Below are 72,089 nucleotides of genomic sequence, written 5' to 3'. Positions count from 1 at the left end.
TGAATTGAGGACAATGCCCCGCCTTTACATGTGAATTCTTAAAGAGATGGGTGGGGTAAAGGTTTAAAAGGGTGTGAATGATGCTGAATGGGCATAAACAAAGAAGAGCTAGAGACGCCAGAGAGACTCCAGAAAGTGTACAAATAATTCAAGGGCATTTCCTCCCACTTGTCTACAAAGTGGGATAACAAGTTGATCACATTTCAAAGAAGCACAAACTTTCCCATGTTTCCCCCAACTGCTGCAAATCTGGAAAATTTGACATAAGCAAACCTTCCTGAATTCAGTCACACATGTTCCCGGGAGGAAACCAAATGAAACAAGCAAACAGTCGAGGAGGACTAACCACAATAAGTAATGCAATATGCTCACAATGACTCCAACTATTTCAAAAGACCACAGGATGTGGATTCATATGCATGCTATTATTATGTAATATATTTAATGTGAAATCCATCAAATTGTTATCTACGTAATCTACCGTAAAATTCTACTGAACCACTTTGCACAGATGTTAATTCAACCTCTATTACATGTCGGTTCAACGTCATTTCAATGAAATGACTTGGAAACAACGTTGATTCAACCAGTGTGTGCCCAGTGGGGGTATGGAATATTTTCACTCACAAAGATATATGATGTCATCAGCAGGCTATTTAAGTGATGCCTGAGAAGCTTGTGTTTGGAGGATATATTGGCAAGGGTCAAACTTCGAGACGAAGTCAAACCGTGCCAATGTACAGTGCATTCGGAAAGTATTCAGACCCCTTGACTTTTTCCACATTTTGTTACTTTACAGCCTTATTCCAAAATGGATTAAATCATTTTTTCCTCTCATCAATCTACAGACAATACCCCACAACGACCAAGCAAAAACAGATTTTTATACATTTTAGCAAATGTATAGAAAATTGAAAACTGAAATATCACATTTACATAAGTATTCAGACCCTTTACTCAGTACTTTGTTGAAGCACCTTTGGCAGTGATTACAACCTCAAGTCTTCTTGGTTATGATGCTACAAGCTTGGCACACTTGTATTTAGGGAGTTTCGCCCATTCTTCTCTGCAGATCCTCTCAAGCTCTGTCAGGTTGGATAGGGAGTGTCGCTGCACACCTATTCTCAGGTCTCTCCAGAGATGTTCGATCGGGTTCATGTCCGGTCTCTGGCTGGGCCACTCAAGGACATTCATAGACTTGTCCCGAAGCCACTGCTGCGTTGTCTTGGCTGTGTGCTTAGGGTCATTGTCTTGTTGGTAGGTGAAACTTCACCCCAGTATAGGGTCCTGAGCGTTCTGGAGCAGGATGTCATCAAGGAACTCTGTACATTACTCCATTCATCTTTCCCTTGATCCTGATCAGTCTCCCAGTCCCTGCCACTGAAAAACATCCCCACAGCATGATGCTGCCACCACCATGCTTCATCGTAGGGTTGATGCCAGGTTTCCACTTTTCAGGCCATAGCGTTCAATCTTGGTTTCATCAGACCAGAGTATCTTGTTTCTCAAGGTCTGAGAGTCTTTAGGTGCCTTTTGGCAAACTCCAAGCTGGCTTTCATGTGTTTTTTACTGATGAGTGGCTTCCGTCTGGCCACTCTAACATAAAGGCCTGATTAGTGGAGTGCTGCAGAGATGGTTGTCCTTCTGGAAGGTTCTCCCATCTCCGCAGAGAAACTCTAGAGCTCTGTCAGAGTGACCATTGGGTTCTTGGTCACCTTCCTGACCAAGGCCCTTCTCCTCCGATTGCTCAGTTTGGTTGGGCGGCCATCTCTAGCAAGAGTCTTGGTGGTTCCAAACTTCTTCCATAAGAATGATGGAGGCCACTGTGTTCTTGGGGACCTTCAATGCTGCAGACATGTTTTGCTACACTTCCCCAGATCTGTGCCTTGACACAATCCTGTCTCGGACTTCTACGGACAATTCCTTTGACCTCATAGCTTGGTTTTTGTTATTATTATTATTCGTTATTACAAAAAAACTATATGTGGAATTGTGACCAATTGTTTGTTGATAACATCCTCAATCAATTGTTCTGTTAATTCTCTGCTTCCTGTCTCAAAATCATCCAGACATTCATTCATATTCTGTTTCTGACCGTGTGTGTGTGTGTGTGTGTGTGTGTGTGTGTGTGTGTGTGTGTGTGTGTGTGTGTGTGTGTGTGTGTGTGTGTGTGTGTGTGTGTGTGTGTGTGTGTGTGTGTGTGTGTGTGTGTGTGTGTGTGTGTGTTTGCCTGTCCAATATCTCCCCATGTGTGCACTTACCAAATGCTTTATCACACGTTTTATTGCACCTTATGTCACATATATTGTCTTCATCCTCAATGATGACAATAGTGAGCAAGAAACAGCCATATCAGCCTTATTCCTTCACTATACAGTAAATAAAACAGACAACATGTCATGAAACCATTTTCTAGGTTATTACATTCTCTATTACCCCAGAAGAACCCTACCGCTCTTCCTATTCTCTATGTCAGGGTTCTCCAGCCCTGTTCCTGGAGAGCTACCATCCTGTAGTTTTTAACTCCAGCACTGTTCCCGGAGAGCTACCGTCCTGTACGTTTTAACTCCAACCCTGTTCCCGGAGAGCTACCGTCCTGTACGTTTTAACTCCAGCACTGTTTCTGGAGAGCTACCGTCCTGTAGGTTTTAACTCCAACCCTGTTCCTGGAGAGCTACCATCCTGTACGTTTTCACTCCAACCCTGTTCCTGGAGAGCTACCATCCTGTACGTTTTAACTCCAACACTGTTCCTGGAGAGCTACCGTCCTGTAGGTTTTCACTCCAACCCAAGTTGTAACTCCCCTGATTTAGTTAATCAACCAGCTGATTATTAGACCAGCTGATTATCAGGTGAGCTAGATTAGTGTTGGAGTGAAAACGTACAGGATGGTAGCTCCCCAGGAACTAGGTTGGAGTGAAAACGTACAGGATGGTAGCTCCCCAGGAACTAGGTTGGAGTGAAAACGTACAGGATGGTAGCTCTCCAGGAACAGGGTTGGAGTGAAAACGTACAGGATGGTAGCTCTCCAGGAATAGGGTTGGAGTGAAAACGTACAGGATGGTAGCTCCCCAGGAACTAGGTTGGAGTGAAAACGTACAGGACGGTAGCTCTCCAGGAACAGGGTTGGAGTGAAAACCTACAGGACGGTAGCTCTCCAGGAACTAGGTTGGAGAGCAGTATCCAAGCCCCCCCCAAAAAAGCCATATCACAACCTATGTGTTGTTATAATAGTGTTGTTTGCTCTATAACCTGTTAGTTCATGTGCCTTGACACCGTGATATATAGGCCTAAAGGCCGAGACAATAACAAGACACAGTGGCAGAATAAATTCAACCACACCTTTGTTTCATCACTAAACCGGAGAGTAACCTCTGTCTGGTGAAGTCCACAAAACATATTGCATGTAACAAACAGTTACATGACCTACAGCATGGTCAAGAAAGGTAATGTTTCCAACATTTTTGGACTACTTAACAATTATTGATTTAGAACCACGGAGAGTTACCACAAGTCACAAAGAAAACAGGAGCTGCCTCCACTATTCCAGCACCATTTCAACATCATCAAATCACCTATGCTAAATGGTCTTTGACTGTCATACAGTACACGCTTTTAGTTTTTGTTGTCCTAGGCTACCTGGCTAAAATGCTTGCTCGCTAGCCTAACTACCTTTCATGGGAAATGATGCGCCAGGCCAGCTAGTTAACATTAGCATATTACGTCTAGCTTCATGTTGAACTTCCATCCTTTCAGGCCAGGGGCACAATGTATGAATAGCCACCGGAGGACAACGACACGAGATGCAACAATGCATTTTTTGTTGTTGTCAATGACATTTGGCTTCTGATGTGATTGGTCTGAAGCCAAATCCAAACTGACTTACCTTGACACCTTTTTTTTGGTGCGCCAGGACCATTGAAAGTTTAGCTCAACGTTGGTTGGCTATTATTTTATATTGTTTGGGAGAAATGTATGTTTAAAAACAATATACATTGGTCAATTTTGGGGGGAAGCCTGGCTTTCCTTGGCATCCATGAATACACGCCACTGGTTGGAGACCCCTGCCCTGTCTCAATTCCTCGTCTTCCCACTGTCTTTCCCACTGTTTTCTGCTCTCTTCTTTGGCCCAGAAACCCCATGTCTCTGTTTTCTCCTCTCTGCTTTGGCCCAGAAACCCCATGTCTCCGTTTTTTCCTCTCTGCCTTGGCCCAGAAACCCCATGTCTCCGTTTTTTCCTCTCTGCCTTGGCCCAGAAACCCCATGTCTCCGTTTTCTCCTCTCTGCTTTGGCCCAGAAACCCCATGTCTCCGTTTTCTCCTCTCTTCTTTGGCCCAGAAACCCCATGTTGCTTTCTACTCTCTGCTCTGGATCAGAAATCCCATGTCTCCGTTTTCTCCTCTCTGCCTTGGCCCAGAAACCCCATGTTGCTTTCTACTCTCTGCTCTGGACCAGAAATCCCATGTCTCCGTTTTCTCCTCTCTGCCTTGGCCCTGAAACCCCATGTTGCTTTCTCCTCTCTGCTCTGGCCCAGAAATCCCATGTCTCCATTTTCTCCTCTCTTCTTTGGCCCAGAAACCCCATGTTGCTTTCTCCTTTCTGCTTTGGCCCAGAAACCCCTTGTCTCCATTTTCTCCTCTCTGCTTTGGCCCATAAACCCCTTGTCTCCATTTTGTCCTCTCTGCTTTGGCCCAGAAATCCAATTTCTCCATTTTCTCCTCTCTGCTTTGGCCCAGAAACCCCATGTCTCCGTTTTCTCCTCTGCTCCATGACAGGAGGAGCTTAGTGTTTAAACCCCTCACTCTGAGTGACAGCTGAGCCTCTCCTCTGATTTTCTAGTGTGTGTGTGTGTGTGTGTGTGTGTGTGTGTGTGTGTGTGTGTGTGTGTGTGTGTGTGTGTGTGTGTGTATGAGAGAGAATGTTTCTCATCACCGCTCACCATGCCTGATAGCAGAATCATTCCTGAAAGATTCAGAAAAGGATAAAAGGATGTTGGGAATGAACTAAAAGGACATGGTGACCTTGAAAAATCCTGCATCTTTTGAAGAGAGACACCTCCATAGAGTTGCTACAGTGGTTGGGTATAGGGTTTGTATTTCAGGTTAAACAGCCTGAGAACACAGTCATCTCATTAAAACAAAAGGTCTGGTTGAGAGCTGCAGGGGAGAGGAGAGGGATTGACTGAGCCAACACTCCACGGTTAAGTTTAGGCATTCATTTCTAGTGGTTAAAGTAAAGTGTATGGTTTGGGAAAGGGTTACAACAGAAACAAATCTAAATGAGTGTCAAGCACTGGGATTGAACCCACGATCCTTGGAGACCCTAGTGGATGGTATTGACGGCACCTCCTGACGTCTTGGACAAACATCTAATGCTGGAGAAAGAGAGAGATTCTCTCTGGCAGAAATAGTTAGAAAATAACAGAATGAGAGAGTGAGAGAGACAGAAAGCCGGGGGAGAAGAGAATCCAGTCTATATCTTATGGACGGTACGTTATAAGACTGGCTCTGATGATCAAATTCCTAACTTGAGATGCACAATTCGCATTTTCATTAAATCATATTGGGATATTTGAACAACATGTTTTGAGTTGTTCTGCAGATCTCAAGTTACGATTTGGCCCAGAGTGAGCTGTGTTTGGAGTTTTTGGACTGACATCAGCACAGACCTGTGATAAGCTTATACTCCCCATATCATAACCTTAATCATTAGTTAGTGAAAAACAAAGTTGACCTTAGACCAGTGTCTGGGGCCTACGTCATGTGAATCATAAAACATCACCCAAAGTAAAATAAAATAAAGTTACATTTCAAACATAAGAGTCCTAATTCTCCTTAATGCCCTAAATGACCAACAGTGGAGTGCTCATTTCCTCTGTCAGTTCACTACATATGTTTCCAAATTCTCTTTCTTCCTCTCACGTCAACAATCTCACCCAGAAGGCTCTGGAATACTCTTCCTCTCAGACTCACGTCTAGACTCTCACCCAGATGGCTCTGGAATACTCTTCCTCTCAGACTCACGTCTAGACTCTCACCCAGATGGCTCTGGAATACTCTTCCTTCCTCCCAGACTCACGTCTAGACTCTCACCCAGATGGCTCTGGAATACTCTTCCTTCCTCCCAGACTCACGTCTAGACTCTCACCCAGATGGCTCTGGAATACTCTTCCTTCCTCTCAGACTCACGTCTAGACTCTCACCCAGATGGCTCTGGAATACTCTTCCTTCCTCCCAGACTCACGTCTAGACTCTCACCCAGATGGCTCTGGAATACTCTTCCTTCCTCCCAGACTCACGTCTAGACTCTCACCCAGATGGCTCTGGAATACTCTTCCTTCCTCTCAGACTCACGTCTAGACTCTCACCCAGATGGCTCTGGAATACTCTTCCTTCCTCTCAGACTCACGTCTAGACTCTCACCCAGATGGCTCTGGAATACTCTTCCTTCCTCTCAGACTCATGTCTAGACTCTCACCCAGATGGCTCTGGAATACTCTTCCTTCCTCTCAGACTCACGTCTAGACTCTCACCCAGATGGCTCTGGAATACTCTTCCTTCCTCCCAGACTCACGTCTAGACTCTCACCCAGATGGCTCTGAGACCTCACTTGTTTACTAAGTTAATTGGTATGGCATGACCCTTTAGTGAACTCTGGGGATGGTCATATACTATATGGTTCATTAGGCCTTTAATCTCTGTATACTATACCTCTCTAAAGTAAGATAACTTACAGAACTGTATTAAAATGTTCATACCATGGATCTTTTAGCCATTTGCTTTAGAATTTTAGACCCCTTTTATGTATAAAAAATATATATATATGCAAAGATATCTCTATCTTAAACTGCCAGATTCTTTGTTATGTTACGTGGATTGACGCACAGGTGCATCAGACTTTTAACTGGACATTAGTTAGTGGGTTCTACAAACATTGACTGTTGCTACAGAATCAACACTGTTTACTGTCTCTGTCATGTTGTCTACTCACAATGTGTTTCCATATCTAATCATTTCACTAAAACAGAACAGAGCTGATCAGTGTTATCAAGAAGTGGACATGTTTTCAAGTACACACAGCAGGGACAGTTACAGGCATTGGTATGGCTCAAGCATGTCTTCTACAGTAAAACCTGTCTCTATCAAACTGAAAGGAACAGAGGATGACATCAGTCTGAAGGTCTGCATGCATCAATGGCTCATCATAGTATGAGGGTCACCTCCTTTATGAGAAAGAGTCTATGAATGAGGACATGGCCACAGAGGAACACAGGGTCATTCCTTATGCGTTGCTATACAGGAGAGACTGATGGGGTCATTCCACGCTTGTGATTACATGTCCTGCTGTGCAGAGAGAATGATGGGTAATCACTTTGCTTTATTGAGGAAAAATGTATAACTATAATCAAGTTTCCATCCAACCTTTTAATGCGAATAATGTACATTGGATAAAAAAATGTTATGACAGGCCTGATGGAGTGTTTTAATAAATAAATGCAACATAAAACAAGAAACACGAACAACGCACAGACTAAACACTGGAACAGAAACAATAACGCCTGGGGAAGGAACCAAAGGGAGTGACAGACATTGGGCAGGTAATCAGGGAGGTGATGGAGTCCAGGTGAGTCTGATGACGTGCAGGTGCGCGTAACGATGGTGACAGGTGTGCGCCATAACGAGCAGCCTGGTGATCTAGAGACCGGAGAGGGAGCACACGTGACAGTACCCCCTCCCCGACGTAGGCTCCAGCCGCAGGACGCCGACCAAAAGATGATCCGGGGATCAGGAGCGGACCGGTCACCTCTGCTGAGGCGTAGGAAACCTGTCAGCCGGCTGAGACACAGGAGCATGGTGACCTAGAGCGCCAGAGAGGGAGCACACGTGACAGTACCCCCTCCCCAACGTGCGGCTCCAGCCGCAGGACACTGACCAAAATACGATCCCGGGGATCAGGAGCAGACACCCCTGCTGATGCGCGGGAACCTGTCGCCGGCTGGGACAAGGGAACCTGACAGATGGCTGAGGCAAGTGAGCCTGGCGATCTGGCTGAGGCACGAGAGACTGACGAGCCAGTGGAAGCAGGGGAGCCTGGCGATCTGGGTGAAGGCATGAAAGCCTGTAGCGGCTCCCGGACCCGGATGTCATTCCACCTGACACACAAAAAAAACACTCCCTAATGCTTCCCTTAGGTGAGGCGTTATTTTGTAACGATGTGCGCTGAGAGTCAGGAAGCAAGTTCAGGGAGTGAGTGTTTTAATAAATAAACATAAAACAAGAAACATTAACGCACAGGCTAAACACTGGAACAGAAACAATAACGCCAGGGAAGGAACCAAAGAGAGTGACATACATGGTGCGCGTAACGAGTGTGACAGGTGTGCACCATAACGAGCAGCCTGGTGACCTAGAGACCGGAGAGGGAGCACACGTTACAAGAACATTCCAAATGTCGACAAAACAAAATAAGCTAGACAAGGTAGGATCTTTTTGTGTAACATGAATTAGCGAGAAATCTGTGGAAAAATGCTTTTATGCGCAAATATTCATATAATAACATCAAAGTAAACTTGGAGTCACGGGATGTTATGATCTGTGGTCCTCCCACTACAACTCGTCGGGAAAGCATGCAGTTTATAGCACTTTGACATCAGCTTTATAAATACATTTTGATATTAGGCAACAGATTAAATAAGATATGATGAACTTCCACTATGCTGACCAGTTTGTTTGCTTCCCGTTCATACAGGACTAATAAAGGTAAATTTTTTTAATGAATTATGTTTGAATTGTGATTTATCAGGGGTTGCTGCGGTAACTTCAGCACCCCTACTTCGCGGCTATGTATATAATGCAACAATGTTTACCAATTTAACTTTTTGTGCCGGTACATTGGAATTTAAATTCAAAAGGTATTTTTATGTGCGCTACGTCATCACGCACCACCATTTTATCTGCAACAAGTCAATTTGATGCAAACATCTCCAGTGGAAAAATCTTCATTGTTTTTATGCAGATTGTAGAATATTTACATGAAAATCTGTCACCAATTGGATAGAAACCTAGCTTATGATGGTAATATGTGGTTGTCTCACCTAGTTATCTGTAAGTCGCTGCTAAATAACAAAATTAGAACTAATTAGAGGCACACTAACACAAAGTGCAATGCAAAATAGCCTACATCAACTAATATAAAAAATATACTGCTCAAAAAAATAAAGGGAACACTTAAACAACATCCTAGATCTGAATGAAAGAAATAATCTTATTAAATCCTTTTTTCTTTACATAGTTGAATGTGCTGACAACAAAATCACACAAAAATAATCAATGGAAATCCAATTTATCAACGCATGGAGGTCTGGATTTGGAGTCACACTCAAAATTAAAGTGGAAAACCACACTACAGGCTGATCCAACTTCGATGTAATGTCCTTAAAACAAGTCAAAATGAGGCTCAGTGGTGTGTGTGGCCTCCACATGCCTGTATGACCTCCCTACAACGCCTGGGCATGCTCCTGATGAGGTGGCGGATGGTCTCCTGAGGGATCTCCTCCCAGACCTGGACTAAAGCATCCGCCAACTCCTGGACAGTCTGTGGTGCAACGTGGCGTTGGTGGATGGAGCGAGACATGATGTTCCAGATGTGCTCAATTGGATTCAGGTCTGGGGAACGGGCGGGCCAGTCCATAGCATCAATGCCTTCCTCTTGCAGGAACTGCTGACACACTCCAGCCACATGAGGTCTAGCATTGTCTTGCATTAGGAGGGACCCAGGGCCAACCGCACCAGCATATGGTCTCACAAGGGGTCTGAGGATCTCATCTTGGTACCTAATGGCAGTCAGGCTACCTCTGGCGAGCACATGGAGGGCTACGCGGCTCCCCAAAGAAATGCCACCCCACACCATGACTGACCCACCGCCAAACCGGTCATGCTGGAGGATGTTGCAGGCAGCATAACATTCTCCACGGCGTCTCCAGACTCTGTCACGTCTGTCACGTGCTCAGTGTGAACCTGCTTTCATCTGTGAAGAGCACAGGGCGCCAGTGGCGAATTTGCCAATCTTGGTGTTCTCTGGCAAATGCCAAACGTCCTGCACGGTGTTGGGCTGTAAGCACAACCCCCACCTGTGGACGTCGGGCCCTCATACCACCCTCATGGAGTCTGTTTCTGACCGTTTGAGCAGACACATGCACATTTGTGGCCTGCTGGAGGTCATTTTGCAGGGCTCTGGCAGTGCTTCTCCTGCTCCTCCTTGCACAAAGGCGGAGGTAGCGGTCCTGCTTCTGGGTTGTTGCCCTCCTACGGCCTCCTCCACGTCTCCTGATGTACTGGCCTGTCTCCTGGTAGCGCCTCCATGCTCTAGACACTACGCTGACAGACACAGCAAACCTTCTTGCCACAGCTCGCATTGATGTGCCATCCTGGATGAGCTGCACTACCCGAGCCACTTGTGTGGGTTGTAGACTCCGTCTCATGCTACCACTAGAGTGAAAGCACCGCCAGCATTCAAAAGTGACCAAAACATCAGCCAGGAAGCATAGGAACTGAGAAGTGGTCTGTGGTCCCCACCTGCAGAACCACTCCTTTATTGGGGGTGTCTTGCTAATTGCCTATAATTTCCACCTGTTGTCTATTCCATTTGCACAACAGCATGTGAAATTTATTGTCAATCAGTGTTGCTTCCTAAGTCAACAGTTTGATTTCACAGAAGTGTGATTGACTTGGAGTTACATTGTGTTGTTTAAGTGTTCCCTTTATTTTTTTGAGCAGTGTATATAGTACCCTAGCACTTTACAGATTGTGCAGCAATGTAGTTTTAAAAGTGGGCTATGTGTCCAGTGTGACCACTTTGTGATTCCTCAATTGAAATGATTATCTGCATTTGTAAGCTATTCCTCCATTATAAAGACAGATCTCCGTGTTAGTTACTTACAGTAGCAGACGCTCTTATCCAGAGAGACTTACAGATTGCTGGGTGAGACAACCACATATCACCTTCATAAATTAGGTTTCCATCCAGTTGGCAACATATTTTCATGCGGAATATTCAAACATCTGCAAAAAGAAAATATGACTATTTTTTTCCACCAGTGGTACGTTTCCACCAAACGGACTTGTTGCCGATAAGTCATAGCACACAACGTGCACCTTTTCCATTTAATTTTCATGTACCGAATAAAAACGCAATGTTCATTGTGTTTCACTTATAGTTTTATCCAAAACTGTTGAGTTAAATAGCATTGCACCACTCTGGTCTTGGTACGTGAGCCCTAGCTAACGGCTCGCAGATACAGTGCTGGTAGGCTGTGTGGGTAGGGTGGTCTGCATGATGAGATTATGGAAAATAATATTTTTATTTGTTAAAAGGGCAGTCAAGCATTGATCATCATCTCACCAGAAAAAAAGACCCTCAACATTTATTGAAAAGTAGCATCAAGCTCCTCCCGTGAACTTTCACCACCCTGTGAAGTTCATCAGAACTTATTTCATCTGTAGCCTAATAAACTGCATTGTGGACCACACACCATGTCATAAAGTGACTCCAAGTTTACTTTGATAATGATGGTTATCAGAGTCGGTTCTTACCTCCCTGGGGCCCTAAGCAAAATTCTGCTAAGGGGCCCTCCTACCTGACCCGTTGTCACATTCACGATCTTCAAACTCCCAATCATAAATAAACCAAGGCGCAGCGTGCATGGAATTCCACATCTTTTAATGAAGCTGAAACTCACCAAAACAGGAGAAAAACAAAACGTGCCATTCTGTGCTGCTCAGAGGCAGCAACACAAAAACAAGATCCCACAATCACAGGTGGGAAAAGGGCTGCCTAAGTATGATTCCCAATCAGAGACAACAATAGACAGCTGCCTCTGATTAGGAACCATACTCGGCCAAAAACAAAGAAATAAACAACATAGAATGCCCACCCCACATCACACCCTGACCTAACCAAATAGAGAAATAAAACGGCTCTCTAAGGTCAGGGTGTGACACCCGTGAGCCATGTAAACCATTTACCATTGCCACGCAGTCACACCTGACACCCCAGTGCTCCCACTACAATCCTCCCTCCTTTAGAACAGTTTGCTCCATCTGTCAGTCTAAGAATAAGTAGACCTATACAGAACAGAATGAGGTATAAACAAACAATATTTATTGAATATTTATTGAATATTAACATTAACATAAATAAGAAATTGTAGAAAATATAAAATGTAGACCATAATCAAATATAACACTGAGCATTGGCTCTGCTGCCTGGTAATTAGTCCAGTCCTCACAATATTATACAATTAGCTTTGGCTATACAATGTAAACATAAGCCTATAGGCTATGGCTGCAGCTATATGTCTTAAAATAGTCAAATAGAACCTATACATCTGTGTGATTAACTTTGGTTCCCTCTACAGCCTGGGCATTTTCAGCATCAACATGGACACCAGTCTATCTGGACTGTCTGGAAGAAATTGAGAAAGTATGTCACCTAGTTAGTTAAGCAGTCATTTACAAAAATGCCCTTCTGCCATACAATCTTAAATGTTACTAAGTGCGTAAACATTTGAATGTTTAAATGAAAATCATACCATCAAAATATTCCTCTTCTGCACTTTCTTGAGGCAAAATCACCAGAATGATTGTCATTGTAGGACATGTTTCCCCACGTCATGATTTATACTCATCATGGCCAGACCACTCAAACGTTCCTGTGACATTGAAGACCTCAGGTAGCTTTTGATGAGCTTTCATTTTGAAAAGCTCCTCTCTGCCGATGCCACTGTTACTGGTAGGGTGACTGCAATTCTTAGGGCTGTCCAAAGGGTTAGGATAGAGTTCCTCCGGGGTTTTTTTCCTAACAGAGAAAGGAAAGCAGCTCAAAGGCAGTCATCTTATCTGATAGCAGATCAGGTCAATTCTGAATCTCGTGTGCCAGATCCATTCCACTGATGTCACATCTCTGAATGTTAGAATGTTTTCAACTTCCATGCAGTGAGCCTTTAAAGATTCACTGGACATCTGAGAGGCAGTGCTGATTTTCAGCAGCACTCCATATTTGGTTTTCACCTGGTTGAGGGTTTCAAATCTCTCATCCATGGATGTCACAGCAGAGTCGACCACAATGTTAAAGTAGTAGACTTCAAGGTTTTTCAGTGCATCAGTCAGTGGTTCATCAGGAGCCTCATAGCTGAAATGCTTCTTGCTGTTTCTCAGTCTCTTCTCTTTCAGAACAGCCTCCACATCGTGTTAGCACTGGTATGTAGTGAGGGAGGCCTTTGCATTTGAGATTAAATTCACTGTGATATCCAACTGCATTGAGGCGGATTGGAGGAGCTTGTTCACCTTGGTCAGTGTCTCACACCATAGGACACAGCAAATCAAGAAGCGGTAGGACCCAACTTCCTCTGCAAGCGCTTGTGCCTCCACTTTGGCCACAGGATCATTGATCGTCTGTCTGGCTTCCCAGTAATTCCTCCCAAACCTCAGAAGCCTGATACCTGATTGCATGAACACTTTGGAGCCTACTCTCCCATCTTGTGTCACTCCATGACTTCACGGTTATGTTCACGTGTTTCTTCAAAACACTCCATCTTTGTGTGCCAGCTGAAAATAAGGTGAAGAGCTTTTTCACATGCCCCAAAAAAACCCAACTGCATCTTTTGAAGATTTGGCAGCATCTGCAATGACAAGGTATAGAGTATGTGCTCCACATGGGACGAACACGGCTCTGGGATGTTTTTTTGAGCAGTCTGGCTTGTACTCCTTGGTGCTTGCTCTTCATGTTGGTTCCATTATCATAAGCTTGCCCTCTGCAATCTTCAAATGGAATCTTCAGCTTGTTCAGCTTATCTAAGATGACAGTGGACAGATTCAAGCCTGTTGTAAACTCAACATTCACAAAGCCGAGGAAGTGATCCTTGATCTCTGGCTTTCCCTTTAAAGCCACCCTTCTCAGAATAGTGGACATTTGCTCCTGGTGACTAATGTCAGGTGTACAGTCCAAGATAATGGAGAAGTACTTTGAGTCTCTTGCTTGAGTCAATATTGCTTCCAGAATCTTGTCACTCACAATCTGTATCAGCTCATTCTGTGTGCGCTTCCCAAGGTAATGAGCATGTGTCTCTCCATCTTTCATTTTTCTGAGATGATTTTTCCATAACGGGGTCAAATTTTTCCAGTAATTCAACCTCTTTTAGGAAGGTTCCATCATCTGGTTGGAAGAGTTTGTCTGATGAACCCCTGAATGCTAGGTTTCTTTCAGCCAGAGACTGGGTGATACTTATTAAACGTGTAAGGACATCCCACCATCTCTTTCTTTCAGCCTCCAAAAATTGTCATTTATATCTGGTCAAGAGTCTGTCCCGGACTTAGGCGCAGACCAAGCTCTCTCCACGTAATCATATTGTTTGTGTGTTCAGGACTACCCTCATGGTGTTTCAGAATGGCATTGATATTTGACGAGTCATTCACGCCTTCCTTTATTATTTTGTAGACTTTTGTAGAAAAAAAGCTTACAGCAAAAACAATACACAGTGTTGTTTTTGATTGAGTATGAAAGCCAGCTCCTGGTAATCTTTTCCCCATTTGACAGCTGTCTCTGTAATAAGCCTGAATGGAAACCTCTTCTAGACTTGTTTTTAGGGTAAGAAAAATCCAGTCCTGATTTGAATGAACCTCTGCACACTAACTCAGTCCTCATAAAGTCTGTTAAGACTGGGGGTCAATCTGCTGGGTCATTTGGTCGAGCAGAAACTGTTCTATTAGGGTCTAGAGCTGCTTGTATCTGACGCTGGCAGTACACCTCTGGGGTGCTAGTACTGGCTAAGGCTGCCTGTACTTCACCTGGGTCTGTGTTAGTACTTGCTGAAGACGGCTGTATTGGGTCTGTGTTAGTATTTGCTAAAGCCAGCTGTATTGGGTCTGTGTTAGTACCTGCTGAAGACGGCTGTACTGGGTCTGTGTTAGTATTTGCTGAAGCTGCCACTGCTGGGTCTGTGTTAGTATTTGCTGAAGCTGCCAGTACTGGGTCTGTGTTAGTACCTGCTGAAGACGGCTGTACTGGGTCTGTGTTAGTATTTGCTGAAGCTGCCACTACTGGGTCTGTGTTAGTACCTGCTGAAGACGGCTGTACTGGGTCTGTGTTAGTATTTGCTGAAGACGGCTGTACTGGGTCTGTTTTAGTATTTGCTGAAGACGGCTGTACTGGGTCTGTGTTAGTACCTGCTGAAGACGGCTGTACTGGGTCTGTGTTAGTATTTGCTGAAGACGGCTGTACTGGGTCTGTGTTAGTACCTGCTGAAGCTGCCACTACTGGGTCTGTGTTAGTACCTGCTGAAGCTGCCACTACTGGGTCTGTGTTAGTATTTTCTGAAGCTGCCACTACTGGGTCTGTGTTAGCACCTGCTGAAGACGGCTGTACTTGATCTGTGTTAGTACTGGCTGAGGCTGGATGTGGATCAACAGAGTCTGTGCTTGTACTGGCTGATGATCCAGCATCTCCTCTACTGACAAACTTAAGCATAGCACCTGTAAATTATAGATAACAATACTATCATTCATTTGATCAGCAGCATCAGGCCCATTCAAACTGGATCCCCCAGATTTCCTTTTAATACATTTTCAAATATAAAACACAATTTATACTATGGCTTGACTGAATACTTGACTGTTATTATTTACTGAGAGATGTACATCCATATTGCATAGCTAACCAACATTTGAAATTCAAGAATGGCATTCTATGCCGTCAAAAGGAACATAATATTCGACATACAAATTAGGATCTGGCTAAAAATACTTGAGCCCATTGCCCTTTATGATTGTGAGGTCTGGGGTCCACTCACCAACCAAGAATTCACAAAATGAGACAAACACCAAATTGAGACTCTACATGCAGAATTCTGCAAAAATATCCTCTGTGTACAACGTAAAAAAATAAATAATGCATGCAGAGCAGAACTAGGCCGATACCCGCTAATTATCAAAATCCAGAAAAGATACGTTAAATTCTACAACCACCTAAAACGAAAGCGATTCCCAAACCCTCCATAACAAAGCCACCCTACAGAGAGATGAACCTGAAGAAGAGTCCCCTAAGCAAGCTGGTCCTGGGTCTCTGTTCACAAACAGACCCCACAGAGCCCCAGGACAGCAACACAATTAGACCCAACAAAATCACGGGAAAACAAAAATATATTTACTTGACACATTGGAAAGAATTAACAAAAAACTGAGCAAACTAGAATGCTATTTGGCCCTAAACAGAGAGTACACAGTGGCAGAATACCTGACCACTGTGACTGACCCAAACTTAAGGAAAGCTTTGACTATGTACAGACTCAGTGTCAGTGAGCATGGCCTTGCTATTGAGAAAGGCTGCCATAGGCAGACCTGGCTCTCAAGAGAAGACAGGCTATGTGCACACTGCCCACAAAATGAGGTGGAAACTGAGCTGCACTTCCTGACCTCCTGACAAATGTATGACCATATTAGAGACACATATTTCCCTCAGATTACACAGATCCACAAAGAATTTGAAAACAAACTTGGTTTTGATAAACTCCCATATCTACTGGGTGAAATACCACAGTGTGCCATCACAGCAGCAAGATTTGTGACCTGTTGCCACAAGAAAATGGCAACCAGTGAAGAACAAACACCATTGTAAATACAACCCATATTTATGTTGATTTATTTTCTCTTTTGTACTTTAACCATTTGCACATCGTTACAACGCTGTATATATACATAATGACATTTGTAATGTCTTTATTGCTTTGGTGCTTCTGTGAGTGTAATGTTTACTGTTTATTTCACTTTATCTTATTATCTACTTGCTTTGGCAATGTAAACATATGTTTCCCATGTCAATAAAGCCCCTTGAATTGAATTTACTAGATAATCATTGTCTTGTTTTAAAATGATGTGCGCCTATGAGGACTGCCATCACGCCTATATATTGTCTGGACTGGTCCCCACAGAGGTTGCTGCTGGAAAGTGCGAGTTACATTTCGTGCACGCACATATGAACGCATGTTCACGTGTTCATAAGAGCATTCTTAAATTCACACAGGACACTGGATAAGACAGGATAAATACTCCAGATATAACAGACTGACCCAAGCCCCCCGACACATAAACTACTTCACCATAAATACTAGAGGCTGAGACAGGAGGGGTCGGGAGACACTGTGGCCCCATCCGATGATACCCCCAGACAGGGCCAAACAGGCATGATATTACCCCACCCACTTTGCCAAAGCACAGCTCCCACACCACTAGAGGGATATCTTCAACCACCAACTTACCATCCTGAGACAAGGCCGAGTATAGCCCACAAAGATCTCCGCCACGGTACAACCCAAGGGGGGGCGCCAACCCGGACAGGAAGACCATGTCAGTGACTCAACCCACTCAAGTGACGCACCCGTCCTAGGGACGGCATGGAAGAGCACCAGTAAGCCAGTGACTCAGCCCCCGTAATAGGGTTAGAAGCAGAGAATCCCAGTGGAGAGAGGGGAACCGGCCAGGCAGAGACAGCAAGGGCGGTTCGTTGCTCCAGTGCCTTTCCGTTCACCTTCACACTCCTGGGCCAGACTACACTCAATCATTGGACCTACTGAAGAGATGAGTCTTCAATGAAGACTTAAAGGTTGAGACCGAGTCTGCGTCTCTCACATGGGTAGGCAGACCATTCCATAAAAATTGAGGTCTATAGGAGAAAGCCCTGCCTCCAGCTGTTTGTTTAGACATTCTAGGGACAGTAAGGAGGCCTGCATCTTGCGACCATAGCGTACGTGTAGGTATGTATGGCAGGACCAAATCGTAAAGATAGGTAGGAACAAGCCCATGTAATGCTTTGTAGGTTAGCAGTAGAACCTTGAAATCAGCCCTTGCCTTAACAGGAAGCCAGTGTAGAGAGGCTAGCACTGGAGTAATATGATCACATTTTTTGGTTCTAGTCAAGATTCTAGCAGCCGTGTTTAGCACTAACTGAAGTGTATTTAGTGCTTTATCCGGGTAGCTGGAAAGTAGGTCATTGCAGTAGTCTAACCTAGAAGTGACAAAAGCATGGATTAATTTTTCTGCATCATTTTTGGACAGAAAGTTTCTGATTTTTGCAATGTTATGCAGATGGAAAAAAGCTGTCCTTGAAACAATCTTGATATGTTCGTCAAAAGAGAGATCAGGGTCCAGAGTAACGCCAAGGTCCTTCACAGTTTTATTTGAGACGACTGTACAACCATCAAGATTAATTGTCAGATTCAAAAGAAGATCTCTTTGTTTCTTGGGACCTAGAACAAGCATCTCTGTTTTGTCCGAGTTTAAAAGTAGAACATTTGCACCCATCCACTTCCTTATGTCTGAAACACAGGCTTCCAGCGAGGGCTATTTTGGGGCTTCACCATGTTTCATCGAAATGTACAGCTGTGTGTCATCCGCATAGCAGTGAAAGTTGACTTTATGTTTCCGAATGACATCACCAAGAGGTAAAATATATAGTGAAAACAATAGTGGCCCCAAAACGGAACCTTGAGGAACACCAGAAATTACAGTTGATTTGTCAGAGGACAAACCATCCACAGAGACAAACTGATATCTTTCCGACAGATAAGATCTAAACCAGGCCAGAACTTGTCCGTGTAGATCAATTTGGGTTTCCAATCTCTCCAAAATAATGTGGTGATCGATGGTATCAAAAGCAGCACTAAGGTCTAGGAGCACGAGGACAGATGCAGAGCCTCGGTCTGACGCCATTAAAAGGTAATTTATCACCTTCACAAGTGCAGTCTCAGTGCTATGATGGGGTCTAAAACCAGACTGAAGTGTTTCGTATACATCGTTTGTCTTCAGGAAGGCAGTGAGTTGCTGCGCAACGGCTTTTTCTAACATTTTTGAGAGGAATGGGAGATTCGATATAGGCCGATAGTTTTTTATATTTTCTGGGTCAAGCTTTTGGTTTTTTTCAAGAGAGGCTTTATTACTGCCACTTTTAGTGAGTTTCGTACACATCCGGTGGATAGAGAGCCGTTTATTATGTTCAACATAGGAGGGCCAATCACAGGAAGCAGCTCTTTCAGTAGAGAACACACGTTTACTTGATTGCTGTTCCCGTATTTCACTCTTCACTCTCATGGTGTTTTTTTTTCTCTTTTCTTGACCTAGTTATAGTTCCGCTTTGACCTAGTTATAGTTCCGCTTCATCCTCTCATCGAAGTTGTAAACATTGACACCCGCTTTGACACGAGGGGGAGGCCATTGCGTAATTTGCGGGGCACTACGCAACTTGCGTAGGGAGCGTATAGGGCCTTCCGGCTCTGATGGTTATAATATCAATACTTGCACCTAAAGGCGTTTCTACCATCATTTCTCGCACAATTAATTTTACCAAACCAAAAAGATCCCACTATGTCGAACGAACAAATGATCTGTTGGCATTTATTGAAATTGTACCGAAACTACCTGTTTCCATCACTGCTGTCATTTTTATACCTTATGACTTTATTCACATAAAAACTGTGGATGGGAAACATGGTTGTAGATATAGACTAAGGACGAGTCAATGAAGGTCATTGCACAACACAATTTTAGCCTGCCCCCCCGATCCAAGGTTCGTTGCAACTTGCAAGTTATTGAGAAAGGGGAGTTTGATCAACGAATAATGCAAGGAGTAACCATCATCATATCAGTGACCGAACTGCGGTATAGGCAGCCTATTCGCTCATGGCGCAATCCGCTCGCACCAGCTATTTAGGAGCGACTTGTGGGGCGCTCCTCATCTACTCGCCGCTCCGTTGACAGGCTCACTTCTAAACGCTGCCTTAAAGAGAGGCAACGTATCGGTAACCGCTAAGTGGGAACTTCACCGGGATACTTCACTGACAGGTCACACGTTTACTCGCCGGTCATTAGACTTTCCGTTGATTTATCTTACATTTCTCGCTGAAGCGTCCGTTCAATAGATCTAGAATAGAAATACAACTGTCTTGGACTCTGGCTCGGGGGTGGTGTAGGCTCGTGGAGTTAACAGGTAGGCGAGATAAACGTGTGTTCACGTTCTTTGCCAGCAAGGGAAGAGCGAGGCGGATTGTTCTTGAAATCCACAGACTGGCAGCGAGAAAGGAAGAGTAGATGCTGCACGTGCAGTAGCTAATGGGGATCCTAATAAACTAATATAAACAGGAAGCCTACATTCTCACCAACATCCATTTCCAGGTCGTATTCCCTCCGCGCATCTGATTGACTTTGATAGACGTTTGATTGGTTGATGTAATGCCCATATACATCATCGATCGAAAATTGACAGAGATACCTGGTAAGTCGGTTACACGGTGCCAAATCTATTCTAAATATTGCTGTTTGATGCTTGGTCTGTGTGTGGGACAAGTGGCATTCACCGGTTGATCATCATGTCGTCCCATTGAGTTTTCTTTACTCTTGTTTTGATGTGCAACAGTTAGGAAATGAACTCAGTCGCAGAAACCCATTCGGCTCCATTTCCTTGGTCATTCAGTCTCTCGCCAGATATGATCATGTGTTTATTGATGTCATAATTGTAGACAGATTTTTTTTAATTTTTATTTATTTTTTGCTCACAAAATAGATGTTTTAATAGGACTAGTTTTCTATTCGGACATGCTTCGTACAGACTAGAATGTGTTTTGTGATGGATCTTTAAAAAAAACAAAAAACATGTGAACATATTTTCATTCCAGCTCTGTCATTTCTATAAATAAAATCCAGTTTGAGTTGTTGTGTTGGGGACAGTCATGGACATATGTTCGTTTCCATTGTAATGATTCCCTGTAGGTGTTGGGTTCAGACTACATGGTTTTATAGTCTTTAGCCATTATTCAAAGGATTAATTTCAGTAATTTAAACTTTTTATCATCTGGACATTTTGATGGTTAACAATAATGTCTTAGTGGAACCGTAACTTCTGGGAATAGGCTTAAGTTACGTGTGTGTGTTGTGGTTACAATGAAACATGACTTTCATTTTAAAGGGGTTTTTGAGGTCTCATTGCGATGTTTCACATTCATCAGAGTAACAGACAACAATCATAAATAAAGCCTGTGTGTGGAGCCTTAAACCCATCTGGAGCCCCCACGCGTCACACACCAACAGAGGTGTGTGCGAAACAGTGTGTGTGGTGCGTGCATGCTTCTGTGTGTGAGACATAGTCCTACTAAAAGTGCTGCCTACAAGTCACTCCTACAGTAAGAGGGCCCACTGTCTCACTCCTACATGCTAACTGCCATCTCTCTTCTTACATCTCTCCCTCTTCCCCCCCACCTCTTGCATATGTCAGACGTCATTCTATCCTAGTGCTTAGACTTGACGTGCCTGGCAGGATTATGACTCTCTCACACACACACACACACACACACACACACACACACACACACACACACACACTCATGTAGCACCCCCCCATATCAAGACCCCAAACCCCCCCCCCTCAACATACACCTCGTGGTGTGACATTGTGAAAGCACACATGGCTGCTGTCGTCACCATATGTAATCCCTTTCTGTGTGTGTGTGTGTGGAAACAGTTTTATGTGCTGTGCAGTATGCAGGCTAGAGTAACAGTAAGCTCTAATTAGTAGGTCAAACAATGCTGATTTTCCTCTGCCTCTCTTTCTCTTCCTCTGCCTCTCTTTCTCTTCCTCTGCCTCTCTCTCTCTGCCTCCCCTGCCTCTTTCTCTTCCCCTGCCTCTCTCTCTCTGCCTCCCCTGCCTCTCTCTCTCTCTGCCTCCCCTGCCTCTCTCTCTCTCTGCCTCCCCTGCCTCTCTCTCTTTCTGCCTCCCCTGCCTCTCTCTCTCTCTGCCTCTCTCTGCCTCCCCCTGCCTCTCTCTGCCTCCCCCTGCCTGTCTCTCCCCTTGCCTCCCTCTCTCTCTCTCTGCCTCTCTCCACTTCTCTTTTCAGAATACCCATTGACCCTCATCCCTCCATATTTCTCTATCTGTGTCTGTGGATCTCCTGTCTGTCTGTGTATTATCAGCCTATGGAATGCATTTCTTCCAGGTAATATATATAGCTGCACTGACATGCCACTCCTGGCAGTCAATCATTGAACTGGAGCCAACTGGGATGATGGAATAGGAATGAATGCATAAGCGTTCACATGATGCCTGAGGAGATGGCACATCTAACAGTTAGCATCTGAATTATCATGAGTTCCAGCTAAAGCAGAGTGTCTGGTCTTCTCTGCTTCCTTGTTGTAATGGCCAATTATCTGTCCTCCTAATGCGCCTGACATTAGGCACTTAATAGGTCCAGGTTACAGGTGTAGAACAGTAACGGAGAGTGTTGTTCCGTCTACGCATTCAGCCGTTCTGACGCCTTACTTCAAGTAGATATCGTGTGTGTGTGTGTGTGTGTGTGTGTGTGTGTGTGTGTGTGTGTGTGTGTGTGTGTGTGTGTGTGTGTGTGTGTGTGTGTGTGTGTGTGTGTGTGTGTGTGTGTGTGTGTGTGTGTGTGTGTGTGTGTGTGTGTGTGTGTGTAAGGGAGGCAGAGAGACTTTGTCCCCTGGATGGGTGCTCTCATCTCAGCCAGCTAACAGCAGGAGCCTCCCTTCTGCAGACTCGGGTCACTGAACCAGCTTGTAAACGTGTGTGTGTGCTTGACAAGCGGGGATCAAGGATTAATTGCCTGCTAAGGAAGAGTTTACTACTTGCTACGTGCACTTTGCTGAAGAGTTGAACTACAACTTGGTGAGAGGCAGAGCTGATCTTTTCTGGTTCTGGAGCCTGTATTCTTCTGCTACACATTACAAGGTAGGGTAGTATATTTTCATCTGGACCATTTTTGTGGACTTTTGTAAGGTTTGTACCTTACTGTGTGACCCCCTCCCTTTCCTTGTCTTTCTTTTAGAATTTAGCTACTTATCTCTCTCTGTTTTTCTCTCGTTCTCTCTCTATTCATCTCTCATTCTCAATCTTTTCCCTTCCACTTCTCTCTCTTTATTGTGTTGTTGGGGGGGGGTTGACCTTTATTGTGTTGTTGGGGACGGTTGACCTTTATTGTGTTGTTGGGGGGGTTGACCTTTATTGTGTTGTTGGGGGGGGGTTGACCTTTATTGTGTTGTTGGGGGGGGGTTGACCTTTATTGTGTTGTTGGGGGGGGGGTTGACCTTTATTGTGTTGTTGGGGGGGGGTTGACCTTTATTGTGTTGTTGGGGGGGGGTTGACCTTTATTGTGTTGTTGGGGGGGGGGTTGACCTTTATTGTGTTGTTGGGGGGGGGGGTTGACCTTTATTGTGTGTGTTGGGGGGGGGGGGGGGGGGTTGACCTTTATTGTGTTGTTGGGGGGGGGGGGGTTGACCTTTATTGTGTTGTTGGGGGGGGGGGGGAGTTGACCTTTATTGTGTTGTTGGGGGGGGGGGGTTGACCTTTATTGTGTTGTTGGGGGGGGGGGTTGACCTTTATTGTGTTGTTGGGGGGACGGGGATGGGACGGTTGGCCTTTTATTTTTACAGCTGAGTTGTTGCCACATCTTTCTATGAGATGTTTAGTTGGTTTATATTCTTCAAGGAGATTATTTCAGAGTTAACCTTCTTTGTCTCCCCTCAGGTGAGTCGTTACAGCCAGCAGCTGAAGGAGTGTTGAGCATGGTGGAGACCGTCCCCCCTAAATCGGCTAAGAAGCCCCGCTGGACCTCTCTGGAGATCGGCCTGCTCACCATCGTCTCCCTCCTCTTCATCGTCATATTGGCCCTCATTGTCCTTTTCGCCACAAAGAAGACTGACAGTGGTGAGTGGAGAAACTCATAGAGCAATCACTGTCTATCTATCAAGCAAGCAATGAATCTATCAATCAGTTAGACAGTCAAATCAAATGGAGTTAAAACGTTATGTAAAGAGCATTTAGCCATCTCAACAGATGTTATGGTGATATGATGTGCTATTGAAAAAAAATCTGTTTACTATTCATACGGTTGCAATCTTGTGCGCTTGTATAGCCTACTTCCTGTCAGCGACGACCCTAAAACATACAGTTAAGTGAAATGTTATGGCACATTTTAATATGTGGCTTTCAGACTTCGAAGGGGCAATATGCGTTACTACATTTTTGAAAACTTTTATATTAATGATATCTAACGTTACCCATTTTGATACTCTCATTAGCTTAGGTCAACTGTTGTACCCCATTTAGAACACAAAATATAAGATTGTTTTGCTCCTATGTTTGTAAATATTTAAGTTGTAAACAAACACTAAATAGCTGGGCGGCAGGTAGCCTAGTGGCTAGAGGCAGGTAGCCTAGTGGCTAGAGGCAGGTAGCCTAGTGGCTAGAGGCAGGTAGCCTAGTGGCTAGAGCATTGGCCCAGTAACCGAAAGGTTGCTGGGTCCAATCCCCGAGCTGACAAAGTAAAAATATGTTGTTCTGAACAAGGCAGTTAACCCACTGTTCCCTGGGCGATGAAGACGTGGATGTTGATTAAGGCAGCCCCCCGCACCTCTCTGATTCAGAGGGGTTGGCTTAAATGCAGAAGACACATTTCAGATGAATGCATTGTTCCCCCTTTCCCTTAAAACATGGATATCATGGATGGTCAGGCCTTGCATCCATAGATCTGTTAATGAATTTGAAAGTGGTTACATTTCTCCAGCCCCTATCCCACAGCTTTTTACCAAAACAGTGTAGCAGGGCTTTATTATTGTTCAAACTGCAGATTACCCCCTTAAAGTTTGTCAGCTCAAGGGGAGCGTTAAAGCCCATAGTGGCCTGAATGCTGAATCCCACTGAGGTGCAGGGTTTTCAACAGGTTGTTAGGGATGGCCAGTAGTGGCCTGAATGCTGAATCCCACTGAGGTGCAGGGTTTTCAACAGGCTGTTAGGGATGGCCAGTAGTGGCCTGCATACTGAATCCCACTGAGGTGCAGGGTTTTCAACAGGCTGTTAGGGATGGCCAGTAGTGGCCTGCATACTGAATCCCACTGAGGTGCAGGGTTTTCAACAGGTTGTTAGTGATGGCCAGTAGTGGCCTGCATACTGAATCCCACTGCATCTCAGTGCTAGAGACGTCACTACAGGGATGGCCAGTAGTGGCCTGCATACTGAATCCCACTGCATCTCAGTGCTAGAGACGTCACTACAGGGATGGCCAGTAGTGGCCTGCATACTGAATCCCACTGCATGTCAGTGCTAGAGACGTCACTACAGGGACGGCCAGTGGTGGCCTGAATACAGCATCTCAGTGCTAGAGACGTCACTACAGGGACGGCCAGTAGTGGCCTGAATACTGAATCCCACTGCATCTCAGTGCTAGAGACGTCACTACAGGGACGGCCAGTAGTGGCCTGAATACTGAATCCCACTGCATCTCAGTGCTAGAGACGTCACTACAGAAGCTGGTTAGATTCCAGGATGTATCACTCCCGAGTTACATAGGGCGGCGCCCAATTGGCCCAGCGTCGATAGGGTTTGGCCAGGGGTAGGCCGTCATTGTAAATAAGAATTTGATCTTAACTGACTTGCCTAGTTAAATAAAGGTTCAATAAAATGTAAATAAATGTGAAGCTTGTTGAGAGCTTTACGGCCATTGGAGATGGAGCCTTCCTAGTCCTTTACAGGCCAATAAACACTGTGATAGGAGCTATGAATGGGGTTGTGGGAATAAAATAGAACGAGGTCACTGTTCACACTGATTTAGTTACAGACACGGAGACATGACGTCTTCATGTTTACTAATCCATGACAATGGATAACTAAACATGGGCAGTACGTGACTGTTGATTAGATTATCCCAAATGTGACAGTGTGCAGCAGGTGATGTTGGTGAGTAATGATTGATAGTGAGAGAACTGATTGGTACTGAAAGGCACCACTTTATTGTTTTCAGATAGTGGGATTAAGATATCCCAGCAGTTTGACAGCAGTCATAAAGTGTTCTACTGACGACTACTATCTGACCGGCACTACTGTTTCCTTTAGTAGAGTTCTACTACTGTCTACTATTTATTTAACCTTGTTATTTTATCAGAGAGTCATACTGAGTGAGACCAAGGTCTATTTTGCAGATGAATTACAGAAATGACAGAAAATACACACATCAATATAAATACAAAATGCAAGCAGAAAGAAAATATGGTTATAATAAAAACAAACACATTGATCAGTAATAAGGTCCTCAATCAGCTTTCTGAATTACCCTAGAGGCACCAGAACATCACATTTAAGAACATGTTGAAGATTATTCCACAAATAAGGTGCAAGAAAACCTCAAATCTGATTTACTTAACTCAGTAGAAACCAAAGGAATTTCAAGAGGTAACCATCCCTCAGACCGTGGGTGGTGACTCGTATGTCTCAAGTTTAGTAAAGACATTACGAACAGTGGGACTTATGGTAAAAGGGCTTTATGAATGAAAACATGGCACTGTATCAACCTACGTGACATCATAGAGGGCCAACCAACTTTCTAGTAATGCAGGGATGAATACTCAAAATGTAGCCTGTAATAAGTTGCAGTGCGCTATGATAACCTGCATCTAACGGCTTTAATGAAGTGGCAGCTGTGTTCACGTAGATGATGTCGACATAGTCAAGAACCAATAAGAACATCGACTGAATAATCTGCGTTCTGCTATTTAGCGAGAGGCAGGACCTGTTTATATAGAAGAAGCCAATTTAAAAATATATATTTCTCTTTCTTTACTAACTCGTCAATATTAGTGGTTAATTTGTAAATCGGGAGGTGCCGGTGTTGTGCTGAAGATCCCCCCCCCCCCCACGCGAACACGCACACACTCAATTCTTCATTGCTGCGACTTGCAGACATTACTAGTGCCTCTCCCGCAATCAAACTGTCATAATACATTAAATGCAGCCCAACGTGATCATTGACAGCTGCCTTGAAGGACACAAATGAAACCTGCTTTCTGCTACTAAGATCAGTAAAATGCAGGCTGAAACGGACAACGGAGTGAAAAGCAGAAATCTCAACTAGCAAGCAAGTCGCAGCAATGAAGAATTGAGTGTGTGTGCGTTCACGGGGGGGGGGGGGTCCTGGCAGGGGGAGATCTTCGGCACAACACATACAAGTGCAGGTTGCAGTTTTTTACAGACAAGTCTATTGTTTATACTGAATTATTATATTCAGTACCAGTCAAAAGTTTGGACACCTACTTATTCAAGGGTTTTTATTTTTACTATTTTCTACATTGTAGAATAATAGTGAAGACATCAAAACTATGAAATAACACATATGGAATCATGTAGTAACCAAGAAAGTGTTAAACAAATCAAAATATATTTTTAGATTCTAAGTAGCCACCTTTTGCCTTGATGACAGCTTTGTGCTCTCTTGGCGTTCTCTCAACCAGCTTCACCTGGAATGCTTTTCCAACAGTCTTGAAGGAGTTTCCACATATACTAAGCACTTGTTGCTGCTTTTTTTCATTCTGTGGTCCAATTCATCCCAAACCATCTCAACTGGTTTGAGGTTGGGTGATTGTGGAAGCCAGGTCATCCTTCTCGACCATTGGCGACTCAAACCTCCTTCTCGTGACTATTTGCACTTGGACTGGATAGGCTAAAATGATAAGCAGAATATTAGCACTGTGTGTGCAGCAGCGATGGGTTCTGTTCTCTAGCAGTGGAAATGACGCTCCACACCTGGTACATGCAGCATACATCAGCTGGTGAGCAAGCAATGAGTGTGGACAGGCAGGCTCGTCTGAAACCACCAGTCACCAGCCTACTCTTTAGCTTTGCCTGGTTAAGAAACACAAACTGCTTTATGAAGTGTTAAACAACACTAGTGTGGAGTTTAATAGTAAACAATGGACTAGATATTTGTCTCTCTCTCTCCCCTTGAGGACCGAGAAATAGGCTGTCTTTGAATTTGTTGTCTCGCTCCAACCTCCCACTTTCCCCCCTGCATCATATAGCCAGATTCTGACAAGTCTCAGATTAACTGAAAATTACAGACGTTACCTTCTTACTGAAGTATTTTGGGAATTTTCAGTTATTTTGCTACATAACGTTCCTGTAGATTTAAAACCATGATTTGGTCAACACCAGTAATAGCCTATGGAGCGTTGATGATGCCTGCTATGATGATGCCTGCTATGAAAGTATCAGCCTTGTCCCTGTTTCACTGTCGGCTGCTGTGTGAGTGAGCCACTCTCACTCCCTCTCCCCATTGTGCTCACAGAGGAGGGAGAGATACATTATGAGAAGAAACAAGCGTATGACCTTTGCTCAAATGCAATTGTGGGGAAAAAGACAGTTTTCAAAGCAACTACTGTTGTTCTAGTTACAGAGAGCTTTCTGTGAGTACCACTTCACAGCCAGAGTAGGCTGTAGCCTAGTGTGATTTTGATGCACCCGCAGAGTGGAGCAGAGCATGCCATTTTGCAGTGAATAGGTAACCTAGGACTATTGCTGGAAAGTCTTTGTCGGACATAAGCCTACATTTTACTGATTTAGATGAACCAATTAGCCATCATGGCTATATAGCAACAATATCTTATATTTAGAGTTAGCAATCTATCTAAGTGTTTTGAGTTCCCACTTCTACAGGTAGTGTTTAATATTGCCTACAGGCCAATATGCACACAGATGGTGGCAAATTCTATGAAGAGCAAAAAAAAATTCTGATAATTCTGGATCCTACTTTGACAGGTTGCACATCAATATAAATCAGCATTTCCTGGATATGTTAGATGAAATAGCTTACTTTTTTAATCATAGGTTACCATCTTAGTTTCATAGGTTACCATCTTAGTTGTCCTACTGGTCTTTGGAAGAAAGGTGTCTAGAACCCTGCCCCTAATATAAAGTAGCTGTTCACTAACTTTCTATTTAATGTTATCGATATAAAATTATTATATATTGAGCTAATTTCCCTAATGTGGACATTTTCTAGTTATTATACTGAACAAAAATATAAACGCAACAATTTCAAAGATTTTACGGCGTTACAGTTCACAGAAGAAAATCAGTCAATTGAAATAAATTCATTAGGCCCTAATCTATGGATTTCACATGACTGGGCAGGGGTGCATAGAGGAGGGCATAGGTCCACCCACTAGGGAGCCAGGCCCACCCACTAGGGAGCAATCAGAATGAGTTTTTCCCCGCAAAAGGGCTTCATTGAAGACAGATACTCCTCAGTACTGATATGGAGGTCCTGAGCTGACGTGGTTACACATGGTCTGCGTTTGTGAGGCCGATTTGGACGATCTGGCAAATTCTCTAAAACGACGTTAGAGGCAGTTAATGGTAGAGAAATTAACATTACATTTTCTGGCAACAGCTCTGGTGGACATTCCTGCAGTCAGCATGTCAATTGCACACTCCTTCAACTTGAGGCATTTGTGCCATTGCGTTGTGTGTCAACTGCACATTTTATTATCCCCAGCACAAGGTGCACCTGTGTAATGATTATGCTGTTGAATCAGATTTTTGATATGCCACACCTGTCAGGTGGATGGATTATCTTTGCAAAGGAGAAATGCTCACTAACAGGGATGTAAACAAAATCTGAGAGAAATAAGCTTTTTGTGCATATGGAACATTTTGGGGATTTTTTTCATTTCAGCTCATGAAACATGGGACCAACACTTTACATGTTATGTTTATTTTTGTTCAGGATATATTTTGCAAGTTCTCATTTTCACCACAAAACTGAGTGGTATTACACATCCATTTAAAAAAAAAAAAAGTTTTTTTACTTCAGATTGGTGATATTAATGTAAACCGTTATAGTCCTAACGATGACCCTAAATTGTTTTCTTTAAACAGATTCATATCTTTGGTTAAGTACCGTTGACTTTTCATACGCGACTCTCCGTGGCAGCGCTGTTGTAATTTTCAAACTCAATTGGCAAGGAGAAATCGGCTCATTTCTAAAAGTTGTTGGCCACAAACAAATGGTGGGATTTGACAGTCAAGCTATCAGTCAAATGAGAGCCAACACCTGTCCCTATTTACAACTACCTGTGGAGAGATGATTTGTTGAAATTTTCCCATCAACAAAGTGTTGCGTTTCCTTTTTTATATTGACTATATGCTGTAAAAAATTGTCCCAGAAGGGGACGACCCCTACAGGTTGTGTAGTATATATTTAGTATACCCAAGCTCTTTGTGGTTTGTCTGTTTTAAAAGAGTAACAGCAGCAAACTGTCCATGTTCCATTGATTTTAATACCATATCAATGTGTGTGATTCATTTGCATGTGTAAAGGACATCACACTGCTTGCTTAGCGAGTACAATTTCCTCTCGATTCATCCCATACCTGGCGTGAACTCGGGACCTCTGCCTCAAAAACACACGTGACTGTCCTCCTCAAGCCTCTTAGCCGATCGCCCCAGCTCGAAAGCTAACTAATGAGGCGACGAGTACGTTGATTACAGGAAGTCATCTGAACACAAATGAGACACCTGTATGTGTAGAGTAATTTTTATGTTACATTTTCAAATTATAACAACCTATTTCAGTATTTTGATTATGAATTTGGTGTTTTGACACTGGGCTATAAATTCGAGTTATGATTTATGAAAATAAATGATTTCAAAAGGGTTCTATTTAACCGTGAAAGTGCCAATGGGTCAATTTTATCCTTCTGAAATTGTAGGACTTTGTTAAGGAACTAGTTACCACAAAAAACACTATTTACCATGTCTGTTAGTGTGGAGGAATGAAAAATAATCTCTCTGTATAATAGTGGTGTGGGGTCCAGCTGAAAATATGGACTCCCTAGTAAACCAAATTTGGCACAGAGGTAGATGTACAATGCTGTGAAAAAGTATTTGCCCACTTTCTAATTTTCTCTACTTTTGCTTGTTTTGGATACTGAATGTTATCTAATATTAGGTTTTGTGTAGAAGATCTGATAAAGGGAACCTGAGTGAACAAATGTCACAACAATTACATATTTCATAAACAACGTTATGCAACACCCAATGCCTCTGTCATTTTTTTTCTTCTCCCCTTTCACTCAATTACTGGTTGTGCCACCTTTAGCTGAAATGACTCCAACCAAACGCTTTCTGTAGTTGGTGATCAGTTTCTCATGTCGCTGTGGAGGAACTTTTGCCCACTTTTTTCCATGCAGAACTTTTTTGAAACTGCTTGTTTCAAGTCCTACCACAACATCTCAATTGGGATTAGGTCTGGACTTTGACTAGGCCATTCCAAACCATCAAATGTGTTGCTTTTTAGTCATTTTCATGTAGACTTGATTGTGTGTTTTGGATTATTGTCTTGCTGTGCTTCAGCTCACAGACAAATGGCCTGATATTGTCCTATGGAATTATTTGTTACACACCAGAATTCATGGTTCCTTTTTATTAAGGCAAGTTGTCCAGGTCCTGAGGCAGCAAACCATCCTCAAACCATCACCCTACCACCACCATGCTTGACTGTTGGTATGAGGTTCTTACTGTGGAATGCAGTGTTTGGTTTTGGCCAGGCATAATGGGACCCATTTTGTCCAAAATGTTATACTTTGACTCATCTGTCCATAGAAAATTCTTCCAAGAGTGTTGATGATCATCCAGGAGCTTTTTGGAAAACTTGTCTACTTTTTGGATGAGAAGGGTCCCATTATGTCTGGTGAAAATCCAAACACTGCCTTCCACAGTAAGAACCTCATACCAACGGTCAAGCGTGGTGGTGATGGAGCACGGATTTTGCAACGTCAGGATTGTGGGTTCAATTCCTGGGACTAACCATACTTAAAATGGATGCAGTCACTTCTATAAGTCATAAGGCACTTTGATGAAAGTATCTGCTAAATGGCATATATTATTACTATGTGCCCATCCTCCCCAATTAAGGTGTCACCAGCCGCCCGTGGTAGACATTGGTATTGCCCTTTTTTAAGCAAAAAAACAAGGTAAAAAGCCACTGAACAAGCCCCAAAACGTGCTACGGTTTATTGATTTTGATAATAGTCCAGAAATCTTGCCCAGCCTACTATAGTGGATCCATTTTTTTAAACAGTCACAGCAGGCAGGATGCAAACAGGGAGCTAGTTTACCACAAGAGTTGCCGCACCGCTCTGTGTGCGTCACTGTGCGTGTTCTGCCTCATTATGGTGTTGCGATTTTTAGCGCCACCTGCTCGACGCTTGTTCTACTACATCTTGTTAATTGCTTTTTATTCTATGGTATTTTGGTATGTGCTCCATTGGGATCAGTTGACCACACTTCATCACAGGAAGATGTATTCCGGGGTATCTCTAGCCATCCTTGTTGTGTCTGCCTGCGAAAGCATTGTCTGTAAGTCTAACATGTTGTCTGTATGTTCATCTTGCTATATCAGAAGTTATTATCTTCAGAGGATGTTGTTGTTTGGGTTTTATGTCAGTTGTTTTGCTGAGTAGCAGCTTGCCTAATAAATCAGACTGTGATACCAATTCTTGGGATTCAGTCTTAAACAAAGCACTGCAAAACTGTGGAAAGTTTCCTTTTCAAGCCAGAATGTTGAATGTGATTCCATTTTGAACTTACTCTGCCAGTTGTCTGTACAGTTGGTCCTTCAGTTGGTTTAAATTTGAAACAAGATATCCACAGGAAGGTATTATTTACCCAACTTAGAGCGCGACGCCGGAACTGGAGTTGGCATTTCTATGACCTGACACGCGCAAAACCACAAACACCTGCAAGACTACGGGTGGTATGCATCGTCTGCGTGTACCATCGTCTTGTGCATGAGCAAACACACAGAGACCTGAGTTTTGAAGTCGGTTTAATTATGCTTTCCTGTGGATATTTTGTCTCAAATTTCAACCCACTGAAGGACAAACCCCACAAACAATCGATAGAGTAAGTTCAAATGTAATTTTTGTCAACATTCGTGACAGACAAGGGACATTCTTTTTATTGATATATATTTTTTTTTTTCTGTAATTGTGCATGGTTTTTCTGTAACTTTGCATAGCCACAGCAGGACTATGTGGCAGATGGCATCGCTTGCTGAATGTGATCTCATCATGACTTATGCTATCATACAGGTCTATTTGGGCAGTGTTTGAATTTAGAACATTGTTCATTTCAATATGCTTATTGTATACAGCTTTTACCTAACCTACAACAGAATGCTTATGTTGCACAATGGGTAATGTCTGAGCTGCATGTTCATTGCATTTTTCTTTGAAGTTTCACACCATTTCATTAAATACTGGAGGTTTGGAGAAAGCCTAATCCTGACTCTTGACATGGTTTTTGAATGGAGTTTGGCTGTCTGCCTAATTACGGTTGAACACAGCCTGAGGAGGACAGTACAGTGTGTGTGGGGTGACCATTTTGTGATAATCAAAACAGAAATTAGCCACAGAAGGCTGATCCAAAAATGCAGCGTTTGCATTGGGTTAAGGTTAGGGACGTCCCTAGCAGTCGAGATGGCGCTAACACGTTTAAACAGGCAGCCCAATTCAGATATATATTTTTTGTCTTTTGTTCAATCACAGCAGATCTTTCCACAGCAGATCTTTTTCAGAGCTGATTTGATTGGTCAAAGACAATTAGTGAAAAAAAAGATCCTTATTGGGCTGCCTGTATAAACGCAGCTAATGAGTTTGACAGAAAACAGCCTGAAAGAGTAATTATTTACCCCAAGTCTGATTTGGAGCCCACCCACCATTTCATTCATGTTTAAAACATCTACTTAACTGTTACATTTTTTTTTTTATTATTGATTATCACTATCAACATTAGCATATTAGCAGAGAAAAGGAACGAGATGTTTTCTTCCCCTGGCACTACACCGCTGACTCAAATGACCAAAGCTTGATAATGAGTTGGTTATTTGAATCAGCTGTGTAGTGGTTGGGCAAAAACCAAAATGTTCACCAAGAACCCTGTTCTATTCTAATCCCTTCATTACTGCACAGGAAACCAAAGCACAGTTCCTGGTTTCCCTCCTGGTTATTTCCTAGAAGGGGATCAACAAAGATTATACGTAGATTATGCCAAACATTCATTACAAATGAAGCGCTCTCAGGAGCCAAATGTTCATTCAGCCATTTAACCAAGTCAAACATTTTTCATTCAGTTCCGTTCACTTAGATGTGCATCTACTTCCTGTAGCACCTTGAGGTTTGTGACAGTGTGATCCATCTTTAATTTATCTAATGTAATATACATTTAGAGTGCCTTAAGTAAAAGTTTTTTTTACAATTATTTTATATATTTTTTTTAAACAACCAAATCTCTATTATTGATGTAAGTGGCATGTTATAGAAGGGTCTGGACACTTTAAAAAAATGTTTTTTCTTCTCCATTTCCTCATTGTGCAGTACGGGGTCTCTGAGAAAACATAAACAAACGCTCCATAAACATCTCCTTCCTTTTAGAAACAGAAACTCTCTCAGTATAGTGATGCAGATCTTTAGATGTTATACACATGAAATTGTCATTCTGAACTTTATCCGCAGCATTAAATTCCTTTTTGTGCGACTCCAGCTGTTTCCGATATCCAGCAGTTCCATTCTCCGTGTAGCCTGCTGCTAGAATGGACAGAGGTATCGCTCGAGTCTCTCTTGAAAACCAAGTGAAATCGCAAAAAAAAGTGTTTGGACGCTTCTATAACATGCCATTACATCAAAGATAGAGATTTGGTTGTAAAAAAACAAAAAAAACAATTCTCCTTTAAGTTGGCAGTGATGGTTTATATTTTTTTCCCTTTTTAGATGGTGTCTGCACCACGGCGGACTGCACTCAGTCAGGTAAATATACATGCATACATACATACATACATACATACATACATACATACATACATACATACATACATACATACATACATACATAAATACATAGGTAGAATATGAGCTGTATTTGTCTGTGTGCAGCATCTCGTCTGATAGAGAACATGGATGCCAATGTGGACCCATGTGACAACTTCTACCAGTACGCCTGTGGGGGCTGGTTGAAGAAGAACATCATCCCAGAGACCAGCTCCCGATACAGCACCTTTGACATCCTACGAGACGAACTGGAGGTGGTCCTGAAAGGTTAGAGACACACACACACACACACACACACACAGACTCATGTCTTGCTAGGAAGCTGAATGTGTGTCCAGGTCAGATAAGTCTTGTAGCATGGCACAGTTTGGATTCAGTGAGTTTTCCAGGGAGGTGTGAGGGCTGGGTTTGGATCTGTTGGCCAGGGAGGTAGGAGTGAGAGGGGGCTGGGTGTGGATCTGTTGGCCAGGGAGGTAGGAGTGAGAGGGGGCTGGGTGTGGATCTGTTGGCCAGGGAGGTAGTGTGCAGGCTAGGGTTGGTGTGGTTGGAGGATTTACTGGGGTTAAAGCAGCTTGTCCTTCAGGGAAAACCTGGGGCTCTAGGAATAGTCACTGTGGTTAATGGTGTCATCTATCTGCAGCGTTTACTGCCAACGCAGGAACATTTTATTTTAAAAGGTGCATAGAGGACAAAGCGTCATCTGATGAAATCCCGACCTTAGAATAGTTGGAGGCCTTTAACACCATCTGGTTAGCACCATCTTGACAGTAGATTTACAGGAAGGCTTCCCTTACACCTAAAGGAGTGGGTGGAGGTGGGGGCTTGACGGTCTGTCTGATTACATTGGACATATGCATGTCCCTGCACATGGGCCAAATCAAATTGTAAACTCAGCAAAAAAAGAAGCGTCACATTTTCAGGACCCTGTCTTTCAAAGATAAGTCGTAAAAATCCAAATAACTTCACAGATCTTCATTGTAAAGGGTTTAAACACTGCTTCCCATGCTTGTTCAATGAACCGTAAACAATTAATGAACATGCACCTCTGGAACGGTCGTTAAGACACTAACAGCTTACAGACGGTAGGCAATTAAGGTCACAGTTGTGAAAACTTAAGACACTAAATAGGCCTTTCTACTGAGTCTGAAAAACAACAGAAAGATGCCCAGGGTCCCTGCTCATCCGCATAAACATGCCTTAGGCATGCTGCAAGTAGGCATGAGGACTGCAGATGTGGCCAGGGCAATAAATTGCCATTTCCGTACTTTGAGACACCTAAGACAGCGCTACAGGGAGACAGGAGGGACAGCTGATCGTCCTCGCAGTGGCAGACCACGTGTAACAACACCTACACAGGATCGGTACATCCGAACATCACACCTGTGGGACAGGTACAGGATGGCAACAACAACTGCCCGAGTTACACCAGGAACGCACAATCCCTCGATCAGGGCTCAGACTGTCTGCAATAGGCTGAGAGAGGCTGGACTGAGGACTTGTAGGTCTGTTGTAAGGCAGGTCCTCACCAGACATCACCGGCAACAACGTCACCTATGGGCACAAACCCATCATTGCTGGACCAGACAGCACGGGCAAAAAAATGCTCTTCACTGACGAGTCGTGGTTTTGTCTCACGAGGGCTGATGGTCGGATTCACGTTTATCGTCGAAGGAATGAGCGTTACACCGAGGCCTGTACTCTTGAGCGGGATCGAGGTGGAGGGTCCCTCATGGTCTGTGGCGGTGTGTCACCGCGAGCTTGTTGTCATTGCAGGCAATCTCAATGCTGTGCATTACAGGGAAGACATCCTCCTCCCTCATGTGATACCCTTCCTGCAAGCTCATCCTGACATGACCCTCCAGCATGACAATTCCACCAGCCGTACTGCTCATTCTGTGCGTGATTTCCTGCAAGACAGGAATTTCAGTGTTCTGCCATGGCCAGCGACGAGCCCGGATCTCAATCCCATTGAGCACATCTGGGACCTGTTGGATCGGAGGGTGAGGGCTAGGGCCATTCTCCCCCCCCAGAAATGTCCGGGAACTTGCAGGTGCCTTAGTGGAAAAGTGGTGTAACATCTCACAGCAAGCACTGGCAAATCTGTTGCAGTCCATGAGAAGGAGATGCACTGCAGTATTTAATGCAGCTGGTGGCCACACCAGATACTGTTATTTTTGATTTTGACCCCACCCTTTGTTCAGGGACACATTATTCCATTTCTGTTAGTCAGATGTCTGTGGAACTTGTTCAGTTTGTCTGTTGAATCTTGTCATGTTCATACAAATATTTAAGTTTGCTAAAAATAAATGCAGTTGACAGTGAGAGGACGTTTATTTTTTTGCTGAGTTAATTTGTCACGTGCTGAATACAACCGGTGTAGACCTTACTGTGAAATGCTTACTTAAAAGCCCTTAATAACCTGTTTGGGATAGGGGGCAGTATTTTCATGTTCGTATGCAAAGCGTGCCCAAAGTAAACTGCCTGCTACTCAGGCCCAGAAGCTAGGATATGCATATAATTGGTAGATGTGGATAGAAAACACTCTTCTAAAACTGTTAAAATAATGTCTGTGAGTATAACAGAACTTATTTGGCAGGCGAGACCCCGAAGACACCATCCAGGAATTCTTTTGTTTGTTGAGTTCACTGTGTTTTCAATTAGTTTTCTATGGGAACCTAGATTTCTGTGGCACTTGGTTGCAGTTCCTATTGCTTCCTCTAGATGGCAACAGTCTTTAGAAATTGGTTGATGTTTTTCTTTAGAGAAATTAAGAAGTACGGCTATTCAGAACGAGGGTCCAGCCTAGTGCACGCGACCTGGAACGTGCTTCACTTTGTTTTCGTCCGGTATTGAACGCAGTTTATCCCGTCTTAAATTGTATTGATTATTTATGTTTTAAAATACCTAAAGTTGGATTAGGAAAGTTGTTTGGAACAAGTTTACAGGTAACTTATTAGATATTTTGTAGTCATGTTGGGCGAGTTGGCACCGGTGTTTTTCTGAATCAAATGCGCCAAATAAATTGACATTTTGGAGATATAACGACGGAAATAATCGAACAAAAGGACCATTTGTGATGTTTATGGGACATATTGGAGTGCCAACAGAAGAAGCTCTTCAAAGGTAAGGCATGAATTATATCGTTATTTCTGAGTTTTGTGTCGCGCCTGGCGGGTTGAAATATGATTGTCATGTGTTTGTTTGATGGGGTGCTGTCCTCAGATAATCGCATGGTTTGCTTTTGCCATAAAGCCTTTTTTAAATCTGACATGGTGGCTAGATTAACAAGAAGTTAAGCTTTAATTTGGTGTATTGCACTTGTGAATGTATGAAAGTTAAATATTTCAATTTTCTTTTTAATTTCGCGCCCTGCTATTTCACCGAATGTTGTGGAAACGTTCCGCAAGCGGAACCCCCAGCCGTAACAGAGTTAATTTGTCACATGCGCCGAATACAACAGGTGTAGACCTTACTGTGAAATGCTTACTTACAAGCCCTTAACCAACAATGAATATTTTTTTATTTTTAAAGAAAATATTAGCTAAAAAAGTATTGTAAAACATAAAGTAATAAAATAAGTAGCACAATTAAAATACTAAAGAAGCTATATACAGGGGCTCTTAACGGTTAAGAGTGTTGTTGCGTCAGTAACTTAAAGGTCGCTGGTTTGAATCCCGAGCCCAAACTTCTGATGTGCCCTTGAGCAAGGCACTTAACCACAATTGCTCCTCTAAGTCTCTCTGGATAAGATTGTCTACTAAATGTACACATGTGCGGAGTTACAGGTTAGTCGAGGTAAATGTACATGTAGGTAGGGCTAAAATTACTGCATAGATAATAAACAGCGAGTAGCAGCAGCGATTAAAAAAAAAAAAAAAAAAAGGGGGTTGATGCAAATAGTCTGGGTAGCCACTCCATTAACTGTTTAGCAGTCTAATGGCTTGGAGATGGAAGCTGTTAAGGAGCCTTTTGGACCTAGACTTGGAACTCAAGTACTGCTTGCCGTGCGGTAGCAGAGAGAACAGGGTGGCTGGAATCTTTGACAATTTTTAGGCCCTTCCTCTGACACTGCCCAGTATATAGGTCCTGGATGGCAGGAAGTTTGGCCCCAGTAATGTACTAGGCCGTACGCACTACCCTCTGTTGCGCCTTGTGGTTTGCTGCTGAGCAGTTGCCATACCAGGCAGTGACGCAACCAGTTAGGATGCTCTCGATGGTGCAGCTGTAGACCTTTTTGAGGATCTGGGGACTCATGCTAAATCTTTTCAGTCTCCTGAATAAGCGTTATCGTGCCCTCTTCACAACAGTCTTGGTGTGCTTGGACCATGATAGGTTGTTGGTGATGTGGACGCCAAGGAACTTGAAGCCCTCAATCTGTTCCACTACAGCTCTGTCGATGAGAATGGGGGCGTGCTTGGTCCTCTTCCTGCAGTCCACAATCATCTCCTTTGTCTTGATCACGTTGAGGGAGAGGTTGTTATCCTGGCACCACACTGCCAGGTCCCTGACCTTTACCCTATACGCGGTCTCATCGTTTTGTCATTGGCAAACTTAATGATGGTGTCGTGCCTGGCCATGCAGTCATGAGTGAACAGGGAGTACAGGAGGGGATTGAGCACGCACCCCTGAGGGGTCCCAGTGTTGAGGATCAGCATGGCGGATGTGTTGTTACCTATCCTTACCACCTGTGGGTGGCCCTTCAGGAAGTCCAGGATCCAGTTGCAGAGAGTGTTTAGTCCCAGGGTCCTTAGCTTAGTGATAAGCTTTGAGGGCACTATGGTGTTGAACGCTGAGCTGTAGTCAATGAACAGCATTCTCGCATACAGTTGAAATCTGAAGTTTACATGCACTTAGGTTGGAATCATTAACTCGTTTTTCAACCACTCCACAAATTTCTTGTTAACAAACTATAGTTTTGGCAAGTCGGTTAGGACATCTACTTTGTGCATGACACAAGTAATTTTTCCAACAATTGTTTACAGACAGATTATTTAACGTATAATTCACTGTATCACAATTCCAGTGGGTCAGAAGTTTACAAAAACTAAGTTGACTGTGCCTTTTTAAACAGCTTGGAATATTCCAGAAAATTATGTCATGGCTTTAGAAGCTTCCATCCTATAGAAAATTTGTGGGCAGAACTGAAAAAGCACATGTGAGCATGGAGGCTTACAAACCTAACTCAGTTACACCAGCGCTGTCAGGAGGAATGGGCCGACATTCACCCAACTTATTGTGGGAAGCTTGTGGAAGGCTACCCAAAACATTTGACCCAAGTTAAACAATTTAAAGGCAATGCTACCAAATGCTAATTGAGTGTATGTAAACTTCTGACCCACTGGGTATGTGATGAAAGAAATAAAGCTGAAAGAAATCATTCTCTCTACTATTATTCTGACATTTCTTAAAATAAAGTGGTGATCCTAACTGACCTAAGACGGGGCATTTTTACTAGGATTAAATGTCAGGAATTGTGAAACTGAGTTTAAATGTATTTGGCTAAGGTGTATGTAAACTTCCGACTTCAAATGTAAATGTGTTCCTTTTGTCCAGGTGTGAAAGGGCAGTGTGGAGTGCAATAGAGATTGCATCATCTGTTGGGGCAGTATGCAAATTGGAGAGGGTATAGGTTTTCTGGGATAATGGTGTTGATGTGAGCCATGACCAGCCTTTCAATGCACTTCATGGCTACAGGCGTGAGTGCTACAGGTTGGTTGTCATAATTTTTAACCTTTATTTAACTAGGCAAGTCAGTTAAGCACAAATTCTTATTTACAATGACGGCCTACCGGGGAACAGTGGGTTAACTGCCTTGTTCAGGGGCAGAATGACAGATTTTTACCTTGTCAGTTCGGGGATTCGATCCAGCAACCTTTTGGCAGGTTACCTAAGTGTTCTTGGGCACAGGGACTATGGCGGTCTGCTTGAAACATATTGGTATTATAGACTCGGACAGGGAGAGGTTGAAAATATCAGTGCAGACACTTGCCAGTTGGTCAGCGCATGCTTGGATGTAGACATCCTGGTAATCTGTCTGGCCTTGCGGCCTTGTGAATGTTGACCTGTTTAAAAGGTCTTACTCACATTGTCTGCGGAGAGCGTGATCACTCAGTCGTCCGTAACAGCTGGTGCTCTCATGCATGTTTCAGTGTTGCTTGTCTCGAAGCGAGCATAGAAGTAATTTAGCTCATCTAGTAGGCTTGTGTCACTGGGAAGCTCGTGGCTGTGCTTCCCTCTGTAGTCTGTAATACGGTGGTGTATTACGATTCAATCCTAGTCCTGTATTGACGCTTTGTCTGTTTGTCGGTTTTTGTTCCCCCTTTGGTTGCTCATTTAACATGCTGGTAGAAACTAAGTTGCATTAAAGTCCCCTGCCAATAGGAGCGCCACCTCTGGATGAGCGTTTCCTGTTTACTTATGGCCTTATACAGCTCATTGAGTGCGGTCTTAGTGCCAGCATCAGTTTGTGGTGGTAAATAGACTGCTACGAAGAATCTAGATGATAAACTCTCTCTTGGTAAATAGTGTGGTCTCCAGCTTACCATGAGATGCAAAAACCTTAAGACTTCATTAGATTTCGTTCACCAGCTGTTGTTTACAAATATACATAGACCACCACCCATTGTCTTACCAGAGGCGGCTGTTCTATCCTGCCGATACAGCGTAAAACCTTCTAGCTGTATGTTATTCATGTCGTCGTTCAGCCACGACTCGGTGAAACATAAGATAATACAGTCTTTAGTGTCCCGTTGGTAGGATATACGTGATCGTAGTTAGTCTATTTTATTATCCAATGATTGTACGTTGGCTAATAGGACCGACGGCAAATGCAGATTACCCACTCGCCGTCGGATCCTTACAAGGCACCGAGAGCTACGTCCCTGATATCTCTGGCTCTTCATGTGAATGACGAGGATTTGGGCCTTGTCTGAAGTAAATCCTTTGCGTCCGACTCGGTAAAGGAAAAACTCTTCTTCCAGTACGAGGTGAGTAATCGCTGTCCTGATATCTTGAAGCTCTTTTCGGTCGTAAGAGACGGTGGCAGAAACATTTATGTATAAATTTAAGTTACAAATAAAGTGAAAAAAAATATATATATATATCTCTCTATCTCTCTATCTCTCTATCACAATTAGTTAGGGGACTGTGAAACGGCAGCCATATCCTCCGGCGTCATTATTTATTGAGTTAATTCAGAATTAATCTTTTTTTGAGGAAGTGTATGCTGGCTACGGATTTTAAAAATGGACAAACAGTACTATTGACACTTTTTTTTCTTGTTTTTCAAGCGAAAGTCTTTTTAAGGGAGGATGCGAGCAAACTTGTTTGGTTCGGCTAGCCGAGTTCTGCTAGCTGCCAGTCAATCTGAAGCATGCTGAATGGCAGATGGGGTTACCCTCTGTTAAAGAGCCCCTACACTGTAGAAAATGATTTTCTTCATCCAAAATTACTCTGGATTAATGGTAGACAGGTGGGTGGAAATATGAGACTCTCACCCCTCTCTTTTAGCATATTTTACAGTCGACCTCTTCCTGTTCCACTTTATATGCCCTCAATCACACTCTGGATCACCCCTTTCTTTCTCTCCTCTTCTCATCTGCCTCCCTCTGTTATGCTCTCCACCTCCTCCTTTCTGTCTTTTGACGTCTCAAGTATCTGTGATTAACTTGTATGGCTTTTTAAAGCGTACTGTAAATCAGCGGTAGAGTACTCTTGGGGGTCCTAATTTGTCTGAGTGAATGGGCATGATTGTCCACTGCCAAAGCCTGATTGGATTTTATTATTATTTAATTTATTTTTTTTTTGTCTGTGTTTTGATTCTCAGGTTTATGTCTCTGAATTACAGTAATCAGTCTCCACACTTTCTCTATCAGACGTCATTATCACCAGAACAATACTGTCAGAAGAAAAGCTCACCCTGGTACCAGACGGGTAGACAATTGTGTCTGCTAATAACAGTCAAGGTTAAGACAAAATTCACAGGAACAAACTGTATGAAAAGATAAGAGGGGAAAAATAAGGTTGTGTTTTGTCATTGGTCCTGATGGTCTAATCTTCTACTGTCGCACACTGAATCCACATGTGATGAAATGCGCTTTGTGCCAATGGAAGAATATTGCATTTCAAATCCTGACGGACAGAGATGTGGGATGCTGTATGTGTGCTCCCATGTCTGTCTGGAGTTTCCTGTCACATCCTGTAGTAACTAGATCTCAGGACCATGGAGCCTGACTGACAAGTGTTCTGCCTGGTCAGCATATCCTGTATCTGTTAACAGCTGCCTGCAGGGCGCTGCTCTGGCCACACCTGGACAGCCGTTAACATCAGGTGTTGACAGCAGGTGTTAACAGCAGTAAATAACCTGTACTGTATCGGTATGTGTGTTTCAACGGAATGTTTGTGTAGGCTTGTGTGTGTGTGTGGGGGGGTTTGCGGCCGCTCATAAATGCCTCACATTGTTCTCCACTGCAATAGAAAGTCATAAAGGAACCCTATAGGCGTCCACATATTAGGTTTGGTCTCCTCAGCTATGGCGACACGAACATATGTGCCTCGCATACTCCCTTAAAAGACCTTCGGCTTAAAAAAAATGAGTGGCAGTATAAATGTTTGTCTCTCTTTTAGACGCTGTAGCAACAACATAGCCAGTATACACTTCCTCAAAATAAGGTAAATACAAAAAATCTGATTTAATTTCGATGTTTCTGCTGAGGAGACCTTAGTTGTGCAGTTTTCCATTTAACTAAGATGTTTGGTCCAGTATTTCTCAAGATAAAGAATGTGCATGAAAAACTACTCCTCTCTCATTTAATGACAACAAACCCGTCCACAGTTCCCACTCCTACTACCGACCCGTTCAGTACGGGGACATCGGTTCGGTCTGCACTGTGAACCCGAAATGAATACATCAAAAAATGACAGTCACTAGGCCTATAGGCTAAGCCTACGCTGCGTTGTATGCCTCTTGAGTAAATCTGAGCTGAAAGAACATTTCTGTTTAAACAACTAGAAGCCTTTAATCTTAAATTTTTAAACAATTGTGTGCACGAACAGCTGAAAAAACCCTCACCAAAACGAACAAAAACGACAACCTCTTGTCATAATATATGCGCAAACTGTTTTGACGGGCTTAATGAGGCACTGCTCTTGGCTCTTAACCACAGCTGTGTGTGGGTAGGACAGTTTTCCACCTCTCTCTTTGTTTCAGGTATGGCATACTCTGCAATAATTTGCCCAATTGACCGTGAGCTTTTTAATTGTACCTTGTTTGTGCCGGAGGGGGAGGGAGACTGGTGCAAGTCCAAAAGAGAGAGATGTAGAAAGATTGGGATTAACTTAGAGAAAGGGAAGTGAGGAAATGGGAGGTGACATGGTTGTTATCTCTGTGGGAAGGGCCCAATGAGCTGTCAGTGACATCACAAAGGGCCAGACAAAATGTCTGTCAGACAGACAAGTGACATCAGCGGGTTAGACAGAGCGGATCACTTTTGTCAAATGGTCACCGCCTTTCAAGGTGTTGCACAATGTTTAAAAACATTGTCTGACTTGCTATATGTCGATAGCATATGTCGATAGCATGAACTTTATACAAATCAAAGGTCATTCACTTTTGACTGTAGTCAACTGCAAGTTTCTGCAGTTACTCTTAGACATTGTTAATGACTATTGTAGCTGGAAATTGCATTATTTTTTTTTTTCATGGAATATCTACATAGGCGTACAGAGGCCCATTATCAGCAACCATCACTCCTGTGTTCCAATGGAATGTTGTGTTTAGATAATCCAAGTTTTTAGCATTTTTAAAAGGCAAATTTATCATTAGAAAACCCTTTTGCAATTATCTTAGCACAGCTGAAAACTGTTCTGATTAAAGAAGCAATAAAACTGGCCTTCTTTAGACTAGTTGAGTATCTGGAGCCTCAGCATTTGTGGGTTTGATTACAGGCTCAAAATGGCCAGAGACATAAACCTTTCTTCTGAAACTCATCAGTCTATTCTTGTTCTAAGAAATGAAGGCTTTTCCATGTGAGAAATTGCTAAGAAACTAAAGATCTCGTACAACGCTGTGTACTACTACTACTTTCACAGAACAGCGCAAACTGGCTCTAACCAGATTAGAAAGAGGAGTGGGAGGCCACGGTGCACAACTGAGCAAGAGGACAAGTACTTTAGTGTCTAGTTTGAGAAACAGATGCCTCACAAGTCCTCAACTGGCAGCTTTATTAAATAGTACCCGCAAGACAGGCGGGTACAATTTTGCTGGGGGGGGGGGGGGGGGGGGCAATTAAGATATTTGGGATCTTTGCCCACGCATTACCATGCCACTTCAATTGATTAGCTTGAGTTCGATTGACCTCTTTACCGCATTTATGTGGTTAGACAGAATGTCTAAGTCAGACATCTTATGACAGCACAGAGGGTCAGACAGCACGATGTCAGAAGTCAAGTCCCAACAAATCCGTGCTCCATGTTCAGCTTGTCAGCAATACTGCAGTTGTTGCCTGGGTCTGTAGAACATATACATGGAGGATTTGCTCTGCGGAGACACACTTCCTGTTTAGTTCCTTTTTATCAGGATGGGCCCTGATGTTGGTGCCAGATAAGGTCACATTATTTAAGTGTGTGTATGTGTGCGTGCCTCACGAGCATCATGTGGTCTTTAATCCATATGCGTGTGTACACACACACACACACACACACACACACACCAGTCAGTTGTTAATCCAATCATACACACATGATCTGTGCCCTTTGGCAGGAAGCTCCCTATGAAGGGTTCCTAACCCAGAGCTTCATTAAGATTAAATGAGCAGATAAATAGTGCACACTAGGTAATGAGACAGCAGGGGTTCTGCCCTAACCAGAAGAGGGGGTGATGGAAAGAGGGAATCGGGGTAGAGGGAAAGAGGAAGATTGAGATGACAGAGAGCTGTTACTGTAAGATTGAAGAAAGAGAGGGCAGACAGCTGTTACTGTAAGAAGAAAGAAAGAGGGGGGGGGGGGCAGATAAAAGGTAGAAATACAGAGTGGGTGATACAAAAAGGTTGAGAGAAAAATAAAAGCACATTCTTTGTCCTAACTCTAGCCAATGGGTTTCTTCCTACTATTACCACTGCTAGTGCATGTGGGAAAGACCTCCAATTTAAAGCATTGTTTTTACCCTGCTGTTTTTTGTTCTGTGATGTTTCTCAATGTTTGTTATGTGGTGAAAAGCAGCGGTGCCAGCAGACGGCTCCTTGGCCTGGGGTCTGGCTGAGTTCTGTCTGGTCTGGGGGGGGCATTCTATTGTCCTCCAAAACACAGATTCCATGTTACTCACAACACTCGCAGCTGAACTGATCTCCCCACCTCATTATAGATGTTTTGGAGAAAAGCGTGGAGGGAGAGGCCAGTGCCCTCACTAAAGCCAAGACCCTCTACAGATCCTGCACCAATGAGAGTGAGTCTGCTGGTCTGTTTTGTTGGGGTCAATAACATTTCAATTCAGACATTTCAGTCAAATGAGTTGTCTACCGCTTTTTAAACTGTGAGTTAACCTTGGTCACTTCCTGTGTTTTTTTTTTTCTTTCTTTTCTCCCACCTCTGAAGGTCAGATTGAGAAAAGGGGGGGAGCTCCTTTACTAGACATGCTCCCTAATGTATTTGAGTGGCCAATAGCAACAGACGACTGGGAGAGTGTCTATGGTAATCTACACTGCTCTTCTCGCACTGTGTGTCCTACACCCATTTAAAGAAAAATCTATCCACAATCCAATTCAAATCTCCTCTGTCCTCTCCTCTTCTACTTAGGTAACACATGGAAGTTGGAGGATGCCATTGCCATACTAAATGAAAAATATGGAACTCATGTCTTGGTTAATTTTTTTATCGGCACTGATGACAAAGACTCCAATTCACACATCATTCATGTAGGTGGCCGTCACATGCACAGAGATAATGCCTATACTCCATCACATGCACAGAGAGAATGCCTATACTCCATCACATGCACAGAGAGAACGCCTATACTCCATCACATGCACAGAGAGAACGCCTATACTCCGTCACATGCGCAGAGAGACGCCTGTACTCCGTCACATGCGCAGAGAGACGCCTGTACTCCGTCACATGCGCAGAGAGAACGCCTGTACTCCGTCACATGCGCAGAGAGAACGCCTGTACTCCGTCACATGCGCAGAGAGAACGCCTGTACTCCGTCACATGCGCAGAGAGAACGCCTGTACTCCGTCACATGCGCAGAGAGAACGCCTGTACTCCGTCACATGCGCAGAGAGAACGCCTGTACTCCGTCACATGCGCAGAGAGAACGCCTGTACTCCGTCACATGCGCAGAGAGAACGCCTGTACTCCGTCACATGCGCAGAGAGAACGCCTGTACTCCGTCACATGCGCAGAGAGAACGCCTGTACTCCGTCACATGCGCAGAGAGAACGCCTGTACTCCGTCACATGCGCAGAGAGAACGCCTGTACTCCGTCACATGCGCAGAGAGAACGCCTGTACTCCGTCACATGCACCCTTTAACCCTCTCGGGTAGGGATTTAGGGTACCTCTTTGCTCAATAAACTACTGTAAATCTTTTGTATACCTTACATCTAACAGTGTGAAGTATTCACACACTAAACTCTCTGAACCTCCTACATTAGCAATACATGCTCTCATTGGTCACACAACCTCTACATTCTTACAGAATTACACACACAGGCACACACATCCATCTGTATGTATTTACCCATCATTGTTATTTTGATTTGTTTAACTAGGCAAGTTGGTTAAGAACAAATTCTTATTTTACAATGATGGCCTACACCGGCCAAACCCTAACCAGGACGACGCTCGGCCAATTGTGCGCCACCCTATGGGAATGCGCTATTATATGTCTACAAATGAGCCACTGCACTCCTTTAAAGTATCCTGTTCAGTTTAACAGTCATACCAACTATTAACGATGCAGTTTCTGACGTAATGAATAATATGGATAGGCTTTATGGTCCAGGTGTTTAGTGAGTGTATTGGCTTTCTCCTGCTGTTGAATAAATGGCTGCTTGTGTCCTGATTTTCTCTCTCTCTTGCCAGTTTGACCAGCAAACCAGCCTTGGCCTCTTATCCAGAGATCACTATAGCTGTACTGGGTCCTATGCAGAGGTAGGCATGTACCTGCTAAGCACATAATACACACATTATTTCTCTGTCTGGAGCTGTGGAGGAAATTAGTTCTCTGGACGGGTATGTCTGGGTTTCCTGTTGTTCTTATCACTGGTCAATCCACCAAGAACACAACGACCCACATCAGCATAGACTCCAAGCCCTCAGCATCAGTTTAGGATAAGATCAACATCCTCTCCAGGTAATTACGCTGACACTGGGTCCAAACCTCCAGTATGGGTAAATGAACTTCAGGACGCATCAGCATAGACATGCTCTAGTGGTTTCTGAACCTCCTGTGCTAGTGTGTTTACACAGACCTCCAGATAAACCTGTTTGCCTGAGGAGGTCTCTGTTATGGAGAAACAATCAACCCCAGTATTATCCCCTAAATACTGGTCACATTTTTGGCCCACGGATAACGCATGTTTCAACGTTTCGTACTGTTACTCATGTCAATATGACTAGCTGGAGTGTGAGTGGATGTGTGTATGTTAGTTTGGGGGTATATTGTGTATGCGTTTGTGCACACGTGTGTGTGTGTGTGTGTGTGTGTGTGTGTGTGTGTGTGATGAGACATATTTGGTCGCAGCCCAACCCAAACCACATGTGTTTTGAGGTAGACATTCTCTGGAATGGTTTCATTTTACTAAGTACCATCGCTGATTGATATTCTGTACTTGCCAAGCCTGGCCTGGAGGGGATAGGTGTTTGGTGCTTTGATGTTCATTTTGAATGCGAGCGAGTCTCCTCCTATGGAGTTGTTTTCCTGTCTCGTATTACCAAAAGGAAGATCATTGAGCCTCATTTATATTTACAGTGATGTGAATACAGTGTCTCATTATATTTACAGTGATGTGAATACAGTGTCTCATTATATTTACAGTGATGTGAATACAGTGTCTCATTATATTTACAGTGATGTGAATACAGTGTCTCATTATATTTACAGTGATGTGAATACAGTGTCTCATTATATTTACAGTGATGTGGATACAGTGTCTCTCATTTATATTTACAGTGATGTCGATACAGTGTCTCTCATTTATATTTACAGTGATGTGAATACAGTGTCTCTCATTCTTCCTTAGCTACACAACTACTTATGACTGCTTTTTTCTTTTCTGTTGATACTACAATACGTGTTTTTAAGGTGTGTTTCTGTGTGTGTCCTCCCAGCCATGTAGAGCATACAAACAGTTCATGATAGACGTGGCCAAGCTGATGCGCACCGACCGCAGTCTGGTGGTCAACGAGACCCAGATCGGAGAGGAGGTCACCAGGGTCATTGAGCTGGAGAAGGACATCGCCAATGTAAGTTCAACAGCGCTGCTCTAGGAACACCTGCTTTACTTATGATCTGCTGTTGTTCTGTAACAAATGACTGTGAAGATGAGGGAGAGGTAATAGTGATTCTCTAGATCAGGGGGTGGTCAACTCCAGTCCTCGAGGGCCTGATCGGTGTCACACTTTTTCTATCCCTAGCAAACAGCTGATTTATGTTATATATTATGCATACATACATACATACATACTACCGTTCAAAAGTTTGGGGTCACTTAGACATTTCCTTGTTTTTGTCCATTTAAAATAACATCAAATTGACCAGAAATAGTGTCAACATTGTTAATGTTGTAAATGACCATTGTAGCTGGAAACGGCTGTTTTTATAAATAAATAAAATGGATTATCTACATAGGCGTACAGAGGCCCATTATCAGCAACCATCACGCCTGTGTTCCAATGGCACGTTGTGTTAGCTAATCCAAGTTTATCATTTTAAAAGGCTAATTGATCATTAGAAAACCCTTTTGCAATTATGTTAGCACAGCTGAAAACTGTTGATTTTAAAGAGCACTTGATGTCTTCACTATTATTCTACAATGTAGAAAATAGAAAAAATAAAGAAAAACCCTTGAATGAGTAGATGTTCTAAAACTTTTGACCGGTGACATACATACATGCATACATACATACATACATACATACATACATACATACATACATACATACATACATACATACATACAGTTGAAGTCCGAAGTTTACATACACTTAGGTTGGAGTCATTAAAAATGTCTTGTTAACAAACTATAGTTTTGGCAAGTCGGTTAGGACATCTACTTCGTGCATGACACAAGTAATTTTACCAACAATTGTTTACAGACAGATTATTTCACTTATAATTCACTGTATCACAATTCCAGTGGGTCAGAAGTTTACATACACGAAGTTGACTGTGCCTTTTAAACAGCTTGGAAAATTCCAGAAAATGTCATGGCTTTAGACGCTTCTGATAGGCTAATTGACATAATTTGAGTCAATTGGAGGTGTACCTGTGGATGTATTTCAACGCCTACCTTCAAGCTCAGTGCCTCTTTGCTTGACGTCATGGGAAAATCAAAGGAAATCAGCCAAGACCTCAGGAAAAAAATGTGTAGACCTCCACAAGTCTGTTTCATCTTTGGGAGCAATTTCCAAATGCCTGAAGGTACCACGTTCATCAGTACAAACAATAGTACGCAAGTGTAAACACCATGGGACCACGCAGCCATCATACTGCTCAGGAAGGAGACGTGTTCTGTCTCCTAGAGATGAACGAACTTTGGTGAAAAAAGTGCAAATCAATCCCAGAACAACAGCAAAGAACCTTGTGAAGATGCTGGAGGAAACGGGTTCAAAAGTATCTATATCCACAGTAAAACGAGTCCTATATCAACATAACCTGAAAGGCCGCTCAGCAAGGAAGAAGCCACTGCTCCAAAACCGCCATTAAAAAAGCCAGACTACGGTTTGCAACTGCACATGGGGACAAAGATCGTACTTTTTGGAGAAATTTCCTCTGGTCTGATGAAACAAAAATGGAACTGTTTGGCCATAATGACCATCATTATGTTTGGAGGAAAAAGGGGGAGGCTTGCAAGCCAAAGAACACCTTCCCAACCGTGAAGCACATGGGTGGCAGCATCATGTTGTGGGGGTGCTTTGCTGCAGGAGGGGCTGGTGCACTTCACAAAATAGATGGCATCATGAGGCACAAAAATTATGTGGATATATGGAAGCAACATCTCAAGACATCAGTCAGGAAGTTAAAGCTTGGTCGCAAATGGGTCTTCCAAATGGACAATGACCCCAAGCATACTTCCAAAGTTGAGGCAAAATGGCTTAAGAACAACAAAGTCAAGGTATTGGAGTGGCCATCACAAAGCCCTGACATCAATCTTATAGAACATTTGTGGACAGAACTGAAAAAGGGTGTGCGAGCAAGGAGGCCTACAAACCTGACTTGCTTACACCAGCTCTGTCAGGAGGAATGGGCCAAAATTCACCCAACTTACTGTGGGAAGCTTGTGGAAGGCTACCCAAAACGGTTGACCCAAGTAAAACGATTTAAAGGCAATGCTACCAAATACTAATTGAGTGTATGTAAACTTCTGACCCACTGGGAATGTGATGAAAGAAATAAAAGCTGATATAAATCATTCTCTACTATTGTTCTGACATCTCACATTCTTAAAGTAAAGTGGTGATCCTAACTGACCTAAGACGGGCATTTTTACTAGGATTAAATGTCAGGAATTGTGAAACATTTAAACTCAGTTTATTTGGTTAAGGTGTATGTAAACTTCTGACTTCAACTGTACATGCATACATATCTTTTTAAAATAGATTTTCCTTTTTTACGTTCTAACCCTCCCATCCCTAAACAACACTGAGGCAGCTTCTTCCAGCTTTTACATACTATATACATTTTATGGACAGTCTATTTTACAATAGTTCTATTTTGTTTGTTTTTACTCCTGTCCTTCCTCAACCCCTCCCATCTATTTCTGATGTCCATCCGGGTTTTTCTATTTGCCATATCTTTCAAACTGTGCTCTTTCACAAAAGTTCTTAACCCATGTATGTTTTACGGCTCTGGTTCTTAAGTTGGTGTGGTAACCAGGTGGTGCTGGTTCTTAACAGTTGGTGTGGTGCCCATGCGCTCTTTCTAAACAGATTTGTAACAGATCAACAGGTCCCATTGCTCAGTGCTACACTGCTGCCTTTTACAATAGAACCAGAATGTTCTGGTACTGACATTTACAGTGTAGAAAATGCTGTTTGTTGCTGTTGGTGTGTCTGGACCTACACTGCTGTGTGTGTGTTTTATTGACAGAGGCATTTATGATGTGTTCAACAGTGCCTGTTTTTGATAAACATACAGTTAATGGTGTTGGGTACTGAATAACCCCCTACAGGCCACTGACACTCCAGAGGACCGTAACAACCCAGTTCTCCTCTACAACAACATGGAGCTGGGTGTTCTCAATGCTAACTTCAGCCTGGAGGTCGACACACAAGTAAGAGACTGTGTGTGGGTGTGTGCGTGCTATGCGTGAGTTTTCTGCTCTGTTAACGATGTCTGATGATAAACCCCTCCTCTCAGGTGTTTGACTGGAGTTACTTCACCAGGAAGATCATGGGGACGGTCGGCATCACTGTGCCTGACACAGAGAATGTCATCAACTACGCACCTAACTACTACAGACGACTCAAACCTGTCCTGGCCAAGTACACTAAGAGGTGAGCACATTGACTCAACCTTGTCCTAGCCAAATACACTGAGATGAGAACATTGAAAAAGAAACAGAATGATAAAGTGACGATAAGCATCAGTTAATCAAACATTCTAATCTAGTGCATTGTAGATAGTTGCTGGTGTAGTACCTTCATGTTGTTGTTTCCAGAGACCTGCAGAATTACATGGTCTGGCGTTTTGTCATGAACATGGTGGTGGGTCTGAGCAGGCAGTACAGGGACACCAGGAAAGCCTTCCGCAAGGTACAGACACGCCATCTCCTCCTTTTACTCTACCTCCCTCCCTCCTTTCTCTCTACTCTATCTTCTCTTCCTACATCTCACTATCTCTCTGGTGTGTGTGATGTCATCAGCGTGAGCCATGCTGCGTTTTCCCCTGCAGGCGCTGTACGGTACCACGTCGGAGGCGGCGGTGTGGCGGCAGTGTGCCATCTACGTCAACAACAATATGGACAACGCTGTAGGAAGACTGTACGTAGAGGAGGCCTTCTCTGGGGAGAGCAAAGAACTGGTGAGGTTAATGAGGGGGTGGAGGGGAGAGTGTGTCATACCGCAGTGTGTGTTTGTGTGTACCCCAGTCTTGTATGTTTACTTACAATACTGTGTGTGTGTGTGTGTGTGTCAGCTGAGCAGTGGATATTACTCATCTGTTATTGTGCTGAGCTTCTCACACTCTGCCCACTGTAACACCTGGAGCCACTGCCCACTGTAACACCTGGAGCCGCTGTAACACCTGGAGCCACTGCCCGCTGTAACACTTGGAGCCACTGTCCGCTGTAACACTTGGAGCCACTGTCCGCTGTAACACCTGGAGCCACTGGAACACCTGGAGCCACTGTCCACTGGAACACCTGGAGCCACTGGAACACCTGGAGCCACTGCCCGCTGTAACACCTGGAGCCACTGGAACACCTGGAGCCACTGCCCGCTGGAACACCTGGAGCCACTGGAACACCTGGAGCCACTGCCCGCTGGAACACCTGGAGCCACTGGAACACCTGGAGCCACTGGAACACCTGGAGCCACTGCCCGCTGTAACACCTGGATCCACTGGAACACCTGGAGCCACTGCCCGCTGGAACACCTGGAGCCACTGCCCGCTGGAACACCTGGAGCCACTGCCCGCTGGAACACCTGGAGCCACTGCCCGCTGGAACACCTGGAGCCACTGGAACACCTGGAGCCACTGTAACACCTGGAGCCACTGGCCACTGGAACACCTGGAGCCACTGTCCGCTGGAACACCTGGAGCCGCTGGAACACCTGGAGCCGCTGGAACACCTGGAGCCGCTGGAACACCTGGAGCCGCTGGAACACCTGGAGCCACTGTCCGCTGGAACACCTGGAGCCACTGTCCGCTGTAACACCTGGAGCCACTGTCCGCTGTAACACCTGGAGCCACTGGAACACCTGGAGCCACTGCCCGCTGTAACACCTGGAGCCACTGGAACACCTGGAGCCACTGTCCACTGTAATAGGCTGACCACACCGCTCGCGTCGTGTGCTTGAGCAGTTCAAAATACATTTTGAAATCTATGTTGTTCAGTTATTGCACCCACACTGCTCGCACGCGCCAACGAGCATCTGCGTTGCCAAGGGCTAAAATAGAACTCCTTTCTATTTCTGATGCAGATCGCGCTGCAAGTCCTGCCTCTCCCATCTCCTCATTGTTTTATAGAAGCAGGTACCCACGTGCCATCTCCTCATTGGTTATACCCACGTGGGTGATTGAAAAACGAACTGTGTTGCCGGTCGGTGTAGTAATACTATGAAAGTTTAGATGCCAATCACCATATAAGTTCAAAGATGAAAAAGCCTGGAAGGAGGAGAGATGACTGGAAACGATTCAGTTGGCCATTTTATGTGTGGATTAATTGGCGGAGTAGAGGAGCTTGTGCATTTCAGGTAAAATAACAAGTCAATGTTTTTATCCCAAGACAAATTAGCTAGCAACAGCAAGCTAGCTAAATAGGACAAATTAGCTAGCAAGCGCAAGCTAACTAGCTAAATTGCCATAAATGTTTATTGCTTTTCGACCTGTCCCCAAATTAATAGAATTGGTTCAGTTTGTTTTGATATTTTAACCTGCGTGTCATGATCGTGTTTGGTGTAGGGGGACAAAATAAATGTATGCACGATGGTGCACGCGCACAGCCGGTTTGGGTTCCATGTAACACCTGGAGCCACTGTCCACTGGAACACCTGGAGCCACTGGAACACCTGGAGCCACTGGAACACCTGGAGCCACTGGAACACCTGGAGCCACTGGAACACCTGGAGCCACTGTCCACTGGAACACCTGGAGCCACTGTCCACTGGAACACCTGGAGCCACTGTCCACATGTGACATGTCACAGGAGTGTGTGGTGTGTGTGTGTGTAGAGGTTTTGCATGGCTGCCTTTTTTAGATGTGTCACAATGCATATTTCCCCTCTTGTGTGTCTTAACTGTCCTGTATGTCCGAATGATTCGCAGCATGCACTGTGTGTGTGTGTGTGTGTGTGTGTGTGTGTGTGTGTGTGTGTGTGTGTGTGTGTGTGTGTGTGTGTGTGTGTTGCATAAGCCTGTTCAGATGACCTGTTGGCTGACACAATAGGGTCTCATACCATTGAGTTTACTCTTACACAAATCATAATCCAAACACACATATTAGCAATCAAACGTTCAGTCAGCCCCCTCATACATACCCAGCTATTTTAAACTCACGATGACAACCATAACATTTCAATGCTCACTCTAAAGCATTTCTTTCCTTAACATTCTGAAAGGAGACATCTATCACGTTCTGTTTCAGAGGAACCTGGTCTGAGATCCACTAGTGAAATTATCAGTACATGCTGATGTGTGTGTGTGTGTGTGTGTGTTAGATGGAAGAGATGATCTCTGTGATCCGGGAGGTTTTCATCAGTAACTTAGACCACCTAAGATGGATGGATGTAGAGACCAAGAAGGCTGCTGAGGAGAAGGTGAGACTCACCTGCCATTTGATTTCCATCTGTTGACCTCGGGCTGATCTTTTTACCTGTCTCTGCTTTACCTGTCTGTCTCTCTTCTACCTGTCTCTTCTGTCTCGTCTCTGTCTTGTTTTACTTGTCTCTCTTCTGCCTGTCTCTCTCTTCTACCTGTCTGTCTCTCTTCTACCTGTCTCTTCTGTCTCGTCTCTGTCTTGTTTTACTTGTCTCTCTTCTGCCTGTCTCTCTCTTCTACCTGTCTGTCTCTGTTTTACCGGTCTCTCTTCTACCTACCTGTCTGTCTCTGTTTTTACTGGTCTCTCTTCTTCCTGTATGTCTCTGTTTTTACCGGTCTCTCTCTTCTTTCGGTCTGTCTCTTCTACTCTGTCATTATCACCCTCAATCTCTCCAATCCTCTATAGGCACAAGCTATCCGGGAGCGGATTGGCTACTCCAACAACATCAAGAATGACACCTACCTGAACAACGAGTATAAAAATGTGAGTGTTGAAAGATCATAATGCATTTCACCAGTGGATGTGATACAGTGGACACAGGGTTCAAACTATCATATTTGCCATTAACACCAATGCAATGTGTTGGTGTTAGTTGAGCTACAGTGCAGAGGAGTACTTTGAGAACATCCTTCAGAACCTGGAGTACGTACAGAAGAAACGTCTGAGGAAGCTACGGGTCAAAGTCAACAAAGAAGAGTAAGAGCCTCCCTTTCCAAAACCCATTGTCAGCGCGGCTAAAATAGCAGCCACAGCGCTAAGATTAGAGTAGTTATTAACTTCTGTTTGATAATTCATAGAAGAGTTCATAGTTAATGTGAAACGTCTTCCCGTCTCATCATCAGATGGGTAACGGGAGCAGCCATTGTCAACGCTTTCTACTCTTCAAGCAAAAACCAAATAGGTAACAGAGTCCTCTCAACTGTCATCTCCCGTCCTCTCTACTGTCATCTCCCGTCCTCTCTACTGTCATCTCCCGTCCTCTCTACTGTCATCTCCCGTCCTCTCTACTGTCATCTCCCGTCCTCTCTACTGTCATCTCCCGTCCTCTCTACTGTCATCTCCCGTCCTCTCTACTGTCATCTCCCGTCCTCTCTACTGTCATCTCCCGTCCTCTCTACTGTCATCTCCCGTCCTCTCTACTGTCATCTCCTCACGTCACCTCTACTGTCTCCTCCCATCATTTCTGATATGTGAGATCCTTTCTCTCTCTCTCCTCCTATGCTCTCAGTGTTTCCAGCAGGCATCCTACAGCCTCCGTTCTTCGGTAAAGGCCAGACCAAGTCTCTGAATTTTGGCGGTATCGGCATGGTGATCGGACATGAGATCACTCACGGGTTCGATGACAACGGTAAGAGACTGTGCACATAGAATTAGCTTCATTAGAATTGACAGTCCAATTTGAAAGTGTAGTTTTATGACATGTGGACTAGCTGGTCAGCTGCCCTTAACAGAGTTTGTTTGTCCGGTTGCAAGGTCGTAACTATGATAAAGATGGTGACCTGAAGGACTGGTGGACGCCAAGCTCCACCCAGAACTTTGTGAATCTGTCCAAGTGCATGGTGGACCAGTATGGAAGCTTCTCCTGGGACCTGGCCAACGGACTGAATGTATGTTTTCCTCTCCTTTTTCTCTGCATCCGTTTTCTCTTTTCTCCTCTCTTTCCCAGGGAATGTGCACTGGGATCACATCAAATTGTATTCGTCACATGCGCTGAATACAACAGGTGTAGACCTTACTGTGAAATGCTTACTTACAAGCCCTTAACCAACATTGCAGTTCATGAAATAGAGTTAAGAACATTTTTACAAAATAAACTAAAGTTAAAAAGTAACACAATACAATAACGAGGCTATATACAGAGGGTACCGGTACCGAGTCAATGTGCGGGGGTACAGGTTAGTCTAGGTAATTTGTACATGTAGGTAGGGGAATAGTGACTATGCATAGATAATAAACAGCGAGTAGCAGCAGTGTAAAAACAAAAGGGGGTGGGGTGTCAATGTACATAGTCTGGGTGGTCATTTGATTGCCTGTTCATGAGTCTTACGGCCTGGGGGTAGAAGCTTTTAACCTGTCAAGGTATAGGGGGCAGTATTTTTGATTTCGGATGAAAAGCGTGCCCAGAGTAAACTGCCTAATACTCGGGCTCAGAGTCAAATATTGCATATTATTAGTAGATTTGGATAGAAAACACTCTGAAGTTTCTAAAACTGTTTGAATGATGTCTGTGAGTATAACAGAACTCATATGGCAGGCAAAAACCTGAGAAAAATCCAACCAGGAAGTGGGAGATCTGAGAATTGTTGTTCTTCTTTTGAATCCCAATCGAAACTACAGTGTCTGGGGTCACGTTGCATTTCCTAAGGCTTCCATTGGCTGTCAACAGCCTTCAGAAAGTTTTTTCATCCTTCTACTGTTACTGGGCAGAAAATAGTAGCTCAGTCAATGAGTGAACTGCCTGGGACCAGTGAGTTGTTTACTGCGCGGGCACGTTTGGCGCGCCCCTCCTTTTTCTCCTGTAATGAATATGTTATTGTCCGGTTGGAATATTATAGCATTTTTACGTAAAAAAATACCCTAAAGATTGATTGTAAACAACGGTTGACATGTTTCTACGAACGGTAATGGAACTATTTTACTTTTCGTCTCTCGTACTGTGCTCACGCGTTATGCCTTTGGATAGTGATCTGAACACACAAACAAAACGGAGGTATTTGGACATAAATATGGAGTATTTAGAACAAAAATAACATTTCTTGTGGAAGTAGGAGTCCTCGGAGTGCATTCTGACGAAGATCAGCAAAGGTAAGAGAATATTTATAATACTAATTCAGAGTTTTGTTGATTCCAGAACTTGGCAGGTAGCTGTATAGCTTGCTTCGATGGCTGAGCTATGTACTCAGAATATTGAACAATGTGCTTTCTCCGTAAAGTTATTTTGAAATCTGACAAAGCGGTTGCGTCAAGGAGTAGTGTATCTATAATTCTTTCAATAACTGTTGTAAATTTTATCAACGTTTATGATGAGTATTTTTGTAAATTGATGTGCACATTCACCGTGAGTTTTGGTGGGAAAACATTTTCTGAACATCACGCGCCAATGTAAAATGCTGTTTTTTTATATATAAATATGAACTTTATCGAGCAAAACATACATGTATTGTATAACATGAAGTCCTATGAGTGCCATCTGATGAAGATCATCAAAGGTTAGTGAATATTTTAGCTGTACTTTTGGTTTTTGTGATGCATGTCCTTGCTTGGAAAATGACTGTGGATTTTCTTGTGAAGTTTATGTCCTAACATAATCTAATTTTAAGCTTTCGCCGTAAAGCCTTTTTGAAATCGGACAATGTGGTTAGATTAACGAGAGTCTTATCTTTAAAATGATGTAAAATAGTTAATTTCATTTTCTCAAACAATCATGAGATTTTTGCTGTTTTGTATTTCACGCTATGCTATTTCACTGGCTGTTGAATAGTGTGGGACGGTCACGTCCCACCTAGCCCAGAGAAGTTAAGGAGCCTTTTGGTCCTAGACTTGGTGTTCCGGTGCAGCTTGCCATGGAGTAGCAGAGAAAACAGTCTATGACTTGGGTGGCTGGAGTCTTTGACAATTTTTAGGGCCTTCCTCTGACACCGCCTGGTATAGAGGTCCTGGATGGCAGGAAGCTTGACCCCAGTGATGTACTGGGCCGTACACACTACCCTCTGTAGCGCCTTATGGTCGGATTCCGAACAGTTGCCATACCAGGCGGTGATGCAACCGGTCAGGATGCTCTTGATGGTGTAGCTTTAGAACGTTTAAGGATCTGAAGACCCATGCCAAATCTTTTCAGTCTCCTGAAGGAGAAAAGGTGTTGTCGTGCCCTCTTCAACTATCTTGGCGTGTTTGGACCATGATAGTTTGTTGGCCCTCTCCGCTACAGCCCTGTCTATGTGAATTGGGGCCTGTTCAGCCTGCCTTTACCTGTAGTCCACAGTCTGCTACTTTGACTTGCTCATGTTGAGGGAGAGGTTCTTGTCCTGGCACCACACTGCTAGGTCTCTGACATCTTCCCTATAGGATGTCTCATTGTTGTCGGTGATCAGGCCTACCACTGTTGTCATCAGCGAACTTAATGATGGTGTTGGAGTCGTGCTTGGCCACGCAGTCGTGGGTGAACAGGGAGTACTAAGCACACACGCACACCTGAGGGGTCCCCGCTTTGAGGATCAGCATTGCAGATGTGTTGTTGCCTACCCTTAACACCTGAGGGCGGCCCGTCAGGAAGTCCAGGATCCAGTTGCAGCGGGTGGTGTTTAGTCCCAGGGTCCTTAACTTAGTGATCAGCTTCGTGGGCACTATGGTATTGAGCTGTAGTCAATGAACATCATTCTCACATACTTAGTCCCCTCCTGTTCTCCCTGTTCACCCACGACTGGATCTTTTGGGAATCTACTTTTGTCCTGCTCCCTTAAAATGGGAGGACTATGTACAAAACGTGCTGTAATTTCTTAACGGTTCACCTGATATGGATACAAATATCCTCAAATTAAAGCTGACAGTCTGCACTTATAGTCATTGTATCATTTAAAATGCTGGAGTACAGAGCCAAAACAACATGTTTCAGACTATTGATCTGTGTTTTTCTTTTTCTGTAAGCAGCTCAATGGGAATAACACTCTGGGAGAGAACATTGCAGACAACGGCGGGATTCGCCAGTCGTACCAGGTAGGCATGGACACTGCAGAAAGACAAAGATTTTACAGAAGGAAAAAAAACGCACACACAATCTGTGGAAAAAAATCAAGGAGTTTGAATACTTTCTGAAGGCACCGTAGATGGGTACTTCAATAGCCTTTAATACTTTACATTAGATAGACAGGTACTTCATTGGACTTTAATACTTTAAGATAGTTTATTAGATTTTACTTTAGGATAGATATGCACTGTCAACCGTTTTTATTCAATGCTATTATAAAACATAAAATGTGCTTCTCCCTACTTCCACTGCAGCTGCAATGAATGAGTAACCAAGTGTATCGATAGCCCTGCGTTTTTATTATTATTAGCAGCTCGTTGTCTATTTTAATATCAAGGAATATTTCACTTTCGCTGGTCATAGGAACAACATGAATTTGTGCGTGAAGCTGATGCGGTTTGACTTGCGTTTCGCCATCAGGTGTAAGACGGTGCCCGCTCTCTCTGGTCACTCTCACCGTAGGAAAGGAAGGAGAGAGCAGGGACCATGAGAGGCAGACCCTCTTCTGCTCTCTCCCTCCGCTGAGACTAATGTCGTGTTCAAAAAAAGAAAACGAGATCCGACTGGGGAATTGTTTTTTCAATGGTCATCCAACTCGGAAACGTGGGTATCTTTCTAGAGCTCCGACTTTCCGACCAGAAGATCACTGACGTCATGATTTGATCTCGGAAAGCATTATGACCATGCTTTCCAACAGACACCGGGAGACAAATCCACCTTTCAGCAGGACAATAACGGTGTACTGTATACCGGGGTATTTGGAAATACCATCAAATATAAATACCCACAGGATGCTTTTTCAATACCATCAAAACTGTTTTTGAAGCTTTTAATACATTTTTTTATATTTGTAGCTACTTTTTAAGGAAATACTTGCAGTCAACTTGTGCAATATGTTAGCATATACAGCAGATTGCATTAATTTCACCTGTTCTCACCTGTCCCATTATTTTACGTAATGAATCTTGCAGTAGTTCCCCAGAACATTTGTAAATAGCACAATGGGAGAAAGTGGGAGCTGGTGAGTCCAGCTATGTATTGACAGGGGTTGCATTTATATTTCAATTCATGTTTGTTTATTTTTTTGCTTCAAGAATTATCAGGGATGTGCAATTATAGTTTTCCTTCACAGAAAATACATTATTGCAACACATTCGGCAGAAAATGGCTTCATTTTCATCAGATGACAACAGAAGTGCAACGCTATTTGTCTGGCGGCAACACAAGTAAATGAGTTTACAATGAAAAGGCTCCTGAGTGGCGCAACGAGTGGCGCTGTGGTCTAAGGCACTGCATCTCGGTGCAAGAGGCATCACTACAGTCCCTGGTTCGATTCCAGGCTGTATCACATCCGGCCGTGATTGGGAGTCCCATAGGCCGGTGCACAATTGGCCCAGTGTCATCCGGGTTTGGCCATGGTAGGCCGTCATTGTAAATAAGAATTTGTTCTTAACTGACTTGCCTAGTTAAATTAAGATTACATTTTTTTTTTTTAATTAAGCGATGCATGGCCATCATATTTCTAATGTTTATTATATAAAGAATGTAGCCAGCTTCATTTCCTAATTTTTTGCTTAATGGTAATCTTGCATTTTACCAGAGAAAGGTAGGCTGGCTACAGCGAGAAAAGTAGCTACACATCAGCCAGAGCGCTGTCTGCTGATAGAATTCCCGTTTGTGAATTCTCATCGAAGTGCAACTGAAGAACTAAATGTGTCTGATGCTGAGCAGAAATTACAATAAGTCTTTTTGATCTGTGTTTCCAAAACGTAGCAGAATATTTCTTATGCATTCAATTGTTTTCTCGTTTGTGAAAAACGCACAATTCTGCATTAATGTGACCCCTAAGTTTAACTTGCTATTTATCTAGTGGATGAATTAATAAGGTGACGGGACATCATATAGTGTTGGCTTTCTGCTGTGTTTGAGAAGGCAAAGCCCTTTAGATGAGTTATCTGTACAGCTGCCACTGCTATCTTTTGATTTCTCCTGTCTGTTCTTGGCTGGACTGCTCCCCCCCCCCCCCCCCCTTCTTTGAGCACAGCAGGCAGACCTGTTGACCTAGTGACTCCAGACTCCACACAGACACAGCGTGTACACATGCTGCTCCAGAGCCAGTACTGTTCTTGCTTCAGAAAAGCAAAACAGTTATAAGTGAATGTCTACCATTCATTCACTTATAAATGTCCTAACTCACCAAAAATGACATTCGGTAGCTCCTACCTATACATGTATAACTTTATGAGCTGGATTGCCTGTCTTTGCAATTTGTTTATTTTTCTTTGCACTTGTTAGCATATTTGGCTATAACTTGTGCTGATTTTGTAGTCAGAATGTTAATAGACGCCCAGTGGACTTTTTTGCAGGGTTTTTTTACGACCCCTTGTGGAATACGCCGGCAATACCGTAAATCCCAGGATAAGAGCAAGACAATATGAACATCTTCATAGCACCCAACCCTACCTAAAACACAAGGACAAATATATACTGGAGTTGCTAACCAAGATGACATTAAATGTTCGAGTTAGTTTTGACTTAAATCAGCTTAAATCTGTGGCAAGACTTAAATGCCTGTCTAGCAATGATCAACAACCAACTTGAGAGCTTGAAGAATAATGTGCAAATATTGTACAATCCAGGTGTTCAAAGCTTTGAGATTTACCCAGAAATACTCACAGCTGTAATCGCTGCCAAAGATGATTCTAACATGAATTGACTCGGGTTTGAATCATTATTTAATCAAGATATATTATTTTTGTTTTTCATACATTTTTTTTGTTTGTTAGAATTGGTCTTCCACTTTGACTTCACAGGGTATTTTGTGTAGATCGTTGACAAAAAATGACTTCGCAACACAACAAACTTTGGAAAAAGTTGAGGAGTGTGAATACTTTCTGAGTATAAAAGGCTAATAAAGTACCTATGTATCTTTCCTAAAGGCAAAGTGGTGTTGTTTATTTCAGGCCTATTGTACCCAGTAATACTGTATGTGCGGAAGCTCAGAGGATGAGTGTAAAATTAGTCTAACTCTGTTATATACTCAGACGGAAGTGGGGTTGTAATGATTTCAGGCCAGTGGGGTTGTAATGATTTCAGGCCAGAGAGGGTGGAAGGATTTCAGGCCAGAGAGGGTGGAAGGATTTCAGGCCAGAGAGGGTGGAAGGATTTCAGGCCAGAGAGGGTGGAAGTGGGGTTGTTATAATTCCAGGCCAGAGAGGATGTAAGTGGGGTTGTTATAATTCCAGGCCAGAGAGGATGTAAGTGGTGTTGTTATGATTTCAGGCCTACCTGAACTATGTGGAGAAGAATGGGAATGAGCCTCTCCTGCCTGGAATAAACCTCAACCATCAACAACTCTTCTTTCTCAACTTCGCTCAGGTCAGACTGGATGGATGGATGGATGGTTAAGGGGATGGATGGATGTATAAGGGGAATAATGGATGTCACTATCTATCACACTCCTGTCTCTTCCTCCAGGTGTGGTGTGGAACACATCGACCACAACAAGCTGTCAACTCCATCAAAGTAGATGTACACAGTCCAGGGAAGTTCAGGTACGATCTCTCATGCTATAATTTAATTCCTCTCCTGTATCACTCAATGCCACTTCCTCTTCCACTAACCCCATCTCTCTCCATTTTAACTCTTTGTGGCCCTCAGTGTCTCGGGTTTACCTTATTTCATTTGAAGGTGTGGGGATTGCCTTGTCATTCTGACCAGTGATGACCATTTCCTGTTTCCTGTTCAGGGTCCTGGGGTCCCTCCAGAACTTCCCAGAGTTTGCCAAGGCCTTCAACTGTCCCAAGAACAGCTACATGGTGCCTGACAATATCTGCCGAGTCTGGTGATACTGTAGTCTTGACACTAGCCTGCCCGGAGGCTGGTAGGGGGTGAGAGGTGGGCTTGTGTCCTCTTCCCCTTCCTAACCTCCTCACCACCTCACCTTTCCCCCTGACTGTTAGAGCACTAGTCTGGAACAGGGGTATGTTCTATGTTCCCTGCAGGGTGGACCAGGACTGCTACACTGACTGTACAGAACAAACAGATTCAATGGACTACAGTGCTGTTCATAGCCAGCTCCCAGACTCTTCACCAGATCAGCCAGGTCACTGCTTTCCACGGGATACAGTCACGTCAATTCACAATCTTTTTTGTTGTTGTTGTGTGTTTGAAAATGTACTTTTCAAATGTACTTTTTTTTCCCCCGCTGCATTTCAATCATGATTATTTTATTTGTATACAAAATGTGAGACTAATTTGAGCATCTTGAACCACAGACAAATATCCACTTATTCTAAACTGTAGCTCTGTTTGTCCAAAATTCAATTTGTTTTACACGGAGGTGGGTCTCAATATAAACAAATGTATACTGTATATCAATACATTCTAGATGAATATATGTTGACAGTAATCAATAGTCACACTTGGGGGGGATTCTATTTTATTGTACATTTAAGAAAATCACATTTTTACTGAATATACACTAATGAGTATAATAAGAATTTCACAAATGTTTTTCTGTATATGTTAAATGTTTCTAAATGGATGCCAACTATTTATGTCTACAAGCATTGCACCAAAAATGTAAGTTGTTCCCTTGGAATCAGTTGGGCGATTTAGCTAATCAGGAATTGACATAAATCAAACATATTGCTATTTTTATTTTACAGCAATAATGTGACCTTGATTCAAACTGCTCTGTCCAGCAGAGGAGGCTGGTGGGAGGAGCTATAGAAGGACAGTCTCATTAAAGGCTGGAATGGAATCTATGGAATGGTACCAAACACATGGAAACAACGCGTTTCACTCTGTTTCTTTATTTATTCCATTCCAACCGTTACAATGAGCCCGTCCTCTTAGTTCCTCCCACCAGCCTCCTCTGGTGTTCAGTATGTGTGTGTGTGTTGTGTTTTTATCTGGATGTAACCACTACATTTTTCAACAAACTGATGCAGCCCTGCATGATCCATGGTGCTACTGCTGTTTTGTGTGTGTGTGTGTGTGTGTGGGGGGGGGCAGAGGAAGTCAGGTTTATAGCTGGACCCCCCCCCCCCCCCACACACACACACACACACACTGTTTACGCCAAAGATTTCCAATTTCAAATCCCTATATGAGCCTGTGCGGTTTCCAGCAATCTGAAATATTTTTCTGACTTAAAAATGTGCCACATAACCTTTTCTTTCTCCCTCTCTTTATTTTTTATTTTTTCACACACAGCAAACAAAACATGTTGTCCTTGTTGATTTTCATCATTAGCATGGTGTCTTTAAGGTACAGATTTACTAATTGTTAAGTTTTTGTCTCTATTCCTTTCTGGGAAAAGCAGATGAAATATTTGCACCTGTTAAGGTGTTTGGTAAATCCTGGTTTGAAACACACTGTATCCTTACATTTTCTTTAAGGGGAAATGAGGTCCAGTCCACAATGTGTCATGGGACTCAAAACATACATTTCTCAAAAATGCCACCCGTTTATGTTGCCATGTCCACTCGCACAGCTTTCTGTGTATATGTTCTCCCTCCTACACATATACACACAGCCATCTCACCTGTAGAAGGACAGACGGATATACCTCAGTTGCCTGTATTTACATATTTTGTAATAAAAAAAAAAATCACGATGACAATAATGAGCTTTTTTTTGGGGGGGGGGGGTTTAATAATAAATCCTTAAAGAGAATGTGGTATGTTTATGACTTATTCTGTGTGTGGGTAGAGTACATGCAAGAGATATGGAGATAGAGAAGGTGTGTCATTGTGCCTCCAGGGTCTAACTGAGACGAAAACCAGTGGATGGATGTGTACAGCCAGTTAGCGCAGCCAGGCAACACAGAGTTTGTCAGGAAGGAACAAATACAAATCCAGCAGGACTGTCAAGAACTGACCTAAGTCATTCCTCAACTGAACACATGAACTGTTATACCATCCCATTTTGCCAACAGTCCCAATAAGAGTGATGTACCATTGTTTAAGCCGTACCATTGTTTAAGCCGCGTAAATTCCGGACTATAAGCCGCAACTTTTTTCTCAGCTTTGAACCTCGCGGCTTAAACAATGACGCGGCTAATATATGGATTTTTCCTGCTTTCAATTTATTTATTTTTTTCAAAAAAACACATTCTGTGACGTGCTCAGTTTTTTTGGCGGCATGAAGCTTTCATTAGACCAATGGAATTGCCGAACGGGTTAAGGTCAAACAACTTTTTTGTTTACTGTTTAGATTAAATCGAGCGCTCTCAAACTTACCATCATTCTGATTACGGTAGTCATTTTGTCACCCTCATCATGGCAAAGACACGGAGAAATGCATATGATGCAGCTTTCAAGTTGAAGGCGATTGATCTGGCTGTTGGAAAAGGAAATAGAGCTGCTGCACGGGAGCTTGGTCTTAATGAGTCGATGATAAGACGTTGGAAACCGCAGCGTGAGGAATTGACTCAGTGCAAAAAGACAAAGCTTACTGCAAATGTTTTCTTTTTTGTTACAAGCCGTGTTTCGTTAAAGCCTGTGTAAAGTTCATTTGTTTCAATGTACCGGTAGGCACCTGCGGCTTAGACATGTGCGGCTTATTTATATTCAAAATTCAAAATTCAGTGGGTGCGGCTTATATTCAGGTGCGCTTAATAGTCCGGAAATTACGGTAAGTCATTGGTTTTGGCTTGATTGTGACAAGTTGATCATTTAAGTCCTAGGGAGAGTAATGACTCCAGGACGGTGTCCCTCCACAACTCAAGTTGTTCCCCATTGACACTAGGTGAGTGTTTTAGGGTGTTTTGGCTGCGTTGAGGGACCTGGGTCATGTCCCCTACTCAGACGTTGCATGCATCAACCAATGGTTGCATGCCATGTCATCGACTGACAGATTGCTGTAACTTTGATGTGGTTAGCTGCAGTTACAATACCTATCCAGGCGTTGTAAGATCTGGCATGTGTCAGCAACGCCTGGGCAGAGGAACGCGCCCTCCCTCCCCTGAGCCTGGTTGGTGGAGAGAGTATCTGCGGATTCTTAATGTCCGCCCCGGGGACATGTTAAATATACCCCACACTGTCCTGCACCTGATTAGAAGCACATTTGTTGGCACTCAGGAGACAGCCTGCAGAGAGATATACTGACACATGAGAGGGAGAGAGATAGGCTTACTGAGAGGAGAGAGGGAGAGAGATACATGAAAAGAGGTAGATAAAGGAAGAAATGCAAAGAGAAAAATATAGTAAGGTAAAGAGAGGGAGGGAGTGATGGAGGGACTGAGGTCGAGACACATGTAGAGATATGCTGAAGTTCACTGATTGCTGACCTGGCTATGAAGGAAGGCTGGAGGATCATATTTCATTCTCTCTCTGCTGGCTGTCAAAACTGTGCCAATAAATGCCTTGTTATGCCTGCCCTCTCCATGTCTCTTTCTGTATCTCTCACTCTTTATTTCTGTCTCTCTCTTTTTGTGTGTATATGTGTATGTGTGTGTGTGTGTGTAGCGCTCTCTTTCTTCTCTCTCTCTCACTCACTGCTTGGCAGCTTGCTGTAGGTTAACACCACCCACTACCCTATGTTAGCAGAAGCAGCAGCAGTGTTTCCACACCATTCCCACTCACACCTTCAGTGCTATTAGTGGCTACGCTACCTAGCGTCACAGCTAGCATTACAACACCTCAGCATGTTCCCGGCAACCTGCCTGCCATTTGGCTTGCTGGGTCGCTGTGACCAAGTCAGAGTAGTTTGGTGGGGGCTGGTAGACACAGTCCCTTTTCATGTTTGCAACACAGTGTTGAGAGTTTGACAATTTCGAGTCACCAAGACCTGTACTACTTGACAATCAGGCCCATTCAGTGGTAGTAATCAGTAGTAGTAATCAAGGGACTTTATACTGGACTGAACAGAGGAAGAAGAGGGAGTGAGAGAGGTGTAGATTGTCGGATCTGGACAGATTGTCACTGTGTCTGTTTGACATTTACTGCACTGTGGTCAGCCATGTAGTCAGCACTGTAGTCAGCCCTGTAGTCATCACAGTGGTCAGCACTGTGTTCAGCCCAGTGATCAGCCATGTAGTCAGCCATGTAGTAAGCTATGTAGTCAGCACTGTGGACAGCCATGTAGTCAGCCCTGTAGTCAGCTATGTAGTCAGCACTGTGTTCAGCCCAGTGTTCAGCCATGTAGTCAGCCATGTAGTAAGCTATGTGGTCAGCCATGTAGTAAGCTATGTAGTCAGCACTGTGGACAGCCATGTAGTCAGCACTGTAGTCAGCCCTGTAGTCAGCACTGTGGTCAGCACTGTGTTCAGCCCAGTGATCAGCCATGTAGTAAGCTATGTAGTCAGCACCGTGGTCAGCCATGTAGTCAGCCTTGTAGTCATCACTTTGGTCAGCACTGTGTTCAGCCCAGTGATCAGCCATGTAGTCAGCCCTCTAGTCATCACAGTGGTCAGCACCGTGGTCAGCACTGTGGTCAGCACTGTGGGTAGCACTGTGGTCAGCCCTGTGGTCAGCCCAGTGATCAGCAATGTAGTCAGCCCTGTAGTCAGCACTGTGGTCAGCCATGTAGTCGGCACCGTGGTCAGCCCAGTGATCAGCCATGTAGTAAGCTATGTAGTCAGCCTTGTTGTCATCACTGTGGTCAGCACTGTGTTCAGCCCAGTGATCAGCCATGTAGTCAGCACTGTGGTCAGCCATGTAGTCAGCCCTGTGGTCAGCCCTGTAGTCAGCCCAGTAGTGAACCATGTAGTCAGCAGTGTAGTAAGATATGTAGTCAGCCGTGTGGTCAGCACCGTGATCAGCCATGTGGTCAGCCCTGTAGTCAGCCCTGTGGTCAGCCCTGTGATCAGCCCTGTAGTGAACCATGTAGTCAGCCGTGTGGTCAGCACCGTGGTCAGCCATGTAGTCAGCCCTGTGGTCAGCCCTGTAGTGAACCATGTAGTCAGCCGTGTGGTCAGCACCGTGGTCAGCCATGTAGTCAGCCCTGTGGTCAGCCCTGTAGTGAACCATGTAGTCAGCAGTATCAGACAGATGATAATAAACCAGCTGGGATGATGGTTGAGAATTAAATAGATGACCTCAACATCCAGTCCAGTGTAATGTCCAGTTTAGGGGATGAGAGGAGGACAGGTGGTCAAGCAGCAGGTTCAACCATGACGGTTGGTAACTTTCCAGTCACTGATACAATGTCCATATCTCCCCTGCCTCCTCCTTCCCCCAAATTCTTCCAAAGGGCAGAGTTGGGAGGTGACCTACCTCATGTTTCTATGCCCCCTTGCCACTTGCCCATACCCTCCCTCCTCTCTTCATCATTCCAGCCGATGTGTGTTCCTCACCAGCGGTGGTTGTTTTGGTGTGTTTCCCCTGTAGCCTCTAGATGGCCCTCAGAGTGGGTGCTGTGGTCTGTGTGTTGGTCCTGTAGCCTCTAGATGGCCCTCAGAGTGGGTGCTGTGGTCTGTGTGTTGGTCCTGTAGCCTCTAGATGGCCCTCAGAGTGGGTGCTGTGGTCTGTGTGTTGGTCCTGTAGCCTCTAGATGGCCCTCAGAGTGGGTGCTGTGGTCTGTGTGTTGGTCCTGTAGCCTCTAGATGGCCCTCAGAGTGGGTGCTGTGGTCTGTGTGTTGGTCCTGTAGCCTCTAGATGGCCCTCAGAGTGGGTGCTGTGGTCTGTGTGTTGGTCCTGTAGCCTCTAGATGGCCCTCAGAGTGGGTGCTGTGGTCTGTGTGTTGGTGTTTGCTCATAGAATGTTTGGAATGCCCTGGCAGATGTCATGTGACAGCTCCTGGTGTTTTAGACATCACACTGGGATGTGAGAGGGAACCCACACACACACACACACACACACACACACACACACACACACACACACACACACACACATATACTGGCCCAGGCACACACTGACATGTATTTACTGCGTGGGAGGTGGTGCACATTTACTGTTGGGTGTGAAGTTCGTGTTAACTTCAGCAGGAATATTTACACTTTAGAGTAGAGCCTACAGTGAAGTGTACACTTATTTTGGAGTACCAATTTGCTTGGAAAGAGACACTTTACTCTACACTTGTTGTGGAGAACCCACTTATGTTGAAGTGAGCATACCTACTTTGAAGTGCACTGAGTATTATGTAAGGCCAAGCATAATCACCCAACGTAACCTTGGTCTAAATTAAGGTCTCACAGCAGGACACTGGGCCTCTCACTCTCATACTGACCTAAATCTAGACTGCACATCTCAACTGCAGTCTGTCTTTCAGCCAGGGATGCTGTCTTCACAGGAAGTAGGGGGAAATGTCCTCTCATTTATAGTGGACCGGTAGGGTTCAAATGACTGATGAGAGAAAGGTGTCGTTTGCAGCACAGACAGACAGGCAGTAGGAACAGATGTTAGAAGAGAGAGACACAGTGGAGAGGGCCATGATCTGAACCATTACTGTTAGTAAACACTGTGATCACACTGACAGACAGACAGGCAGTAGGAATCAGACGAGGAGGGATTGTAACCAGGAGGAGCCATGAGTACGACTGTTATGATGATTTCCAGCATTGATCAAAGTAAGAAATGAAATGTGGACAATCTCTCTGCACATTTGTGTCATTCATCATGTAACAATGTCATGTTTCTTACTGTAGACACAGATCGTTGACAATGTATGTGACTGAAAACGGACATCTGTGGCCAATATGGCTGGGTGCTGTGTCGTTGACGCTATGGTAACCATGACAACAGACAGTAGAATACTGCAGGTCACAGACACTCCACATGGTGACATATCCCCCAGGAATTATTACAAACCTCATGGTAAATGACTGACATGGATTCAATCCAAGACACCTTGTGGAGCAGTGTACTAGACAGCCTTTTAAAGACATTTTCTCTGATATTTGCAGAGATCGCATCCACGGTAAACACTACTGTCAGCTAAAGTATAAATTCATTTAAAAGCCTGATATAGTGGCCTGCTCTATAACGAACCTTTGATTGAATCCTGGCCTGTTGCCTAACAGAACAAAAAGCTTTCCTATTGGTCTAACTAAGCAAAACAGTGACGCCATGTGGCTACTTAGAATACTGCATGCAGAGTTTAAATTAACAGTATGTGAGAGAATTGAGTTTTAAAACTAGTGCAACTAGTAATCCTATCCAAGATCAGCAATGAACTTGTTAAAGCTTTTTTCTTGTTATCACTCATTTTTTCCTCTGCAGACTGTGTTTGCAGAATATCACTGTAAGCAACACTGCACCAAATACCGCACGTTTCATACTCCCACTTATTCTAACACATCTGAAGACTGTCGCCACTCCCTAAATTCCCCCGAGGGTCTAAAATCTATGATGATTCAAACGCAGTGTTATCTCACGACTGTTTGAGAAGTGAGTTGGTAATACCTATTAATGGGGGGACTAAAGATCCAGCCAACATTCTTTATGGAAACAGACCATAGAACACCCAGCAGACCTGACTTCAGTTTATGTTCTTGAGTCAGTGTAGTTTACATTACTTTAAGTGATGATCTCATCTGATTCTTGATCAGCACTCCGGTGTACTTTCCACCCTGGTTACAGGGAGGAACAGTACACTTAACCTCGATTGAGGTGCCTAATACCAACATGGTGTTTATGACCACATATTGTACATTGTGTTTTGAAGGAACAGCTTTGGCCTGAGGCGTTTATACACACCTATATTCCCCACCGACGTGTGCATTCCTGTGTAAAAAAAAAAGACATGAATAAACACATTAAATTCAATGTAGGTGTTGAGCTAATGCCCTCATTTTATTACACAATAACATGTGGTGTACTCAGGCATAAGTGACATAAGCGGTCACTTAGAACCATGGCCAAATGTATTACAATTTAGGAAGTCAGTCAGGATTTCAACTTACTATTGAGAGTTAGAATAACATAATTCACAAGGTTCAGTTTCAAAATTTGGTTGTCCATCACTAGTTTCTCTTGTTATGTCAGTCACTCACA

At 43.7% G+C, this 72,089-nt stretch overlaps 1 protein-coding gene across 6 annotated transcripts; it reads left to right on the top strand.

Moving 5' to 3' along the window:
* Positions 1–19,740: 19,740 nt before the first annotated feature.
* LOC106581480 (neprilysin) lies at positions 19,741–65,776 on the top strand. 6 transcript variants are annotated; one of them, XM_045704051.2, is made up of 25 exons: positions 19,746–20,316; positions 21,047–21,130; positions 21,932–22,030; positions 23,578–23,757; positions 34,650–34,685; positions 34,812–34,973; positions 46,066–46,146; positions 46,296–46,391; positions 46,497–46,615; positions 47,783–47,851; positions 49,031–49,165; positions 52,093–52,194; positions 52,281–52,417; positions 52,582–52,675; positions 52,815–52,943; positions 55,300–55,398; positions 55,806–55,883; positions 55,993–56,096; positions 56,243–56,301; positions 56,629–56,748; positions 56,874–57,007; positions 60,045–60,113; positions 63,427–63,522; positions 63,622–63,698; positions 63,893–65,776. In XM_045704051.2, exons 4-25 carry the CDS (start codon positions 23,616–23,618, stop codon positions 63,990–63,992), a joined length of 2,238 nt encoding a protein of 745 aa, XP_045560007.1. In that variant the 5' UTR covers positions 19,746–20,316; positions 21,047–21,130; positions 21,932–22,030; positions 23,578–23,615; the 3' UTR covers positions 63,993–65,776. The 6 variants fall into 6 exon arrangements, with proteins under 6 accessions (XP_045560002.1, XP_045560007.1, XP_045560004.1 ...); XM_045704046.2 differs by lacking the exon at positions 21,047–21,130 and having other exon boundaries at positions 19,741–20,316; XM_045704047.2 differs by lacking the exon at positions 21,047–21,130 and having other exon boundaries at positions 19,747–20,316; positions 60,048–60,113.
* Positions 65,777–72,089: the final 6,313 nt, after the last annotated feature.

The sequence above is a fragment of the Salmo salar genome, chromosome 20 (genome assembly GCF_965601325.2).
Source record: "Salmo salar chromosome 20, fSalSal1, whole genome shotgun sequence".
NCBI lineage: Eukaryota > Metazoa > Chordata > Actinopteri > Salmoniformes > Salmonidae > Salmo > Salmo salar.
The sequence above is the reverse complement of the archived record's forward strand: the minus strand, read 5'-3'. Positions and strand labels throughout refer to the sequence as shown.

Excerpts from the sequence above, each read along its gene's own strand:
- LOC106581480 (XM_045704046.2), top strand. The coding sequence starts at position 20,274 with ATGCCCATATACATCATCGATCGAAAATTGACAGAGATACCTG. Across the intron at positions 34,686-34,811 it reads GGCGGACTGCACTCAGTCAG|CATCTCGTCTGATAGAGAAC; the intron begins GTAAATATACAT and ends GTCTGTGTGCAG. Across the intron at positions 60,114-63,426 it reads GGATTCGCCAGTCGTACCAG|GCCTACCTGAACTATGTGGA; the intron begins GTAGGCATGGAC and ends TTATGATTTCAG.